The 72,089-nt window shown below is 36.0% G+C and overlaps 2 protein-coding genes across 10 annotated transcripts in view; both read left to right on the top strand.

Annotated features, from left to right (window-relative positions):
- dab1a (DAB adaptor protein 1a) overlaps positions 1–22,997 on the top strand; it is a 309,435-nt gene extending 286,438 nt beyond the window's left edge. For 6 of the 9 annotated variants that reach the window (XM_056480769.1, XM_056480776.1, XM_056480771.1 and 3 more), the window contains 2 exons: positions 8,676–8,753; positions 19,394–22,997. In XM_056480769.1, coding sequence (XP_056336744.1) covers positions 8,676–8,753; positions 19,394–19,438 — 123 coding nt within the window. In that variant the 3' untranslated portion in view covers positions 19,439–22,997. Of the gene's footprint in view, positions 1–8,675; positions 8,782–19,393 lie in introns of all 9 variants that reach the window. The other 3 variants (XM_056480774.1, XM_056480770.1, XM_056480773.1) reach the window with 2 other exon arrangements.
- An 8,016-nt stretch (positions 22,998–31,013) lies between these two features.
- On the top strand, positions 31,014–59,707 carry LOC130247716 (mucin-2). Its single transcript, XM_056481145.1, has 19 exons — positions 31,014–31,208; positions 32,029–34,147; positions 35,695–35,856; positions 36,169–36,478; positions 37,357–37,451; positions 38,095–38,120; positions 39,889–39,923; positions 40,018–40,165; positions 41,637–41,796; positions 45,527–45,659; positions 45,780–45,823; positions 49,595–49,670; positions 49,788–49,822; positions 51,834–51,876; positions 52,005–52,082; positions 56,262–56,290; positions 56,370–56,394; positions 56,596–56,703; positions 59,191–59,707. Exons 1-19 carry the CDS (start codon positions 31,197–31,199, stop codon positions 59,213–59,215), a joined length of 3,663 nt encoding a protein of 1,220 aa, XP_056337120.1. The 5' UTR covers positions 31,014–31,196; the 3' UTR covers positions 59,216–59,707.
- Positions 59,708–72,089: the final 12,382 nt, after the last annotated feature.

The raw sequence follows: 72,089 nt of genomic DNA, 5'->3' as shown, positions 1-72,089 counted from the left end.
ATACATATGAAGAAAACTGTAAAGTTTGGTTTATGTAAGTGTTGAAGTGGAGATTCACAGCTCAGTGGAAAAAAGAGTAGAAAGAGTAGAAAAAAAACTCATTTTGAGATAGCCTTTAAAGGGCACCTATGGTAAAAAATCTACTTTTCAAGCTGTTTGGACAGACATATGTGCATGTATGGTGTACAGACCGTCATATTGGGGTGATATAAGCACACCCAGTGCTTTTTTTTTTCAATTTAACAACATAAAAAACGGTGGACCAATTGGAGCGGTTTTCAAACCGACCGCTACCTGACGTAGGAGTGCGGTCCCCCCGCCCACCAATATTGATTGACAGGCGCGTCATCATATCCTCAGTTTGTTGATTCACGTCCGCCATTTTCAGCGTGAGTCGAAGCGATATCACTAAAGGAACACTCTAGCTCTATTTTTAGATGCAAGGCTCATTGGGCTCAACACAAGATCAATATTCTCCACATCATCGCTCTAATCGGAATTATTGGTTGTATCTTTAGGTGGGTTTGCAAACATGTGTACTTCTCATTGAGTCTACCTTATACTTCAGCCGTTTGCATTTCTCGCGGTCCCAGAAGCTCCCTGTGTTCTTAACTAGGTGCTGCTACACCTGACGCTGTGCCATGCGTTTTAGAATTCTAAACATAGGTTTCTATCAGGGTACACACAACGGCGCGACGATTCGGGACACTTCATGTTTCTGCCGCGCCACAGAGAGTGTCTGGTGTGCCGTGTCGCGGCTTCGAGCTACGCATCCCATGCCTCAGTCAAAGTTAATTCAGTGTGCGTGGTTTTTAGTCTCGGTGTACAAGCTCGGTACTTGAAACTAGCACACAGTTGGCTGTAAAAATATACAAAGACACAAATGATTTTGTACTCTCTGCTTGGTCTGTGTCTGAGTCGTATATGTACGACTGATTGCTGATCCTCTCACTCCTGCTCCTTCTCTCAGTCTGCCCAAACACAGAGCGGGTGAGCTCATGGCCCCGCCCCTTGTTACGTTGGACGGGAAGCCGAAACTAATTTACATGTGAAGCAACACACCCCTAAATCAGCGAACTGTGGACACGCCCCCAACATGACACTTTTTAACACATTATAATAAAAAATCTGAATTGTGTTTTAATCTGAACCTAAACTGACACACTCAGAAGAACCATAATATTAATATTAAATCATAAAAAAGAGGTAAACTATGTGCCCTTTAAAATGTGTGTGTTGTTGTGTGTGCGTGCGTGCGTGTGTGTTTCTTTTGCATGCAGTGTCTCCCTTTAAATGAACATCAAAATGTATGTATTTATTTGCATCTATATGGCAGAATGTATGTTTTTGATCACTACTTTTAGTTATACTGAGAACATCCACATTCCAATTCACAAACATGCTCAAATTTGATCCCAAAAATACATTTTATTGCATAAAATATGTTAAAAGTTCACGTTTAGGTTTTTTTATTAGCACTGAAGATACAGCAGAACACAATCAGTCATGAATGTCTTCTGCTTTATTAAAATACAGTATGTTGAAGTATCACCAGATGAGCCAATTTCTCATGGATTATCATATTTTTTTTGCATGTGTGTGTGTGTGTGTGTGTGTGTGTGTGTGTGTGTGTGTGTGTGTGTCTTCTACATTTTGGGGGCCATTTGTGGAATAATTGAACTTAGAGAACTATCAAGATCATCCTTATGACCTTATTAATTGCACAGATATATTTCACTTTAGATCACACACATTGCAGACTTGCATGATTGATATTGTTAAAATATAAATGCATATTACATAACTTGATGAAAAGTATTAAAGTAAGTCTAAGTCTACTTTTAATATTAAGATTTGTAATGTAATATTTATCAAGTGCATTATGAGCTCATAAAGAATGTAGCACCTCGAAAAAAAGATTAGTCCGAAAGGCTGGACTAGTTTACTTATTTAATTTTTTGCTACAAAGACTGTACATTTCGTGGGTAAAAACATCCTAAACACAAATTAATCATTAATCCTCAGCTTGTTCTCTGTGAATATGGTTTATGATCACGGTTTACGTTCTTTTGAGCTTTGTCAGTGAATCATTTAGGGCAGTTTAAATGATTCATTCACAGTTTGGATCAATTCGGTTCTTAAGTTCATGACATTATGAATAACATCAAATTTCAATGTTGTCATTATTTTACATGCCGCCAGTTTGGTCCAAAAGTAAAAAGCTTAATGTCATAGAACAAAAAAAAGACGTTTTGAATAATGTTGGTTACTGAACAGCTTCTGTTTGTATGGACTCGTATAGATATATTGTATATACAACAATACACAATATAGTGGCTAATTCGTATGAATTCGTACAATCTAATTCGTACAATTTAGTACGATTTGCTCATCCCCCAATGACGGTTGGTTTAATTAATCATTTTGGTGCCTAAAGCAGGTCGCACACCAGAAGCGCCGCTCGGTGGCATGCCACCTATCGCCATACATTTCAAAATTCTAAACATAGGTTTCTATCAGGGTACACACACCGGCGCCGTAAGTCGGCGGCTGTCCGCGGTGCCCAGCCACGACTCAGGACACTGTTAATTTCTCTGCCATCCCACAGAGCGCCATCTGATTAGTTTCATGTTAAATATCACGCGAATGTCTGCGTGTCTGGTGTGTGATACTTTTAACTGTCATACACAATATAGTGGCTAATTCGAATGAATTCGTACAATCTAATTCGTACAATTTAGTACGATTTGCTCATCCCCCAATGACGGTTGGTTTAGGGGTGGGGTTAGGTGCCACGCCTCCTTTTTAAAATCGTACAATTTCGTACGACTGAACTTGTACGAATTTGTACGAATTAGCCACTAAACTGACAAAACGTAAAATACTTATGTTTTCTCATGAGATCAGGCTGGTATATACACTAACCGCCCACTTTATTAGGTACACTGACCATGTGTCCAAGTGCTTGTTTAGGCATGTAGACATGGTCAAGACGATCATCACAATGGGGAAGAAAGGTGATATAAGTGACTCTGAATGTGGCATGGTTCTTGATGCCAGACGGGCTGCTCTGAGTATTTCAGAAACTGCTGATCTTTGGGATTTTCTCGCACAACCATCTCTAGGGTTTACAGGGAATGGTGCGAAAAAGAGAAAATGTTACCAGTGATAAAAAAATGGGCAACAGTAACTCAAATAACCACTCATTACAACCGAGGTCTGCAGAAGAACATCTCTAAATGCACAACATGTCCAACCTTGAAGCAGATGGGCTACAGCAGCAGAAGACCACACCGGGTGCCACTCCTGTCAGCTAAGAACAGGAAACTGAGGCTACAATTCACACAGGCTCACCAAAATTAGACAGAAGATTGGAGAAACATTGCCTGGTCTGATGAGTCTCCATTTCTGCTGTGACATTCGGATGGTCGGGTCAGAATTTGGCATCAACAACATGAAAGCATGGATCCATGCTGCCTTGTATCAACGGTTCAGGCTCCTGGTGGTGGTGTAATGATCTGGGGGATATTTTCTTGGCACACTTTGGGCTCGTTAGTACCAATTGAGCATCTTGTCAACACCACAGCCTACCTGAGGATTGTTACGAACCATGTCCATCCCTTTATGACCACAGTGTACTCATCTTCTGATGGCTACTTCCAGCAGGATAACGCACCATGTCATAAAGCATGAATCATCTCAGACTGCTTTCTTGAACATGACAATGAATTCAATGTACTCAAATGGCCTCCACAGTCCCCAGAACTCAATCCAATAGAGCAGCTTTGGAATGTGAACGGGAGATTCACATCATGGATTTGCAGCCGACAAACCTGCAGCAACTGCGTGATGCGATCATGTCAATATGGAGCAAAATCTCTGAGGAATATTTCCAGCACCTTGTTGAATCTCTGCCCAGAAGGATTAAGGCAGATCTGTACCTAATAAAGTGGCCAGTGAGTGTAGATCCAAATGTGTTCATTTTTAAGTAATTCTGTTACACTAAATATGGTGCAGAAAACATCAATGTAGAAATTTTACTAGCATTTCATTTGTACAGAGACTAATATGGGATAACCCATGAGCAAAATTAAATAAGAAGTCAATAGGAATGAAAACTGTTTAACTATCAACATTCCTCAAAATATATATTCATACATAAATGGTGAGAAGTATGTCATTTTAAATGAACTATAATTTCAAAGGCTGCTTGAGTGATGACGTCCACTGTATTTTACACACACACACACACACACACACACACACACACACACACACACACTCCTGATCTCCATCAAATATGACTCATCAGTAAATGCCATGGAAACCCGACTAGTGCTTTTTCTCCTTTCTTTTATATTGCAGCCGAACAAAAAGTTTAATTAGAGAGTGTGTGTGTGTGTGTGTGTGTGTGTGTGTGTGTGTGTGTGTGTGTGTGCGCGTGTGTGTGTGTGTGCGTGTGTGCGTGTGTGCGTGTGTGCGTGCTTATGCTTGTGCGCATCTGCATGTGTGTCCACTCTAGCTGCAATGGCATTGGGCTCCACAATCACTCACTCACACCCACACACACACTGCGATGAGGTGTTTGGAGTGCAGCCCCAGAGGGAATATTCATAAAAATCCAAAATGCTTTCGTCCAAAGCCTTTCATGCAGGAGCACAATACAGGAGCCTTTCTAACACAGTGGTTTTCACAGCTTCAGTAATGGGCACAAGCGTGCGGTAACTTATGAATACATCAGTGTGTGGGTGGATTAATAAATGCGTGAATGAATAGATGGATGGATGGTTTGATACGTTTTCTCATTTTGCACATTTAAAGCACTGCCTATGCTTCTGTGGCCTTAGATGCACATCCACATTTACTGGCAAAACTTTACACGAAGGTTTCAGTTGTTAGCACTTGGTAATTGTTTAACATTATATTAGTTACATGACATTAAATGTTATTAACATGGCTTTAGAAAATTAAATTAAACTATTGGCTCTTGAAAACTTGACTTGATTGGCTGAAATTAATTATATTCACATAAAATCTTAGCTAAAGTAGTCACAGGCATGTTTTAATCCCTTTATAGTCCCAAAAGGTGGTGTACTATTACACCCCACCCAAATTTTAAATGAAAGTAGGCAAAGAAATGACGAAAGACAATGTTTCTTTGTTTCAGTAGAACATTGTCTTTCGTCATTTCTTCACTTCATATATATATATATATATATATATATATATATATATATATATATATATATATATATATATATATATATATATATATATATATATATATATATATATATAAGATAGCCTTGGCAATTGGTTGTATGTATACAGTATGTAGCTTATATAATCATTTTAAAACTGAAAAAAAAGAGTCAATCAAGATAGTTACAACAATTTAGTTCACTTTTATTTAAGTGAACTCAATAGGGCCTGTGCATACATGGAAAGACAGCTTTTTTACTTACTTTCGTTACTGGCTTATTACTTTACATTTAATAGGTTCCTTTAAACATCAATCAGCCATTATTTTTGATTGTCACATTCGTGCATGCTCTGTTGTCGCTATTATATACTATTATATACTATTATATACCCTTTTAAATGAGTAGTTTCGCCTCATCATTTTTAGTGTTACATATAGTGTTGTTCCCTGTAGCGGTAGGCATGATTAAGACAAATGTGAAATACTGTTGTACGAGGGCGATTTTAGGATTTTCATTTTAGGGCGGATCAGGTACAGATCCTTTTGGGGTAAACAAAGAAAAATGCATGGATACACACATTTCCATTTTTAAGGAAGAATTAAAAATAATACACTAAAATCAGGGAAGTTTAATCAGAAAAATAAGTGAGTATACTGAGGGTATATGCAATTATTGATCCTCAGAAGTGGTAATACCCAAACAGCTCATGGAAAAAAGTAACCATACTGAGTATACGTGCGTATAGTAAGCACTACACCACTGCTGTATATACACTATACGCTATATATATATATATATATATATATATATATATATATATATATATATATATATATATATATATATATATATATATATATATATATATATATATATACAGTTGAAGTCGTAATTATTCGCCCACTTTGAATTTATTTTTACTTTTTAAATATTTCCCAAATTATGTTTCATAGAGCAGGAAATTTTTCACAGTATGTCTGATAATATTTTTTCTTCTGGAGAAAGTCTTATTTGTTTTATTTCAGATAGAATAAAAGCAGTTTTTAATTTTTTTAAAAAACATTTTAAGGTCAAAATTATTAGCCCCTTTAAGCTATACTTCTTTTCTGATAGTCTACAGAACAAACCATCGTTATACAATAACTTGCCTAATTACCCTAACCTGCCTAGTTGACATAGGCAGAGGGTGAACAAACTCCAGAGTAAGGCTAATATATGCGCTGCCCTTTAATGCATTTAAAAAGATTTGCGACCGACCAAGAAGAGGTTTTAACAAAAGCACCGCCTATGAACAAACGTCTATTATATTCAACACGCACATTAAATTATTTTAATAAACTAACCCACTGATCTACACTACCGGTCAAAAGTTTGGGGTCTGTTTATTTATTTTTTATTATTATTACTTTTAAAAATCGAATTAAAATTCTGTTCATCAAGACGGCATTTATTAAATATTAAAAAATTGTTAAATACTTATTTATTAAATATTTATTTATTACTTACTGTATGCAGTTTCAAATGAAATTATTATGCCTTGTTGCTTTTATTACTATTAATAATAATAATGATAATAATAATAATAATAATAATAATAATAATAATAATAATAAATATTAGAGAGGACGCAGCCCTCACTATTCTACCGCCCTAGGTCACCTCTGGATGTGCCGGCCCTTAGAATATGAAATCATTCTCTTTTTCACGAGGCCAATTGAAAACCAAACTTGTAATTTCGCAATAAATATTTGTTCTTTAAAATGTAAAACTCCAAACGATTGCCTAAACAAGATTACTACACTATAAGCTAGACTATGTTAATGAAACTTCCAATTTCATTTAATGCTGAAAACAAGTTAAACCAGTGTAATATATTATTATAATTTATTATTATTATTATTATTATAATACTCGTTTGACATTTTATTACTTATGTCCTTGACCAGCAAATCAGAATAGTCTGCTGGCCAGCACTTTTGGTTTGGCTTTCAGAGCTGCTGCGAACTCCAGTTATAAACAGCGCTGATCAGTGCAACGTGCGGGATTGGACAGTTCCATTTTTGTGCGGAGGGGGACTTGATATTTCATTGACAAACTTACAATAGCTAACTTGTTGTGTTAATCATCAGCATTAAATTACATTCATATTACGCCTTTCACCCGTTACATGTTTTCAATGCTTTTTTTTTTTTTTTTTGCTGCTATCTCCGTGGTCTCTGGCCTAATTAACCTAGTTAAGCCTTTAAATGTCACTTTAAGCTGTATAGAAGTGTCTTGAAAAATATCTAGTCAAATATTATTTACTGTCATCATGGCAAAGATAAAAATAAATCAGTTATTAGAGATGAGTTATTAAAACTATTATGTTTAGAAACGTGTTGAAAAATCTTCTCTCTTTAAACAGAAATTGAGTAAAAACATAAACATGAGGGTTAATAATTCTGACCTCAACTGTATATATCTTTAACTACTGCAATAACTGCATTAATATACTACAATTGACACCATTGCTAACACTAAAATGAGCACTAAATACTAGCTCTCAACCTACACGTAGGAAAAGATTAATGACAAAAAATGACAAATGTGCTGAAGCAAACATCTGATCAATGCCAGTGTCAAAATGTCAATTTTTAATCTCATAGTTTTGACATAATTCCAATGCATCTCATAATCTGCCCTTTTGAAGTCATCATTTAAATTTAATGTCATGATTTTGACATCTTTGCGACTTTGTATGTCATAATAAGTGTTTATCTCGTGATTATGATTTTTTTTTGTAATTTTAATGTCATAATCTTGACTATTTATATTGTAACAAGCTTTTTTTATGTCATAATTTTACCTTGGTATGTCTATCACACCCCAAGTCTAGTGGGAAACAACATGGGCATAATAAACAAAAGAGAAGAGAACCCTGAGCTCTGAGATAATTGAGCCCAGGGCTCCCGCCTGGTCAGGTGTGTACGAGATCAGTTTGTTCTCGAGAGCTCACCCTGGTAAAGGAGAAAAGGGGGAGATGGGGTGGATGGGGGACCAGCTGCGATCAATCATATCACGTGCTCCTCTTGTAATTAGTTTGTGAAACTTCACCTAATTTTCACAAATGGAACCTATTAGCTAAATGTACTTTGTACCAATGAAACTAACCAATTTACCAATTTACATTTGAATTACCTTGGGAATTAAACTTGTCTGGAACACAATTTAATCTTGTGGAGTCGACTAATCTCAATCTCTTCACTTGGACAACCCATTGACTTCCATAGTATTTTTATATCAGTTTACAACAGTAAAGGTTGAGTAAATGATGACATAATTTTCATTCTCACTTTAATTAATGAGGCCTTATTGTAAAGTGTTACCAGTTTACTCTGCATTTAACTTTCCTGCAGCTTCACAAATGCTTATTTCCTGTCTCCTAAGTCTTTTTCTTCTTTCTCTCCCACTGTTTCCTCTGTGTTCCTCCAGGCTGGAGACTGTCAGCAGTCTCCGGGTGCGAGTGAGCCTCAAGCAGAGCCTGAGAGCTCAGAGACGGACAGTCCTCAGGTCGGTAGCTAGATAGCGGCAGGTCGGGGTAGGTATCTGTCCTCTTTTTTTCCCTCTCTTCTGCGTGTCGGCCTGCTCCAACCATGACGTCACGTCCTCACCACCATTACATAGACCCACACATTGTGGCCGTGTGTCGTGGTGCTCTTTCTCTCTCTCTTTCTGTCTCTCTTTGGCTGCGTTCACACAGTCAGTGCATGAATAGGTGTGACTCCGGTTTGTGCAGTTACAAATCTAAATGCAGTTCTCTTAATGTTGGATGTTAATCACATGATAAGCATTTGTACAGTAATATTTGACTAGTGTTTTGTAGGCTGTAATTTTTTTTTGTAATGTTAATTTAAATTTTAAACTGAAGGATATCAACTGTTCAACAGGATATCAACAATTGAGGGATATTTTATTATATTGTAAAAGCATATGAATATTTTACGGTAAATATTTCTATATATTTTATCATTTGATTCTACAAATTTAGATCAAATTATTCAACTATTACAAAACTATTATCAATTTCAATATTATAGTTAGCACATTAAATAAAATGAATAATTTTATATAATTAAATATAATATTTTTATGAAATATTAAATGAAATAAAAACTATACAAGGCGACGTGGTGGCGCAGTAGGTAGTGCTGTCACAGCAAGAAGGTCGCTGGTTTGAACCTCGACTGGGTCAGTTGGCGTTTCTGTGTGGAGTTTGCATGTTCTCCCTGTGTTCGCGTGGGTTTCCTCCGGGTGCTCCGGTTTCCCCCACAGTCCAAAGACATGCGGTACAGGTGAATTGGGTAGGCTAAATTGTCCGTAGTGTATCTGTGTGAATGAGAATGTATGGGTGTTTCCCAGCAATGGGTTGCGGCTGGAAGGGTATCTGCTGCGTAAAACATATGCTGGATAAGTTGGCAGTTCATTCCACTGTGGTGACCCCAGCTTAATAAAGGGACTAAGCTGAAAAGAAAATGAATGAATAAATAAAAACTGTACAATTATGTTAAATGTAAATTAGATTGTATTATGCATATTTCCAAATATGTAATAATTTTCTTCTTTAAATTTAGATCAAATGATCAAAACATTATGAATATAATATTATGCTGTAATATTAATGTTAAATCATTTAAAGTTGAATGAAGGAATGAATTAATAGCAAAAATAAAAGAATAAATCGTTTAATAAATATGCAATTATATTAAATCTAATGTATTTATTATTTATTTATTTATTTATTTATTTATTTATTTATTTATTTATTTGTTTATGAAAACTATACAATTATGTTAAATGTAATTTAAATTGTATTATACATATTTCCAAATATGTAATAATTTTCTTCTTTACATTTAGATCAAATGATTAAAACTTTATGATATAATATTAATGTAAATTATTTAAAATTGAATGAAGGAATGAAATAATAACAAAAATAAAAGAATAAATCATTTAATAAATATGCAATTATACTAAATCAACTGTATTTTTTTACCATTATTTATTTTTTATTCATTTGTTTGTTTGTTTGTTTATGTATTATTTTTTATTCATTTAATGGTTTGTTTATTTATTTAAATAATGTTAACAAGTATAATAACAATATAATAAGAATAACAACGACATTAGAATAAGAAGCATGTGTAAGTATAAATAAATAAAGTGGGTAGCACAATCGCCTCACAGCAAGAAGGTCGCTGGTTTGAGCCTCGGCTGGGTCAGTTGGAATTTCTGTGTGGAGGTTGCATGTTCTCCCCGTGTTCGCGTGGGTTTCCTCCAGGTGCTCCGGTTTCCCCCACAAGTCCAAAGACATGCGGTACAGGTTAATTGGATACCCTAAATTGTCCGTAAAAAATCTGTAGTGTATGTGCAAGAGTGTGTGGGTGTTTCTCAGTGTTGGGTTGCGGCTGGAAGGGCATCTGCTGCGTAAAACATATGCTGGATAAGTTGGTGGTTCATTCCACTGTGGCGACCCCTGATTAATAAAGGGACTACGCCGAAAAGAAAATGAATGAATGAATGAAAGCATTTAAATACTTTAATCTGGCAATAAATAAATAGTTAAATAATCAGAACTAAATTGAATTAAAAACATCTAAACATCTAATATCCAAATAATTTAAATACAATTTAAGGTAAATAATATGTAGCATTATTAATATTGTCCTGTAATTGTCATAAAATAAATGCAACTAATGGGCATAAAAGCGAGGTAAATTGTTTAGTTCTTGATCAAAAACAATCAAAAACTTACAATGGGAGCGTATATTAATTCATAAAGTGATATACAAGATACTATATAAATGTATATATATAAATGTAAGATTATAAGTCCAATAAAATAAATACCAGCATAAATGTAGTCCGTTTGAAATCAAAATGTACAATGTTTATTGTAAAGTTTATTGTTACCATGCCCCGCCCCCTACTCAATATTCCATTCCAGCTGCAAGTACATCAACATACTAAAATAAAAGTCTCCTCAACTTCCGGTTCAAGTTGGCTTTAAGTAGAATAAAATAACTGCATTTAATCTTCGAAATTCTGACTTTAAAAAGCAGAACGAATGTCGAAATGTGTCAAATACTGTGTGAGCGTGGCTTTCTTCTTTCTGTGGGTTTCTCATCTCGCGCTCCTGCCTGCTGCTGCTGCGATCACTCTTACACTGGTATGCATCTCATGGGGATTATGCTTTACATGCCTTCATGGGGTAATTTTCTGTTGTTTATGAAAGAGTATGAGTGCGCGTGTCCCTTTAATCCAACAAAGCCTCCTGAAGTGTGTGAGTATGAATGCTTTTGAACATGTTTTAAACAGCCGTGCTGCATGGCAAACCCATGAACTTCATGAACGCTCCACATCTGAGCATCTGTGTTGTGCACAAAATGAAGTCATGAATGTTTTTTTAACATGCTCAACTCAACTACAAGGTCTGACACACAACTGCTATGTGTTGATATTTTGGTTTTGATCGTCGGTGTGTGTCGTTGTGACTAAAGGATAAAATAGAGCTTGTGTTTTAAAGATAGAAGTGGAACTGGGATAAACAACCTCGGCTGTTTGATTTAGAGATGTTTTAAATGAGCAGACTGGGAACTCAACAGTTATAAAATGACATTGCCATGTTGCTTTGTTCAAGGCAACAGGTTTTACAGACAGAAATGGCAGGTAAATAGATGATTTAATTGGAAATGTTTTGCTGTTTGGTTAAATCGGATTTTAAGGACTGTATCACCCTTAATGATATAAAGAAGGAAAAACACAGTACTAACATTAAAATCTAATTGTCTACTGAAAAACATGTTTTATTTTATCACAAATTATTTTTATATACTGTTATGCTGATAATATTGGTAATAAATCAAACTAAACAAAGAAAATAATTATATTAAATCAAGTTAAATTTATTTTAATTTGATAAGGATTAAAGTTAATGTACTATTTATACTAATAATATGACAATTATTAAAATTATATAATAATTATTCCAGTCTTCATAGAACATTGTAATAAAATTAAATAAAATTAAATTTAAGTAAATTAAATTATTATTAAAAAATATTAAAATAATAATAATAATAATAATAATAATAATAATCATAATAATATGACAATTATTAAAATAATATGATTATTCAAATTTTCACACAACATTGCAATTAAATTAAATTAAATAATTAATAAAATAACATAATAATAATTATTATTATTATATAATAGTTATTATAATGATATGATAATTATTAAAATAATATAATCATTATTCCAGTCTTCACAGAATATTGTAATTAAATTAAATTAAATTAAATTAAATTAAATTAAATTAAATTAAATTAAATTAAATTAAATTAAATTGTGTTAAGAGTGTTACAGTTAAAGTGTTTATTAGTATTACACATCGAAGTGTAAAAGTCAATCCTTAATATTTAATCATGTCATGAAACCGTAATACATTTCGTAACACCGTTCTTTGATGAATTAAATCTCAAAGGACAACACATTTAAAATTGAATTCTGTAAACATATACATACCTGTATCTTTAACGTCACCATTAATCTACTGCAAGAATCATTGCTATACTGTATAAGAGTAGGGTTGGGTACCTATGTAACCAGTATGCACCGAACCGAAACAGCATATGAATTTCGGTGCCTAGTTTTGGTGCCACTGATGCAGCGACAAGGACATAAGAAGCATCAAGGGGTACATCAAAGGCACACATACAGTTGAAGTCAGAATTAATAGCCCCCCTTTTATTTATTTTTTTTACTGTTTTAAATATTTCCCAAATGGTGTTTAACAGAGCAAGTAAATGTTCACAGTATGTCTGATAATATTTTTTCTTCTGGAGAAAGTCTTATTTGTTTTATTTCGGCTAGAATAAAAGCAGTTTTTAGTTTTTTAAAAACCATTTTAAGGTCAAAATTATTAGACTCTTTAAGCTATATTTTTTTTCGATAGTCTACAGAACAAACCATCGTTATACAATAACTTGCCTAATTACCCTAACCTGCCTAGTTAACCTAATTAACCTAGTTAAGCCTGTAAATGTCACTTTAAGCTGTATAGAAGTGTCTTGAAAAACATCCAGTCAAATATTATTTACTGTCATCATGGCAAAGATAAAATAATTCAGTTATTAGAGATGAGTTATTAAACTATTATGTTTAGAAATGTGTTGAAAAAATCTTTTCTCCATTAAACAGAAATTTGGAAAAACATAAACAGGGGGGCTAATAATTCTGACTTCAACTGTAGGTATGCAATGTGTCACACCATCTCTAAACATTTAATTCTAAACAACTTTAAGGGATTCGGACACCGTCTGCATTTGTTCTTGTTGCTTAAGGAACGCACACACATTGGCAACACACGCAGTACAGCGCACCAAGTGAGCGACTGCCTTTAGATTCATCAACACAAATGATCGTGTTTATCAAATTTGCTTAATCTAAGCATTTTAAAGTATGGCTTTATTTTACAAGCAAGAATTCTGACAAAGCAACGTTAAGCAGATGCTTTACAAGAGTTGTGTGTAAGGCGAGAAACACGTCAAACCTAATGAATCATTTGATGGCACATGTAATCAACTCTCTGACAGCTTGTGACATTCTCTGGTGAGTATGTTTACATGTACACAGATACTCTGATTTTAGTAAAATTAAGACAATACTCTGATTAAGAGTCTACCGTGTAAACAGAAGACAATACTCTGATTAAGAGTCTACCATGTAAACAGAAGACAATACTCTGATTAAGAGCCTACCATGTAAACAGAAGACAATACTCTGATTAAGAGTCCACCATGTAAACAGAAGACAATACTCTGATTAAGAGTCTACCATGGAAACAGAAGACAATACTCTGATTAAGAGTCCACCATGTAAACAGAAGACAATACTCTGATTAAGAGTCTACCATGTAAACAGAAGACAATACTCTGATTAAGAGTCCACCACGTAAACAGAAGACAATACTCTGATTAAGAGTCTACCGTGTAAACAGAAGACAATACTCTGATTAAGAGTCTACCATGTAAACAGAAGACAATACTCTGATTAAGAGTCTACCATGTAAACAGAAGACAATACTCTGATTAAGAGCCTACCATGTAAACAGAAGACAATACTCTGATTAAGAGTCTACCATGTAAACAGAAGACAATACTCTGATTAAGAGTCTACCGTGTAAACAGAAGACAATACTCTGATTAAGAGTCCACCACGTAAACAGAAGACAATACTCTGATTAAGAGTCTACCATGTAAACAGAAGACAATACTCTGATTAAGAGTCTACCGTGTAAACAGAAGACAATACTCTGATTAAGAGTCTACCATGTAAACAGAAGACAATACTCTGATTAAGAGTCTACCGTGTAAACAGAAGACAATACTCTGATTAAGAGTCTACCATGTAAACAGAAGACAATACTCTGATTAAGAGTCTACCATGTCAACAGTGATGTTTGATTACCTTAAAGGACCACAGACACCCGCATCCCGAAATGTAGAAGTTTTTTTTTCTCTCCATTTGGCTTGCAGGTATCAAATTTCATTAAAATAACACTCTTCCAGCAGTCCTCACTTCATATTCTCATTCAGTACCTCAGTTTGTCACAGGGGCATGAACAATATTTTGCTGAATGAAGGTGAAACTGCCAAGCTGCAGTCGAAAAACCGAAAATGAAGCACCTGAAATGACATGAAACTCTGGAGAAAATGTGAATAGCGTGGTGATATTATTCGATCTGTGCTATAACATGTAATAAAAGGATCACTCAAAAAGCAACTCATATAAACACCTTAATCATATTATTGTCTTATTCAAATTAAGGCAAATAATTAGATTACTGGTGTTCATGTAAATCACAAGCCCCAACCCTAGAAAAAAGGTGTTCACAGAATTTGATGACAGCCTTTCCACAGGTTATTAGTAAGCTAATGTAATGTTAATTGCGTAATGCAAATGTTTAATACATGCTAACAATCAAACAATCATATATAAATATAGAAAATATGAATTGATGCATACTTTAAACTTTATATTGTTCAATTAAAATGATTAAAATATATATTTTTTGTCAAATAAAAGATTTTTCTAGAGTCATCCACCATAATTTTGTGGCTCAAAAGTATCGGTTCAGGCACTGTTTTGACACCGGTACCATTTTAAAAGTATTGATTTAGCGATATCGAAATAACCCCAAACAATACCCAACTCTTTATAAGAGTTATATCAGTATTCCATAGTCTTGAAATTTGTTGCATATCCGCGGTTCTTTGCCTCCACGTCGTGGATTTAAAATCCTTACATCCTTATACTGATCACGAAACTTTTGAACAATAATACATTCATTCGCCACAGCGGAATGAACCGCCAACTTATCCAGCACGTTTTATGCAGCGGATGCCCTTCCACCCGCAACCCATCTCTGGGAAACTTGAACAATAATCTATATACATATTTCCAAGTGTCGTCTCAGTTTTAAAAATGCCCCTAGCCTGAAAGAAAGCAGCGTGTTATTGCAGTATTTTGGACTCTGCCTGTGTGCTGTGCAGGAGGAGAGATGGCTGTATGGAGGAGACATCAGCTCATCAGCATCAATCTTTAATGAAGGGCTCGGGGAAGCAGAGGCTGTTTCTCTCACTGCTTCATCTGTACCTGCACAATGATGAATGAAGCTCTGATGCCCACTGAAATACTCACACTCCTGCAAAAACACACACACACACACACACACACACACACACACACAGAGAGAGACATGTTATACGCTGAAAGAAAAGAGATTTTCTGGTTGAAATCTTACCAGCATTTCAGTTTGGAGGCCAGTTTAAACTCATAGTCTTAAGGATGCATTTATAGAATAACAACAATGGTTTTGTACTCTGATGTCAAGAATAATGCGCAAGAATATTGTCATGCAAAGCTGGTCTCAAAATGGAAGTTCTGATAGTCTTTAATTGCTTATTGTGATGTATATTTGAGTAAAATGGTTTCCTGAATGAGCTAACGTGTAGGGCGGGACTTGATTCTGTATTTTGGAATTAATTGGAGGATTGGGTGGTTATAGTTGGCAGATTCCAGGCTCTCACAGCCATCAGGTCCAGTATGTTATTCGCACTGCCTGCTGGTAATTTGCCTCTATTAAACCCTTTGCATTGACTTTATTATGCAAATAAACTCATGCTAACACTAAAATGAGAGAAAATGCTATGTTTGGTTGGAACTCTACACTCTAAGAAATAAAGGTACGCCAACTGTCCGTGGGGTGGTACCTTTTTAAAAGGTACACATTTGTACTTAAAGGGTCAATATTGGTACCTCATTAGTAGCTAAATATTTGTGATGTGGCTACCCCTGATAAATAAGGGACTAACCCGAAGGAAAATGAATGATTGAATGTTTGTGTTATGTTGTGAATGGCTGCATAGTGTGTTTGTTAATAAAGCATGTCATGTCAGTTATTTTGACAACATTGTATGTATTATTAATGTATCATTGTCGTGTGAACGTATCCTGACCCAGTTGACTATATGTGCGTTTGTCAGGCCGCTACTCTGAAAACCCTAATAAGTTGACTCAACTAAATTAATTGAGTAAACTAGCTACCTCAATTTAATTGAGTAATGGAGTCTCCCAAAACTTGTACATTTAAGTTTATTTAACTTGCTGGTTTTGTAGACTATACTTAAATTGTTCCGTTCACAAAACTTAAGTCTAAGTACTAAGTATAATTAAGTACAAAAAAACAACTGATCACTGATTCGGAGTAAAAAAACATTGAGTGTGTTGAAATATGTTCATCTACTTTTGCATTGACTAAACAAGGAATGAAACTTCATAATGATGGTATCCAAAACGTCAAATCTTATTCAGACAGCATACCAGTACATTTTCCAAACATTCCTTTATCTGAACAATGAGGAAGTCTGAGCTTAAAACGCAAGGTTTCCCAGCTAGGACTTCACAATACAAACAGTTTGAAGTAGCTCCAAGGAACCATGCGTTCCCTCTACCATGACTGAATCTCTTCTTCATTCACCCACTTACCTATTATACATTTCAGTTGTCTGACCAGCGCCCTCTAGTGCCCTGTAGTTCCATTACAACAGCATTTTATTTCCATTATTCCATGGATAACAAAAAAACAAGTGACAGACATTTCATTCTGTTACTATATATATATATATATATATATATATATATATATATATATATATATATATATATATATATATATATATATATATATATATATATATATATAGTATATGGGAAATATTTAAAAAAGAAAAAAATTCAAAGGGGGGCTAATAATTCTGACTTCAATTGTACATTTATTATTACTATTTGTTGGGTCTCCCCATATAGTCTGATATTGCGCTTGGATCCGGAAGCCACTTTTCGGGACGTCACACTTAACAAGCGGATTAACCGGATCACCTGACGTCGCGACCTAAATCTAACCTAATATTAACGTCTTATGACGTTATGTGCTTGCTGGGTAAATAGAGAATACATTTTCATTCCTAAGTGAACTATCTCTTTAACAGTGAAAAAAGTAATAATATTATAAAAAATGTTATTCATACCATGAAAAAATCGTTCTTTTTTTGCTAAAAGGTTTTTGGAAAACCATATAATCATTTATTCTACTTCTTTCTGTATTTTTTACAAGTCAAATACACATGAATACTCATACTGGACTTACCATACATGGTCTTTCATGAAAAGCGAGTCTCCATTCTCTTCATTTTCTCCAGCACTTTCACTCAGCAGGGTTGACTAATGTATTTCCCGTTCTCCGTCTTCACCTGCTTAGTCATCCATTTCCCTCCCTCTCTCTGTCTTTATGTTCCTCCTCCCACACTGCCTTTCACTGGCCTCCATTCATTTCATCCTCTGCCTGTTTCTCTGCCTCTCTGAAACCCTTCATGCTGTCGTGTGTCCAGCGGTGGGTGGAAATGTAAGGTCCGTGAGCGACTGCTAATTGCTCTGTGATTCTGGTTTCAGACTGGGTTTCTTAAGTCCGGACTCACTGACTGGAAGCTCTATTGTACACCACCAGAGCTTTCCTTTTGCTTTTTGCTGCTTAGGGTTTTAGACATTTTACAATGAGAGTTTCAGGGTTTTAGGCTCATGAAGTGGGTAGTTAGTCTGTCATGACTGAATATTTTGATTAATAATAACGTGTTCTTGTACACTGGAGGTCGAAGTGAATTTTGGTCATATGTGGTCGGTTTGATGGCCTTTTTTCATAATTGATGTACTGAGCTGCTTTGGAGGGATGTTGTGATGTTATGGAGTGAGTTTGCCAGTGTGGTGTTTCTCTGAAAGACCTCTGTTGCCTCCTGGTGTTGATTAGCGGAACTACAGGTTTTGATGAATCAGTTTTGTGGTTCAATTTAATCAGATGTTTCTCCTTCGAATGCGAAAATGATTGACTTTTTAAGTGACAAAAAATGTGTTGATTATTTTATTATTGTTTATTTTTTTGTAATAGAAATGAATAAAAAACGCAGAGGTGTGGCAGAGCAGGCACCCAGGGCTCAAAAACGTTAGTTAGGGTTGTTAATTTTGTTCATTTTCTTAAATCCCAACTGAAACTTGTTAACCAATAATTAATTATTAATCAAAAAAGTTCAGTGTCAATAAAAAGTATTGAATAATGACACAAAATTAACAGAGTAGTCTTTTTTTTTAAATCCTTAATATAATGGATATTATATATATATATATATATATATATATATATATATATATATATATATATATATATATATATATACTTTCTAAAAAATAAATAAAGGTTTTTATTAGAATATTGCATGGCTATCAGCCAATCAGATTCGAGAACCAGACAGAACTGTTAAATTAAACTTAAAATTATAAATATACTTTAAGTAAAGGCCTATTAAGCCACACATGGGCAGGTGTGTCAGACCTTATTAATTGTTGAATATGTAAACAATTATGTTGATAAATGTATTAAAGAATATATTTTCAGGTAAACACAGGTAAACCCTGTCTGAATGTCTGTCAGGGAACTTATTGTTAACTTCACATCTTCTACCAGCAGGCGCAAAGAGGCCAAAGAGCTTTAGTGATGTACTTTGAAATAACTCTGCTGTGTTTGTGTTCAGGGGAAGGACCCTCTTTATGCCCGGATCAACAAGGGGAAGAAGTGAAGCATCATGGGAACTCTGCACAGACGTGATCAGCGCTGGGGGGAGCAGGAGACCAAAAACACTGGAGATCTGTATGTGTGTGTGTGTGTGCGTGTGGGTGTGTGCGTGTGTGTCACTCCAGCCTCAACGGTCCACTTCTCTAGAGTCGCCCGTCCCCCATCACCACGTCCTCCGCCACTCTCTCCACGACACTTTCTTTCGCACTGTGTTCAATGCACATGACAGCGGGGCATTGTGGGGGATTTCGACCCTTCAGCACCCCTCATAGCCTTATGAGCCCAGCTCTGCCGCTTCATCCATTCTCACCGTTTCCTACTTCCAGTTTCGGACTCTGTATAGAGGAAACTCTGCCCTGCCGGATCCATCTGTGACTTCTTCATCCATTTTTTTGGGTTGGTTTGGTTTTTCCTCTCCTGCGTATTTGAGATTCTGCTGCTTGAAAGCTATGCGGAGCTAAAAAAAAAAAAACGAAAACAATATTTTGACGAGGAGGAGCGACTTTTGCCAAAATCTCAAGATTTCGGAGCAGCTGAATCTGACTGGGGGTCTCGAGGGTACGGACGTTTGCAAAAACGTGTGATCAAACTGTTCCTTCTCTATAGCTTTTGTACAATACTAATGAGAAAAAAAAAAAAAAACACAAAAAAACATGATGTTGAAATGGAATTTTTATTTTATAAGTCAAGTGGAGCCCTTGAAGTCAACTTTAGATGTGTTTTAGGGGTAAACATGGCTTTAAAAATCTGACCGTTGGTTTGCCAAACTCATTTTGTAAATATTAATAATAATTATTATCATTGATAATAATAATAATGACGATGATGACGACAAATAATAACGATGATGATGATGATGATGATGATGATTATAACAGTGTTCATTCCATCCCGTGGACTTCCGTGCCATAAAATAGGCTGGCCTTAGTGATGCAAACTCCTCATGAAAACCCAAGCAATATGATCATGTGACGCAAAATCCCAAGCGGTTGCTTTTTTCGTTTTTATTTAAGCAGGATGTCGAGACTAGCCTGAAAACAACCTGAGAGACTGTTATAATGATTTTATTTTCAGTGGCTTCAGTGATAAGTAGATGGTGTTATGTTTGTGTGATCTCTTTCGTTGTGAAGATGAAGCTGGTTACTGTGATGAAAGATGAACGGAGCTTCTTTGAATGTGTATGTTTAATGCAGCGATCACACATCCGCATGTGCACCAACGCACATGCATACACATGCTTATAAAGACCTTAAAGTCAACATGATGTCAAAATGCACCCTTTTTCATTTTATAATACCATTCTGCACATTTTTTCAGTGCTTGTTACTCCAAAGAGAAAAACTTCTTATGGTTTCATCCAACTTCCTTTTTGACTGACAGTACCAAAACTCAAACAAAAGTCTTTTTAAAGGGGTTATGAGTTGAGAAATCTGCATATAAGGGGTCATTGTGCTAGACATTCTGTAAGCAGGGTTGCCAGGTCCAAGAATATTTCTCAGCCCAATGACAATTCAAAACCCGCCCAAAAAGAACAAAAAGGTATCCAATTTTCCCTCCTGCCCAATCAGAGTGCGAGTCATTCAGGGGGGCTAATAATTCTGACTTCAGCTGTATGTCTTTGGGTGTGGTAACCATAGTATAAGCAGAATAATTTACTCCAGTTTGTTGAATTATTGCAAAAAAAATGCCTACCTGAGGTGTAAGGTGCATCACCACCTTGAGTGTGAGTTTATTCCTTACATGCAAAAAAGATCAAATCACAAGCAGATGAGGGAGATATTCCCATTTACTGTTCGTGTTTTAATCCGCCTCTTTGTTAAATCACTTTCCTGATTTAAATGAAGGTAGCGTCTTTGGTCAAGTGCATGCATGGCCTTTGTCTGATATTTTGTTGTAAAATAAGCACATACACTACCTGACAAAAGTCTTGTCGTCAATCCTAGTTGTAAAAGCATCAAATAATTTGACTTCTAGTTGATCATTGCTGCCCATGACATTACAAACTACAGGAGAGGGCAAATTGTTCAGCAGGATAGCGCTCCTTCTCATACTTCAGCCTCGGCATCAAAGTTCCTGAAAGCAAAGAAGGTAAAGGTACTCCAGGATTGGCCTGCCCAGTCACCAGACATGAACATTATTGAGCATGTCTGGGGTAAGATGGAGGAGGCATTAAAGATGAATCCAAAGAGTCTTGATGAACTCTGGGAGTCCTGCAAGATCGCTTTTTTTGGCATTCCAGATGACTTCATTAATAAGTGATTTGAGTCATTGCAGAGATGTATGGATGCAGTCCTCCAAGCTCATGATGGAGTCAGACACTATATTCATAATTTTTCCACTGCACCATGACTTTATATTTTATACTGTACATTATTTCTGTTAAGTGACAAGACTTTTGTCTTAGCAAAGTCAGGCTTTACTGTCCTAATTAAATAATTCAAAATCAAGACATGATCATATTTAATATTTTAAAATAAGTGTAATCTAGAGGGCTTTGTCTTTCAAATAAGCCACTTCTGATGCCAAATGATCAACTAGAAGTCTGGTTATTATTTGTCGCTCCTAAAACTTGGATCGGTGACAAGACTTTTGTCATGTAGTGTACAATTTGAATATGAAAATGAAAGGAGACGGAGAAAATGTATGGACAGTAGGAGCTATAAAAACTACACTGGGTTGTGTTCAAATGTTAGGTGGTTGAAGACATATGACCACATGAGTGTCTACACTATGAAGGAAATGAGGGTTTAACTACCTTTGTAAGTGGTCAAAGCTGGCAAACTCAAAATGTTTCCGATCCCATTTATACCAGTATTCAGCATCATCTACTTGACAAAATTGCATCTTAATACATGTTATCAGGACCAAAGAGAGGTTCAAATATAGGATGGAAATATGGCCTATTCCTTCTAAATTACAGTGTTTCTGAAGTAGGCCTCAGAGAATATCATAAACGTCGCAGTTCATGACTCCTTTAAAATCCTGACAATAATTGAATGCTAAAACCTACTGGCTCAGATTTCAAATGTAATACCCACGTTTCACAATTTAGCCAAATCCCAAAGCAAAAGCATATTTTTGCTCATAAATACAATGTATTATAAATAAATTGAGTTCATTTCATGTTGACTTTAGGGCCATCTGATCACATTAAAACATCCAATCATAGAAAACCTCCATAAAGGACGTCTGTCTTCACGAAGCTCAGAGCTTTCCATTACTGTGACGATGAATCCCTCCTATTTTATGGCCAGAGTCCCGATTTAATTTCTAATAAAAGCGGTTTTGGACCTGCGAGATCTAAATTTCGAGGATTAAAAGGACGAGGGTGAAAATCAAGGTGAATGGGAGTCCTTGAGATTTCAGTGCGTTTCTATTTTGCCTTTACCTCAGCTAATGGTTTGGTAATGTGAAAGGACACGTTATTTTTTATCTTGATGATAATGACATTCTACAGTGAATTTTTAGAGCTTTTTTTTTTGGTTTGTTTGTTTGTTTGTTTTCTCTTGATTTATGTAACCCACCATGTAATACTGTTACCAATAAACACATCCCAAAATGTTGTTCTGCCTCTCTGCCAGCAAAATCTCTGTTTATATGCAGCTATATTTTATAGTGTGTTCACTTACAACTAGATTTTTTAAGTACTTGTATCATTGTGCAGTCATTATGGATACTCAGATGTCAAGAACAGTATGGATTGAACTGTAATGCGTACTTATGCTGTCTAAACCACAGAATGAGTAATATCAATCATATTTAAGCTGGTAAAAGTGTAACACTTTGACAACGTATATTGATATTGAAAGGCCTACTTAAGGAACTTAATAAAAACCTAGCATTTAAAACAATACCCTACTGAAAAAAACAGCTTAAACCAGCCTAGGCTGGTTGGCTGGTTTTAGCTGGTCGACCAGGCTGGTTTTAGAGGGGTTTTGGCCACATCCAGGCTGGTTTCCAGCCATTTCCAGCCTGGTCTTAGCTGGTCAGGCTGGGAGACGACCAGCTAAAACCAGCTTGACCAGCCTAGTCAGGCTGGGAGACCAGCCTAAACCAGCTATGTCCAGCTTAAACCAGGCTGGTCAGGCTGGTTTTAGCTGGATTTAGCTGGTCATTTTCCAGCCTGACCAGCTAAGACCAGGCTGGAAATAGCTGGAAACCAGCCTGGAAATGGCCAAAACCCCTCTAAAACCAGGCTGGTCAACCAGCTAAAACCAGCCAACCAGCCTAGGCTGGTTTAAGCTGGATTTTTCAGCAGGGAAGCACTTAAAGCACAACAATAAGCCAGTATTATTACATTATATTGATTAAATGTGAACGGTTTGCCATAGAATATTGGATTAAGAGGGAAATAATCCGAAAACTGGACTGAGGGGAAAAATCTTTGCCGCCTAATATCAGTGGTGTTGCGCAATGCTGCATCCACGCCACTAGATGTCAGTATGAAGTTCAGTATTTGCCAGTAAAACTAGTTAACAGAGGGTGCCTTTGAAGACGGTAGGTGACACATTTTACCCTGATTTTACCACACATTTCACCTTATACCAATACAGTTATACACAAACAACCAAATCGTCTCTTATTTCTTCCACTTACAACCAAACTAGGCTGGGGAAAAGTGCATTTCTTCTACTTGAACTGCTGTTTCAGAGATTGAATTATTTAAACACAATCTAAATTAGGTTCAGTGTGTGAATTGACTCACTGAACTGAAACGTTGCCAGATAAATAAGTGCATTTGGGCATTTCGTTGAGCACAACACGTTTAAATGCACTCTCATTTGCTTATGGAGACAAATACTAGCCTGCTTAGTTTGCTATTCTTACAAGAATGTGTTACTAAAAGCAGTATCAACTAGCCATAGGCCGGTTTAAGATTCTGACGGTATGATAACCTTGGATAAAGATATCACGGTTTCACAGTATTGTATTTACTGCTTTAAAATATATTCTTTTTTAAATGTCTGGGTAAAAAACAAAAACTTTTTTCCTCTTTGAAAACAGTATATTTTATTTTTTGAAAGATTTCTAATATTTTGGAACAGTACACATGTCAGGCTAAATAAAGAAAATAAATCATTGACTTCTGCTGTGTTCATTAATTTCAAAAATACTGATTTCTTTACAATTTAAAACGACATATTTGGATATTTTAAGATCAAGGACGCAAAAAGGGGGTATGCAGTATATGCGGTGCATATGGGGGGCGCCATTGTGCCAAAACGATTTTTTAAATTATCCTTATTAAAAGTTTCTGATAATAAAAATAAATAAATAAATAAATATGTTTTGTTAAAAATGTTTGTTTTTGCATTTTATGCGATTTATAATATTGTATTTTATAAAAAAAATGATACCATGAGTTGCATACGTTGGCACACGTTTTAATTCAAAACCATTTAACACAATAACATGCAGTCACACAGCCAAGTGTAAAGTGTTCATGTAGATGTAACTTTACATTTTTTTTACAGTTTGATCTAAATAAACTGTCAAATCATACATTAAGTTGAGGTCAAAATTTATAAGATTAATCTGAATTTATTTCTTTATTCATTATTAATTAATTAATTATTTTGCCCAAATAAGAGGGATCACACAAAATGTATGTTTATGTAAGTACAGACCTGAATATATTTCAGATAAAATAGAAAATAATATTTGGATTAAAAATTCTCCTATATGAATTTTATTTACTTGATAATGATGATTCATAATAAGTCATAATGAGTCATAATATTCACTTTTTTGGAATTGAAATGTTTATTAATCTTTATATCAAGATCTATTTTTATACTATATACATATTTTTATACATTTATTATGTATCATATTGATACATAAGGCCTTTTGGTAACTTTTTTCGCAAAACTTGAACCCGCACACCCCTCAGTAAATGTGTAGTGTGTACTGTTTAAGATACTGTTGTCCTAAAAAAAATAAAACTTTTAGATAAAAAATCGTACACATAACGGTATTACAGACAATTTTGGCTGTTTTAAAACCTTGACTTTTACAAACCGCGGTATACCTTGAAAACGGTTATCGTCCCATGCTTAGTATCAACAAGTATCCAAATTATTTTATTTCAGCTTGATGAAAACTAGCACCTCTCAAACTCTTCAACTGTAAAATACAGTAACATATAATTTGTATGTCAGAGGTCAAATGACTTTAAGCATGTTTTCATTCTGGGGTAGATTCCTTCTTTCTGAAGGTATGGAGATTGATTTACAAGCCTAAGAACTGGTTTCCTTTGACTTTGAGTAAATCTCTGAGCTGAATGTTTTGATTAGCTGCAAAACAGAAGACTAGGGGAAGTTTATATCCAGGGCCTAAAATTTACAGCCAGCCTTCAGATATGAGCAGGCCCACACGGAGTCTGCTGGCACATTTATTTTTATTTTTTATTTGATTTTTAGCCCATCATTGAGTCGATTTATTTACTTGTGTAAATGTGTGTAAATTTATATTTATTAGGTTTTTGAATTAATTTCAGTAATATTATTGACTAATATGAAAGTGTTTATTTGATTTATTTACGATACAGTTTGTAAAGTAATATTTTCTGTCTTTTAGTAGAGATATTATATGAGAGACTTGCTTTGTTAATCAGTTGTTAATGTTTAGATTTGCATTGTAAACATTAAATAAAAGTTAAAAAGCTATTATTTTTTATTTCATACAGTATATTACGTTTTTAGTTACGGTACTCCCAAAATAAATGTAAATCAAATTTAATCATTTTACAAAATTCTCTGCTGAAATAGCTGAACAAATTTCCACAGATTCTGTCTGGCCCTAGATATGAGTTATGAACTGTTTATGGTCGGTATCCTCTATTATTTTTAACAATGCCAAAGAGTGTAGCATAGTTATCAAATTGCAACACCAGGCTGTGCTGCATTTATTAAAATTTGAAATTCAATATTCATTTCTCAAACAGTGCTTTCAGTCTTAGAGCAGCTTTGTTCAAGCTTGTTCATACTCTATACTAGGCATGGGACGATAACCATTTTCAAGGTATACTGTGATTTGGAAAAGTCATGGTTTAAAACCGCCAAAATTTTCTGTAATACCGTTCCTAAGATATGTATGGAAGCCCGTTCCCACCACTGAATAAAAAAAAAAATAATAATTAATTGGAAAAAAAAATTTAATTATTAAAAACAAATTAATTAAGTCAGAATTCAGAGTTATAAATTTGCAATTCTGAGTTATGAAGTCGCAATTCTGAGTTATTAAGTCGCAATTTGGAGTTATAAAGCCAGAATTCTAATTTATTAAGTCAGAATTGCGAGTTATAAAGTCAGAATTCTGAGTTATTAGGTCACAATTCTGAGTTATTAAGTTGCAATTCTGAGTTATAAAGTCAGAATTCTGAGTTATTAGGTAACAATTCTGAGTTATTAAGTTGCAATTCTGAGTTATAAAGTCAGAATTCTGAGTTATTAAGTTGCAATTCTGAGTTATAAAGTCAGAATTCTGAGTTATTAAGTCGCAATTCTGAGTTATTAAGTCGCAATTTGTAGTTATAAAGTCAGAATTCATAGTTATTAAGTCGCAATTCTGAGTTATAAAGTCAGAATTTTGAGTTATTAAGTCGCAATTCTGAGTTATAAAGTCAGAATTCTGAGTTATAAAGTCAAAATTCTGAGTTATTAAGTTGCAATTCTGAGTTATAAAGTCAGAATTCTGAGTTATTAAGTCGCAATTCTGAGTTATAAAGTCAGAATTCTGAGTTATTAAGTCACAATTCTGAGTTATTAAGTCGCAATTTGGAGTTATAAAGTCAGAATTCTGAGTTATTAAGTCGCAATTCTGAGTTATTAAGTTGCAATTTGGAGTTATAAAGTCAGAATTCTGAGTTATTAAGTCGCAATTCTGAGTTATTAAGTTGCAATTTGGAGTTATAAAGTCAGAATTCTGAGTTATTAAGTCGCAATTTGGAGTTATAAAGTCAGAATTCTGAGTTATTAAGTCGCAATTCTGAGTTATTAAGTTGCAATTTGGAGTTATAAAGTCAGAATTCTGAGTTATTAAGTCGCAATTCTGAGTTATTAAGTTGCAATTTGGAGTTATAAAGTCAGAATTCTGAGTTATTAAGTCGCAATTCTGAGTTATTAAGTTGCAATTTGGAGTTAGAAAGTCAGAATTCTGAGTTACAAAGTCGCAATTCTGAGTTACAAATGAGTTTCCTGTTATACTGACTGGCCATAAAGTTTTAAAGACGCATGCACATTAGCTCATAATCATAACATAAAGCCTATATCAGACTTTTTATTGTTAATCACGCTTTCAAAAAGGAAATATATAGTTGAACTAGGCTGTCTATTTCTTCATATGGATTTGTTCTTTTTTTAATATATTATTTATTTATTATACTGTATGTGTAACAATTATATGATTTTGTCGCAGCTGTTATTTGTTTCATGTTGCAAGAGTGCCCTCGTATGGTGTACTTGGGAGCTGCAGACATATCGTACATAGACATTATAAAGGGCTAAAACTAAAAGGGTTGTATTAGTTTATATTTCAATTCAGTAAAAGTGTCAACCAAATACTGTGTATTCCTGGCCTTTATTGGTAAACTGGGCTGCGAATCCATACCACATCACAAGCAGAGAACCTAAAGAAAGAGTCTTTAACACTTCATTTATGGCCAATCGCCATAACAGGAAACTCCTTTAAAACTCACAATTCTGACTTTATAACTCAGAATTCTGACTTTATAACTCAGAATTCTGACTTTATAACTCAGAATTCTGACTTTATAACTCGGAATTCTGACTTTATAACTCAAAATTCTGACTTTATAACTCGGAATTCTGACTTTATAACTCGGAATTCAGACTTTATAACTCGGAATTCTGACTTTATAACTCGGAATTCAGACTTTATAACTCGGAATTCTGACTTTATAACTCGGAATTCAGACTTTATAACTCAGAATTCTGACTTTATTACTCGGAATTCTGACTTTATAACTCGGAATTCTGACTTTATAACTCAGAATTCTGACTTTATAACTCGGAATTCTGACTTTATAACTCGGAATTCAGACTTTATAACTCAGAATTCTGACTTTATAACTCGGAATTCAGACTTTATAACTCGGAATTCTGACTTTATAACTCGGAATTCAGACTTTATAACTCGGAATTCTGACTTTATAACTCGGAATTCAGACTTTATAACTCAGAATTCTGACTTTATAACTCGGAATTCAGACTTTATAACTCGCAATTCTGACTTTATAACTCGGAATTCAGACTTTATAACTCAGAATTCTGACTTTATAACTCGGAATTCAGACTTTATAACTCAGAATTCTGACTTTATTACTCGGAATTCTGACTTTATAACTCAGAATTCTGACTTTATTACTCGGAATTCTGACTTTATGACTCGGAATTCTGACTTTGTTACTCGGAATTCTGACTTGATGACTCAGAATTCTGACTTTATAACTCGGAATTCTGACTTTATAACTCGGAATTCTGACTTTATAACTTAGAATTCTGACTTTATAACTCAGAATTCTGATTGAATAACTTAGAATTCTGACTTAATTTTTTTGTTTTTTTAATTGTTATATATATTTTTTCCAATAATTTTTTATTCATTGGCGGGAACAGGCTTCCATAGATATGTGTAAGATTTTTTTGTAATTTTTTTTTTTTTTTTTAGGACAACAGAATCTCCAGCAGAAATGATATCCAAAAATGCCGTTTTAAATTGTAAAGAAATCAGTGTTTTTGAAAAATAATGAAGACAGCAGTGATTTATTTTCATTATTTAGCCTGACGTGTTTACTGCTCCAAAATAATTAAAATCTTTAAAAACAAACAAACAAATAAATATTGTTTTAAGGGGAAAATAATTTGTAGTTTTAACCCTGACATTTAAAAAGAATATATTTCAGAGCAATAATCACAATACCGTGAAATTGCAATATCTTTATCCAAGGTTATCATACCATCAGAATCTTATACCAGCCCATGCCCACTCCATACATCAATCATTTTACTAAATCTTAAATGAGAATGGTTTAAAAATGAGCAATTTCAGCATTATGGGTGTGACTTTTAAAGAAAATCCGTAAACATCAATTCACAGAGAACGTATATATATATATATTAACAATATTTTAATCATCTGTTTATAGTTTTCAAATCTGTATAACATTTGTTTACACTGTGTAACATTCTTCTTTATTATTATTTAGCATTTATGAGGAAAAAATGCATCTTCCTTGTGACTGTGACAGATGTGAAATTTGCACTTGTGTGACTATGGTAAATCAAAGCAAATTGTTTTAAAAAGTTGACAGAGATATTTTTCAGTATTTTACAGTGCTGTAAAATGCAAGCCTACACAAACAACTTAGAAAGGGTTTCGCTATTTTGGTGACAACTTTATTTTTGTCATGTATGGCAAGGTTTTTCATTACATTTGCATAGAATTTCTTTAAAATACTACTAATAATAGAGAAAAAAATAGCATAAGAAATGTTTATCAGCAAATAAAAGCTATGGATTAAAGTTTGAAAGTATCAATTAAGTCATTTTGCAGTTCCACAATATTGTAGTTATTTGTTTTGTTACTCCTTTTTCTTCTGATTTTACTTTATTTACTAAAACTTAGATTTAATTATTCAGTTCAAACAATAATCTCTCACTGAAAACTAATTCTGCTACGCGGTGGCGCAGTGGGTAGCGCCTTCGCCTTACAGTTGGCATTTCTGTGTGGAGTTCTCTGGTTTCCCCCACAAGTCCAAAGACATGCGGTACAGGTGAATTGGGTATGCTAAAATTGACCGTAGTGTATGAGTGAGTGTGTGAATGAGTGTGTATGGATGTTTCCCAGTTATGGGTTGCGGCTGGAAGGGCATCCGCTGCGTACAAACATATGCTGGATAAGTTGGCTGTTCATTCCGCTGTGGCGACCCCAGATTAATAAGGGGACTAAGCCGAAAATAAAATGAATGGATGAATGAAAACTAATTCATTATATTAATGTGTGAAAATGCCCCAATATTAAAAAATATATATAAAGATGTACTTAATATCTTAAATTAATATTTGCTTAAGTAAAAAGTGTGAAAATTAGCCTCTACTATTTACAATTTTTAACAAATTCTTTTAAATAATACTGAAAGGTATAGTTCACCCAAAACTGAAAATCCTGCCACCATTAACCCATACTTCATACGTGATACTCATACTAGTTTTTTCTTTCTTTCTCACAAAAGAAGATATTTTGAAACATGTTGGTATCTGCCACCCACTGACTTCCAAGCGAATTTTTTAAAAATAGGTGTGAACAACACTGACCAATCATTTTTATGACTTCTATTTTACGTGATCTGAAGACGTAATGAGAGTTTGATTTGCTTGTTTAATAGTAGAAGCTGTGCCTTCGTGGATTTCTGTGCTTCTTGCCCGACTGCATTCTTTCTGAATGAAAACAGTCCTTAGCTGGCGTTCGGTGAAGTTACTTGTTTGACGAGACATTCCTTTATCTCGTCATTAGCACATGAACGCGCTCATCCAACCTCATTCCAGTTTGAGGGCCAATGGGCGAGTTCTCACTCTGCGTGCTATTTATCCTGAAACAGCTGCGACACAACACCATTTCAGTTGTACGTGCTGAATCTTTTCGAATCGTAAAGGAATAACTCAATGGATTATTAGTTTATGAGGCATTGAGAAGAGTGAAATATGTCCTTTTAACAAACTGCTGGAAGATTTTGTCTCACAATGATGGAACAGGTAAGAAACAGCTGTGACATTATTATTATGTTTTATTATTATTCTATTATTAACGTTTTAGTATGATTTAAGATTGAATGTGTCTACATATGCTTCTCAAACACTTCTTTGAATCAAATATTGAGGTAGAACCATTGGGAATTTGAACATGTGCCAGGCTAGTGCCACACTATCTGTTCTGTGAGAGTTTCCTATATCACAAATCAGTTTATTGGTTATCAACATTTGCTTACACTTCATTTTATGGTACAATAGGTGCTATTAGCGAACCATTAACTATGTCTTTTGCCTCAATATACTCAAAATTTGCTGCATATTGATAGTTAATACGGTTGTAGATGGGTTTGGTATTGGATAGGATTAGGCATATAGGTCTTTTAATTTATAAATAGTAATAAACAGCCAGTATCTTAATAATAGGCAGGTAATAAGCCACTGGTTAATAGTGAGAACTGGTCCTATAGTGTTACTCAACAATTTATTGCAATTCAATGTCATACTGTTGCTTGAAAGTATGTTTTAATGTTGCTAGTGGTTATGTACACAACAGATTACTACTTTAGTTTGAGAGTTCTTGTACTTGTATTTTTGTATGCATTGTTTAAATACATTAGTGTGGTTTTGGCTATTAAAATGTGTGGGATTTGATTAGTCAATAACAGCATGCCATCAAATGGCCTTCTGATTCCTGAAACATAAAGTTGATTGTGTTCCATTGTGATATTAAGCAGTTTATGCTTTTTTGCTGGAAATACATATGCATTTCATAGTGCAATTTATGTTTACTTTGAAATAACTTTTACTACATTTTATATATCAGGATGAATCTGCAAGGTTTGAGGGAGAAAATGGTCTGAAGATCCATCCTAAACCTGTCATCCCAGAAAAACCTAAAGGCATCCCACCTCCATTAAAAGTCAGCAATCCTTTTGTCTCCTCCCTCAATGCTGCTGTGAGAAAAGGGGAGATTCTCGCACCACGTGTAGTCTTTAAAGATGACAAAAATCTCAGTCGCCAGCTTTCTCCACCTTGGGGATCAAAACCCAGTGACAACCAGTTTGTCAATAACACTGAACTGCTGGATAACCAAAAGAAGGAGGTGAATGCTGTTAAACAGAATCTCAAAGACAAGAATCTCCCACTGGTTTCACCAATGTCTCCAAAAATAGATGAAACCTCAGAGCCTGAATCTAGTCCACGCACACCTGTGTCTGCTATACCAGCCAAATGGTCAACACCTAAAAAGTTTGTATTTAACCCTCCAAAAGCTACCAAAGTTGAAAACAACCAAACAGAACATAATAAGGGGGTTGAAGTTACCAAGAAGTCTATGAAAGACAGAAATTTTCCATTGGTTCTGCCAGTGGTTCCGAAAAAAGTTGAAACTTCAGAACCTGAACCCAGCCTATTTACACATGTGTCTGTTCCACCATCCACACCCAAGAGCTCTGTTATTACGCCTCAAACAGCCAGTAAAGTTGTGAATGAGAATGCAGATGTCACAAAAGAGGTCAATGTTGCAAAAAAGTCTATAAAGGAAAGGAATCTTCCACTTGTTTTGCCAACAAAAGCTGATACCCCAGAGGTTGGAAGCAACCCCAATACACCAATGTCCATTTCACCAATCAAAGTATCTACACCCAAGAGTTTTGTATTTACCACTTCAAAAACTAGCAATGAGAAGCCAGGAACAGTAGAAAGTTCAATTAAAAGGGAAAGTCCAATTCCAGCAAGTCGTACCCCTGCTCCACACCCCCCAACTCTTGCTGCCTCATCGGTTGCAGCAATTCCCTCAACTGAAAGTGTTCCTGTTGTCCCTAAGGCTGTTGTTCCTTCTCAGACTTCAGTTGTACCACCTTCTGTCCCCAACACTCCTGCCTCAAGTATTCCACCCCCAAGCATCCCAACCTCTGTTAACCTTGAGCCAAAGATTCTTAAGCCAAAAATTCTTGAACCAAAGGTTCTTGAACCAAAGATTCCTGAGTCAAAGATTCTTGAACCAAAGATTCCTGAGTCAAAGATTCTTCAGTCAAAGATTCCTGAGCCAGTCATTCCAACACCAGTCATTCCTGTTCAAACTATCCCTAAGATTCCTAAACCAGATCCTTCTTTTACAACTCTTGCTGACACCGAACCTCTGAAGCCAAATATAAATATGCTCAATTTGTCAGAAGTATTTCCTCCCCCTGAAGGAAGCCCTCCTGCAGAATTCACTGATATTCCTCCCCCTCTTCTTGAAGATTATCCCGATGGAGACTTATTTGAGCAAATCAAACCTATTCCAGCAATACGTACATCTATCCCCCCAATTTCCAGGAGTCCAGATATCTCCAGGTTAGCCTCTACCCCTGCACTGTCTACCTATCCAGTAGTATCTTCAGAGCCTTTGGTGAACCCCTTAGATGTTCATACTGTAGTTAAACCTGTAGACGTGGTTCTGGAGAATACGAAAGTTCTCACTGACAGTCCTGACAGTCCTGACATGATTAAAGAGGAACATCCCTCAACCAAGCCACTTTCACCCCTCTCAGCCTTGGCGAGAGCAGAAGAAATGGCCTCAGTAAAACGCACACCACCTGATAGCCGTATTTTTAACCTTCTGGAACGGGCTAAGAGAAAGTCAACAGCGATTCAATTGGCTACCACACCTGAGCATACAACCCCAATAGAGACAGTTACACCTGAGAAACCGCTGCCTGAAACTCCCACAACTCTGCCTGAGACTTTCACAACTGAGGTGACACAACCTAAGGTGACTCCACCTGAAAAGGCATTACCACAGCTTGCCACAACTGTAAAAGCACTGCATGAGGAAACTCCACCTGTAGCAGAAGTGCCTGTTATCCCTGACCTCCCTCCAGTTGACTATGTAGATCGTGCACGGTTTCCACCTAAAGTCAAAATACCTGAACTGCCCAAGGTTAATGGCCTTGATAATAGTAAGTATCAGTTTTAAATCATGTTTACACTGTTTTATCTTTCCCACCAAAAATAAATTGTGTCCATAACAGAAGGATTATGTTGTTGTTAGGTAGTCTTGTATCAATGAGTGTGACATTTTTCAGGATTTTGTAAAGTGTGATGTGCCTACGAATACCATTTTAATTTTACATTTAATTTTCAAAGTGTGAATACCTTTAAGCTTTGGAAAACAGGGTTTAAATACCTTTTTGACTGTCAGGTGGATTCCATTCTTCAGGGAGGGTTGGTATGCAGGATATGTAAGTCTATTGTGGCTTGTGTTTGGCAACATATCTTTCATAATCAGAATGACAAAGATTATTTTGTCTCAAGGATATATCTGAAAGAGTAGGGCATTTTGATTTTGACTTAAACTAAACACTAATTAGACTTGCATATATCCCCTTAAGTAGTTGTTGCAATTAGATTATATTACTCAAAGTTTAGAAGCATCAGAGAAAATGTTTTAATTACTGTGAATCACTACATCTACATCTAAAATTGTAAAAATAGAAATATTTAACATCGCATTGAGTCTCATGTATTAGATGAGTTATTGCACAATTATTACACAAGTTAAAAACATGAACATCATAGTTCCTGTGTTTACATTCCATAGTCCTGTTTTACCTGCTGCATTTTCTCAACCTCACCATTTTCTTTGGCTTTGCGGAGATATCTTTCTCTGTTCCTGACCTAGTTCTTGTGCTTATTTTTAGTATTAGTGGTGTATTAATAAATGGTTGGGATGGGGTTAGGTTAGTTGCATCAGTTGACATACCAGCAAAGTTGCTAACCCTATATTCAGGAGAATGTTGGTTGTCAGTTGGCATCAGAAAACTTGTTATACATTTACTTGTAGACAACAGAATGGGGACCATTGTTACCTTGCTTGTAAGCATGCAAGCTATTGCTCAATTCTGAGCATAAACGTTTAATAATTATGAAAGAACAAAATAAGGCATATTTTGCTTTTTGATCTTAAAGGGATTCAATTTGAGCAGGTGATTTTACCATCATGGTCATCGTCAGAGCTCATATTCTCAGTCTGTTCAGCATCTGGCTCATAATTGCATCTCAAACATGCATCTCAATCATGTTCTCAAACATGTTATTTCCTGTATCTTGATAATCAATATTTTGATCGTTGTGTTGGGTGACCATGACAGTGTACAGTATTTACCGTTCCTGTGGTAAATTTGAGTTCCTAGACATATCACCCTAGAAAATTGCAAATTTTAATTTTCTGCCAGCCTTAGTACATGATGTATCTACTGAAGAGTTAAGAATCAAATACGAAAGTTATAGAAACATTTTTGAGTGAGATGCCAATGGTATAATCTGATTCAAAACCAGAAATTGTTTTACAATTTTGTACAATGGTTGATAAAAAGTTATGATTTGGCTATGATTAATTTGTAAGCAACATGTAGTCCCGACAGGTTTCTTGTCCATGACATTGTTTATCCAGTGGTTCAGTGGTTGTCCATTCTAATTTACATATCTGATCTCAATGTTTCTTCAGGGGTGTTGACAGTGGTCAAACCAGTACATCCTCCTCCACCACCACCTAGGAAGGCTCTACCAGCCACACCCATGGTGGACCCTCTATTAGAAAAACCAACTCCGTCTCCTGCTCCTCACCTCCAGATACCCAAAACACCATCTGAACACCTAGAAACACATGGTAACCAATTTACACCATTTGGACTTGGTATTAAGATTGATCAAGTATTGAATGGGGTTGTCCACTTTTAAAAAATGCAAATGCAATTAAAATCCTTGAATTGTTTAAATAATACTACCAAATACCACCCAATTTTTGGCTACTGACCAGATTAAACACACAAATTATAATCATAATTGTAGTTTCCATCCACATCCTTTTAATTTTCATGCTTTTCGGTTTTATTTCAAAAGCTACATAACCCATGTTTATACCATGTTGAAACAAGATCTTAAAAGTATGCACAAATATACATTTGGTTTTCTTCATCAGAAGGATCACTACATGACAGCTCATTTGGAGAGATATTTTATGATGCTGAAGAACCTGCGACCCCTGCAGTTTCCACATTCAGGCCTCCGTCAGTACCATCATCATCCTCCACTCCCAAAAGACCACTCTCAGGTCACGAGGAAGCCATTCTGAAACAGCGCAACCCAAAACCTCAGGTTAAAGATGTTGTTCCTCTGAACATGGAGGATATGGATTATGGGTCTATGAACTCTGGTTCTCCGAGTACAGAAATTCAAGCTGCTGTGCTTAAGGACTCGATGCAAATCTCACCTGCCTTGTCTCCATCAGGGTAAGTCATTAAGGCTGTCTACAATAATTTGGATCTTGGCTGCCCACACTAATCGTTATCCAAAAGTTGCTCATTCATACGGAAACATCTGAAAAGCTCATAGCGTGCGAATAAAGCTGTTCTTACATTCTGTTAGTGATGGCTGCTTTTGTAACACTGCTTCATGAAGCTTTGACATGTTTATGAATCTTTTGTTTTAAATAAGTGTTTTGGAGTGCTTATCAAATTGGCAGGGTCACGTGATTTCAGTTAACGTTTTTTGAAAATTCCGTCGTCCTCCACTGGGGGGCGATCTCTGTTACCACTTAACGCTTGTTAAGTCGTGACATATGGAATACTGTTTCCGCGTCCAAGCCACTACTCATTTAAATTGAGAAAATATTTATTTATGACCCCTTTTTAGTCATATCACACACATTAAAGTGAATTTTAAATAAAATCATGGTGTACACATAACAATACCTGCACTTGCTGGATCACAAACATCAATATTTTAATAATTAAATTATTTTTTATCACTTTCTGGCCATCGGATATTAGGCATAGTTATATATATATTGCGATTTAGGCATAGTTATATATATATTGTGATTTTCAAAAGTATTACATCGCTTTGTAAACGTTTATAGTTTTATAGTTTGATAGAGTGCTTAGTTTAGTCAACTTGTTAGGGTTTTCAGTGTACCTCGGTTTTTGGGGTCACAGTTCGATAAGAGTTTGTTACCTCAGGATTAATAACAAATCCCCAGTACTTGCTTCTGACGTCACACTTAACAAGCGAGTAGCACGAGGACGTACTGGATCGGGTCCAATACATGGTGGATGTGCAGTTGTTGCTTATGTGTCGTGACATCATTGTTATTCTGACTTTTCTTTAGGACCCTTGAAAGAGCTGACAATGTCTTTGAAGATTACACAGAAAATAAAAAAGGCAAAACAATAAAGAATAAAAAGCAGAAAGGACCTCCAAAGAGTAAGTGGAAGAAACCTTTTTACAAACTACCGTAAATGTCTTGTACCTATTCAGGAGGAATATCATTCATATTTACAGACATCTGGAATATAATAGGACTTATTTTAGCAGATTTATTCTCTGAAAGCATGTAAATTTAGCTCAAAAAGTAAATATTGGCGGCACGGTGGCTCAGTGTTTAGCACTGTCACCTCACAGCAAGAAGGTCACTGGTTCGAGTTCCATCTGGGTCAGATGGCATTTCTGTGTGGAGTTTGCTTGTTCTCCCCTTGTTCATGTGGGTTTCCTCCGGGTGCTCCAGTTTGCCCCACAGTCCAAAGACGTGCTATAGGTGAATTGGATGAACTAAATGGGCTGTAGTGTGTGAATGTGAGAGTGTATGGTGGATCATTTCACTGTGGCGACCTCTGAAATCAAGACTAAGTCAAGGGAAAATGAATGAATGAAAGTAAATGTATCTTGTTTTTGGAATGTTATGATTTTCTTAAATACAACTACTGATCTCAGTAATCTGTTCTCTAATGACCTTCTAACCTTTTAAGATGATAAACAGCAGATTGTAATGTGTGCAGTTTATTTTAGGTTATCTTTTATCTTTAAAATGCTGTTTACTGACTTGCGTTTCATATTGTTTGCAACTTAGATCCATATGCTGATACAGCGGCTCAGGTGAGATTTTATTTATATGTTTTTAATTCTTTTTACACACACACACACACATATACCTGTATATATATGCACAGTTGAAGTCAGAATTATTAGCCCCCCTGTTTATTTTTTCCCCAATTTCTGTTTAATAACACATTTTTTATAACACATTTCTAATCTTAACAGTTTTAATAACTCGTTTCTAATAACTGATGTATTTTATCTTTGCCATGATGACAGTAAATAATATTTGACTAGATATTTTTCAAGACACTTCTATACAGCTTAAAGTGACAATTAAAGACTTAATTAGGTTAACTAGGCAGGTTAGGGTAATTAGGCAAGTTATTGTATAACGATGGTTTGTTCTGTGACTATCGGACAAAAATAGCTTAAAGGGGATAATAATCTTGACCTTAAAATGGTCTTTAAAGAATTAAAAACTGCTTTTATTCTAGCCGAAATAAAACAAATTAGACCTTCTCTGGAAGGAAAAGTATTTTCAGACATACTGTGAAAATTTCCTTGCTCTGTTAAACATCATTTGGGAAATATTTAAAAAAGAAAGAAAAATTGAAAGGGGGGCTAATAATTCTGACTTCTACTATATCTATATATATATATATATATATATATATATATATATATATATATATATATATATATATATATATATATATATATATATATATATATATATATATCAGGGTTCATACAGTTCTGGAAAGCCTGGTTAAGTCATGAAATTTCGAAAAGGCATTTTCCAGGGCTGGAAAGGTTTTGGAAAAAAAAAAATAAACCCAAAATGTTTTGTAAAATGTTTAACAATTATCTGAGTACTTGAATATATTTGAGATGATAAAATTGGAAACATTTTAAATAAATTGAAATTGAGCTGTCTGTCTCTTCACGTGAGGTTCTCTGTGTGGAGTAAACTTTGCAAACTTCAGTTGCAAAAGCAGAAACTTCAAAAATCATAAGCAGTTTCAGCTTCGCCTCTCTTTCACTCGCTTTCACAGTAGTTCAAGATGCATTTTGAGTGTCGTGTCCAGAAACAATCTCTAACTGCAGAGGTAAGATACTGTGGGTGCTAAAGGCTAATTTGTACTAATCTTATAAGTCTTGTGAAAACACAAGCCAACATTTCTACATTTTTTACACAGACAGCAGGATACTTCCTAAAAACTATTTTACAGATATAAAAATAAATATAATCTACATGATTGTCATTTATTTTTTGATATACTGTAATGAATTTGAATGTGCAGTTTGTTCTTATTTGCCACATGTATGTAGACATTTCATGAAACACGAAACAAGATCATGAATATTTACCTGAAAGTTTTGGAAAGGTCTTTGAAAAGTCATGGAATTTTAGTAGTAAAAATGTGTATGAACCCTGATATACACACACACACACACACACACACACATAATATATATATATATATATATATATATATATATATATATATATATATATATATATATATATATATATACACATATATATATACACATATATATACACATATATATATATATATAAATATATATATATATATATATATATATATATATATATATATATATATATATATATATACACATATTTAATAGTTTTGTAATGACTTCATAAAGTCTTGTTAATTTCACAAATGTTTGTATGTGATACTAGTAATCCTGTTTTTTTTTTCTCAGAGCATTATTTTAATGCTTGTTCTGTTGTAATGATTTGTTGAAACATGTTGTTGTCTTTTGTTTTGGTCTATTAATCACAACCTTGCAGGTTCAGGAGGCTCCCAAGAAAAGCTTGTTCACCAGGTTCGTACCTGCATTTTCTTTCTTTTTTTTTTTAAGTTGATAAAATACATTAACATTCCCAAAACATGTGATAAAAAACACCTTCAATTCACAGGAAGAACTCTGCAAAAGCAGTAGATGAAAAGGAACAAAAGAAAAAAGACAAACAGCGAGAAAAGGAAAAAGAGAAGGAGAAGGAAAGAGAAAAGAAGGAGCAGAAAGAAAAAGAGAAGAAAGAAAGCGAAATAAGGAAAAGATTTAAGGTAACAAAACATTTCTTGGTTGGATGTTTACAGAATGTAACTTTTTGTACACAGATTCAAGCAGTAGACTAGACTCTCCTCATAGACCAATGTGGGTTGTTGGTGTAGCAGGAAAGTGACATTGTTCTTCAAACACACACACACAAAACAAGAAAATATAGATTTTTTTATGTATTCTATGGCATTAAGTAAGGAATAATGCAGACAGTTGTTCTCACAGAACAAACCATAGCAGTGATCTTGATCACTCTGAAGAGTTTTATCTTGACTATAAACCTGCTTTTCAAATGGTTACTAACATAACTAATAATTCGGCCTTGGAAAATAAAGATTTTGTGTCAAACTACTTTGTAGGGTACGTTTACACAGCTCTGTTTGATGTGTTTTGGCTGAAAATAGAAGGTTTTGAAAATGTTTCGAAGAGCACGTGTTCAACGTGATTTTGTCAGAGCAAACCGACCGATTAGAAGTAGTAAGTATTTCTGAGAGCTGTTATAATGATCAATATCAAAAGCAATAATCACAATAATGTTTTTGTTTTGGCGATACGGTGGCTCAGTGGTTAGTACTGTCATCTCACAGCAAGAAGGTCACTGGTTCGAGTCCCGGCTGGGCCAGTTGGCATTTCTGAGTGGAGTTTACAAGTTCTCCCCCGTGTTCGCGTGGGTTTCCCCCGGTTTCCCCCACAGTCCAACGACATGTGGTGTAGGGGAATTGAATCAACTAAATTGGCTGTAATGTATGTGTGTTTATGGGTGTTTCCCAGTACTAGGTTGGAGCTGGAAGGGCATCTGCTGTGTAAAACATGCTGGATAAGTTGGCGATTCATTCTGCTGTGGCGACCCCTGATTAATAAAGGAACTAAGCCGAAAAAAAAATGAATGAATGTTTTTATCATAGCTCTACCCTGTAAGAATATTTATAGAGTTTTAAAATAATAATAATTAAATAGTTATATTTAATATGTATATATTGTTTAAATATTTGCTATATTATCAATTGTAATCAATGTATTATCATTGATGACAGATTATAGGATTCTGATTAATTCTACTGGTTTAATTAAGTACCTTATTTAATAATGAATTTCAATTAATAAGGTAATTATTTTAAAAAATACTCTTACAAAGGTTAAATTAATTAATGAACAATAAAACGAATTAATGAATGAATTAATGACTGAACGAACGAACGAACGAATGAACAAACCAGTTTCTCACTCTGGTTTGCACCAATAACTGTTTCCTATAAAACTCTCACAATCTATTAACTGTTACAATCCACATTCCACTCCTCAAGCAATTATAAAGATGCACTAACCATCATTTAAAAAGATACAATCTAAAGTGAAAAGAGCCATGTGATTCAGTTTCTCACTAACTGCAGGACTCCTGTTTTTTTAAAGCACTTGATAAGGTCTGTTAAGTGATTCGCATATCCATATTGATGTAACTCATGGTGTTTAATGCAGATCACAGGCCAAGAAGAGCCCATATACCATGTTAAAGTGATCGAGGACTGTAAAGGCCGTAAAAACGACTTGCCGGTGAAGGTTGGAGACACCGTGAACATCATTCGAACCGAAAACTGTCCGAAAGGGAAATGGCTGGCTAAGGACAACAACAATACATGTGAGTTGAACACCACAAATCTACAATCTTCAACACCAATTCTGAAAAATGTGGAACGTTTTATAAAATGCGATGAAATTAATCTGATTTGTTAAACATTTATTTAATTGGCAAAAGTTTATAGAACATGTTCCAGTGTTTGCGCTGGCAAACTTAAAGGGTTTGTTCAACAAAAATAAAACAATCTGTTATTACTTATTCACCCTTGTGTCATTCCAATACCCTGATACCTTCCGTCATCTTCAGGACAAAATTTAAGATATTTTAGATGAAATCCAAGAGCTCTCTTGTCCTCCATATACAGCAATAGCCAGAGATGCTCAATGTCCAGAAAAGGAGCCAAAAATCTTGTCAAAACATTCCATGTGACTTCAATAGCCGCGTTTCCACTATCGCGCCTAAAGCGAGCGAGCCAGGGCGAGCCAAGGCCAGTCGCGTTTCCACTATCACTTCCGGGGCGTAATCGGGCCAAAGCGGGGCTTCCTTGGGGCCAGCGTCCGGCCTTTTTCGGCCCGCCGAATACCTTGGGCCAAGAAGGGCCAACTGGGGCTTCGGGGCGGGGTTACGTACAAAGGCGGAGTTTTCCTGTCAGGTAAAGAGGAGACAAGATGCTTTCTTCCCTTACATTTGTTTTGCTATCGCGCTTGATCAACTCACTCGCCTTGCAGCCAAAATCTGTGTTCGAAGTAAATGCCGCCGAACTCGAATGTCCTTATCCAGGGATCGCTGTCTGGCCTTACACCAACAGACCACAAACAGTAAAAAAGCAATCGCTTCGGTGTTCTCCATCCTCCAGCTCTCGTAGTGATGCCAGGTTGTGTTTGTGGTTATAATTTGAGTTTTTTGTTCCCGCTGAAGTGGGCGGGTTGTGTGACGGGTTGTGACGTTTGATTCGAGGGACGTTCTGGGGGCGGTGTTTGCGTGACGCGCTGCGAGCAACTAGCCCGACAGTGGAAACGCGACATGATTTCGGCCTCATTTCTCAACCTACCGGGCTATGGCCCGGCCTGGCCCGATTAAAGCCCTGGCTAGCACTGGCCCGATAGTGGAAATGCAGCTAATGGTTCAACTGTAATCATGCGAAGCTCCAAGAACACTTTTGTGCACCAAAAAAACCTGTATAAACTTTGTTCACCTATATATTTTATACCTATATCAGATTATGGTGCACATTTACTATGAACATTAGACATGAGCAATGTTTCTATCCAAATATCAAATTAGATTTATGTGCTAAACTTTAACATGGCAAAAAACATTTGCAAATAAAGTACTTCTTCTATTTAGTGCACAGGTGTCAAACTCTGTTCCTGGAGGGCCGCAGCTCTGCACGGTGTAGTTCCAACCCTAATTAAACACACCTGATTAAACTAATTGAGTGCTTTAGGCTTGTTTGATGCCTACAGATAGGTGTGTTGAAGCAGGGCTAGAACTAAACTCTCCTGACTGCGGCCCTTAAGGAATTGAGTTCGACACCCCTGATCTAGTGAGTCAAAGAGAACAAAATTGTCACTTCCTGATAAACTGCTGCCAAATATCAATAAGAAAAATAGAATTTGCTAGAAAATTCTAATGATTTTTTGATGCGTATGCTAGAATTTACTTAAATGATGAACATTTTTATTTAAATTCAAACATTTTTTCACTGTAGTTTATGCTCGTTTATTCTTATCAGATTACAAGTTTATCCTACTAGGTTGTGGGCATACTTTTTTTTGCATACTTTAAAAATGTATACATGTCATGTTATTTCCATTAAGCATTGTTTTATGCAATATTCCATAGTTATTGGCAGCTAGCGGCTAGCTCTCTGCATCTCTCACATGGTCGCCTACTGAAGCTAAGCAGGGCTGCGCCCGGACAATACCTGGATATTACATGGAAAAGCTAGGTTGCTGCCGGAGATGGTGTTAGTAAGACCAGCAATGGGTGCTCATATACTGGGGTCCTAATGCCCCAGTATATTGATGGAGACACTTTACTGCTCAGTGAGCACCGTCTTTCGGATGAGACGTTAAACCGAGGTCCTGACTCTCTGTGGTCGTTAAAAAACCCAGGATGTCCTTTGATTTGCCCACTGGCCTTTGTATATCATGGCCTCCTAACCATCACCATATCATAACTGGCTTCATCACTCTGTCTCCTCTCCACCAATCAGCTCGTGAGCGGTCTGGTGCAATAATGGCTGCCGTCGCATCATCCAGGTGCATGAGGAGATTCCCCCCATTGTGTAAAGCACTTTGAATGTCTAAAAAATCACTATATAAATGTAAGGAATTAATATTATTAATAGAGAATTTAAAAAATTCAGTGAAACAACGCAACCAAGGCTTTAGGTCAACTTTGTGCCTAGATTTCTGGCCTTGATTAAAACTCACCTGCATGAGTCTTTATAGTAACATTAAGAGTTTTATAAGCTTGTCAAAGGGGTTTGCAACTCTCTGGTACTGACCTTACTTTCAGGTCAAAGTACCCCCTAAGATCCCATAAAAACCCTAAGCCTAACCATAAGATCCAGACATTAATCAAGACTAGCATTCCTAATACCCAGCCCCCAGTAACTTCCAGGTAAAAACTCCTAACAACCTTTCTCCTCTCCACCAATCAGCTGGTGTGTGGTGTGCGGTCTGGCGCAAGATGGCTGCCGTCACGTCATCCAGGTGGATGCTGCACACAGGTGGTGAATGAGGAGATTCCCTCTAAAAATGTGTGTAAAGTGCTTCAAGTGTCCGTAAAAGCGCTATGTAAATGTAAGGAATTATTATTATTATTAATTATTATTGGCTAAGAAAGTTCAAAAGTGTTCTTGGAGCTTCTCATGGCTACAGGTGAATCAGCCAAGTCACATGGAATTGTTTAACGTTTTTTTCTGTCTATATGGGGTCAGATAACTTAATCAAATTCAATCTCCAATTTAATCTAAAATGTCTGAATTTGTATTCTGAAAACAAACAAAAGTCTCCAGGATCAGATAGGCATGATAAGTATCTACATTATTGATGCTGCAAAAGGAACCTTATGAAATTGAAAACAGTCACATCAATCTTTCGCCTGAAGATTTCAGTGGCTGAACAACACTTCTGTGCATGTAACCCATTTGTAAAACAACACAATCGACAAAAGTCTCCGGGATCAGATCGATATGAGGGTGAGTAATTAATAACAGAATGGAAATTTTTGTAACCAAATTTCAACTTTGATGGCCTCAACATACTTCAATAAAAGTTAGGAAAGAGATTAGTTTCACGGTTTCACATCAACTTTTAAATCACAATGATTGTTTGCGAACTTATATACTGATTGTTAAAGTTTTATGAGCTAATTTCTGACATAATATAATGATTTTAGCTGCTCACCAGTCTGTGGTGGTCATTGTCACATATTTTCTTGATTTTTTTGCACTTTACAAAGCCTCTCAACGTTTTTTCCGAATTGGGGCTGTAGATGTTCACAACAAATTCATTTAACTCATTTATCTCGGCTCTTGCGAGTCACAAATAATTAGCATCACCCTAAGTGAGTATTGCAGATAAATGGGGTGCAGAAAATAAGCATTGTTATGAGTTTACCTTGATAAGGGCGAAATGTCTGAACAGATCTGGCACCGCGCAAAGGACCCGAGCGAGTCCTTGAGCTCCGGCTTATCTGTTAGACTGTGTATGTAAGAGCTTATCTCAGTTTTCAGATGTTTCTGCTGGAATGCAGATTGTGACTGTTGTTATTTTTTCAGACGGTTATATCCCGGTGGAGTGTGTGGACTTGAACATCAATGGCATTATGGAGTTGGGGAAGAAGACAACAGTGTCTAACAGATCCAATGGCAATGGACACAAAGACACTGAAGCCAACAGTACAAACAGCAGGTACATTATATACAGACGACTATATAGTACTTTTACATGCTGTGGTGACATTGGATAATAATAACATTGATGTACATTTTGTAATTGGACAATTGGTTTATTTTTGTTCATGTGTTTCAGGAGCTCAGAGCATTACAACTTGAACCATGAGAGCCATGAGAGCTGTAAGCATGATCTTCAATTATATTTCCGTGTGTTTGACACTATTCTAATGAGACTCAACCATAAGCAGCAATGCTGATATTTTTTGCTGCGGTAGCCCCGCCCACTTTGAATTTCATTTAGCCAAAATCCCATCTCTGCTATATTTATCAAACACTCTGCTTCACATGATTGTATTTTAGTTTTATAGATAATTATAAATTCAATTTTAAAATTTCAGACTTTGTCAAAGATGCAGTAGGTCAGTGGTTCCCAACCTTTTTTTGCCTGAGACCCCCTTTTTTCCCAGAAAATATTGCAAGGCCCCCGTCCACATTTAATGATATAATCACTCATATACGTTTGCAGTAATGATGAAAAAAAAATGTTGTTTGCAAACAAACAGTGTGTTTATTACTATATCTAGATATGCTTATACACAAACAATAGCCTAATGTTTCCCAGAGATGGGTTGCAGCTGGAAGGGCATTCGCTGCATAAAACATATGCTGGATAAGTTGACGGTTCATTCCGCTGTGGCGACCCCGGATTAATTAAGGGACTAAGCCAAAAAGAAAATGAATGAATGAGTGAATAATAGCCTAATGTAAAATATAAAAGCAAAACACCAGTAGGCCAATTGTAACTGAAAAACGTAAGCCTTTGGCCTTTAAATTGGCCCTATTTGAAATTCAATAACAAAAATATCAGGATTCACACTGACTTATAAGGCAAAAAATAATAAAGGCTATTACAATTTACTTCTTGCATGTTATTTGTTATGCTCTATCAATAGTGTGAGGATTGCTGTGAGGTGAATCACTGTCTTTTTTGAGGAGAACAGATTACAAATGTGTCTATTTTAGTCAGCTAGGGCAGTTTTCCTCAACCTTTTAATCACCACGGACTGGTCAATGCTTGACAAATGCTTGACAATTGCTTGACGTTTTCTCAGAGGATGACAAACTGACAAAACATTGCTGTCACTCTCTGATACAAGTTTTATTTATGGAGAAAAGTACAAAGCACTGCAGTGTTTGGGTGTTCTGTGTTTGTCTGAGAAAATTAGTCTTACCGAAATGTGAATATTCTATTCAAGCTGAAGCTGATCTGTCAATTCTTGTCACGTGACTCGCGGTGTGCTTGCGTTGCGGCCCTGGGTTCATTGGTGGGAGCGTGTCATGCCGCTTGTGCAAGGCGCACCTGTATTGGAAACAACAAACTTGTGCAAACTCTAGAAATACGCGATATGCTGCCGTTATTTGCAATCTTAAAACTTATGCGCACCTTAAAGCTGACAGTGGACAACCCACTAGATCATGTCATTCACCAGTTAGAAAACTTTGTAGTACTTTATTATGCTGCAGTTTAGAATGAAAAACTGTATTATATCTAGCACGTTTTTTAGTTGTGTAGTAAGCAAAACTTGTCATAATGTGCAATATTTCATACATGCCAGGATCGCTGGACTCTCTCATGCACTTTGTCCAAAAGCGACTAATGTATGCTAAGTGCTTGGCCGGCTGGGTGTAGGAATTACACTTATTACTAAGCCATACTTGCATGCTATTTCAGACTGAATATTCAGTGTAGAATGGCGAACAATATAGGTAGCGCATCACAGGTTGTCATCGTTCAAAAATGAACCAATGTGAATATAAAAGCAACTTCATCGCAGTAAAGCAGGCTAGGCGGAATAGCGCTATTTACTGATGTTTTGTTGTTAAACTAAATAAGTATCTACATTATTGATGCTGCAAAAAGAACCTTATGAAATTGAAAATAGTCACATCAATCTTTCGCCTGAAGATTTCAGTGGCTGAACAACACTTCAGGGCATATAACCCATTCATAAAACAATGCAATCTACATTTGCGTGACTCAAATGGTTTTAAAACAGAACATTAGTTGTCTGCCTGACAAATTTTAATTGGATGATCATTTTTTAGTCTTATGCCTTACCCAGAATATATAAATACATTTAGATCATTTACTTTATTCAGTACTATTGGAATGTGAAGAGATTTTCAACCAGCACACCAATAAATGTTTCTGAAGACAATCACCTACTGCACCTTTAATAATTACAACAATGGTATATCATTCACTAGGCTATAATCCCATCTCTGCTGTACTTATCAAACACTCTGATTCACATGATTGTATTGTAGTTTTATTAATAACTAAAAAGAAATCTGTATTAGTTAATATAACAATGGTATAATTCACTTGGCTATTAGGGGTGTGAACCTACACTGGTCTCACGGTTCGGTTCGGTTACGATTATCATGCCATCGATTCGGTTTAATTCGATATCCCAGTGCATCACAGTGGATTAACGATGCTTTCCATACACAATTAGACTTTTTCTTCACAACACAAGATTTAAAAAAAAAATTTAATCTATAAACATATTAATATTTATAAATTATTTGTAATACAATATTGTCCTTTAAAGGGCACATAGTTTACTAATAACCACGCACACTGAATTAACTTTGACTGAGGCACCGGATGCGCCGCTCGAAGCCGCAACACGGCACACCAGACACTCTCTGTGGCGTGGCAGAAACATGAAGTGTCCCGAATCATCGTGCCACGCATTTTTGAATTCTAAACATAGGTTTCTGCAGCGGTCCGCGGCGCCCAGCCGTCGACTTGAGTGTACCCTGATAGAAACCGATGTTTAGAATTCTAAAACGCATGCTAGTTAAGATCACAGGGAGCTTCTGGGATCGCGAGAAATGCAAACGGCTGAAGTATAAGGTAGACTCAATGAGAAGTACACATGTTTGCAAACCTACCTAAAGAAACAACCAATAATTCCGATTAGAGCGATAATGTGGAGAATATTGATCTTGTGTTGAGCCAAATGAGCCTTGCATCTTAAAATAGAGCTAGCGTGTTCCTTTAGTGATATCGCTTCGACTCACGCTGAAAATGGCGGACGTGAATCAACAAACTGAGGATATGATGACGCGCCTGTCAACCAATATTGGTGGGCAGGGGACCGCACTCCTACGTAAAGTTGCCACTCCAATTGGTCCACCATTTTTTATGTTGTTAAATTTAAAAAAAAGCACTGGGTGTGTTTATATCACCCCAATATGATCGTCTATACACCATACATGCTCATATGTCTGTCCAAACAGCTTGAAAAGTAAATTTTTTACCATAGCTGCCCTTTAATACAAGCAGTAAGATATATGAACTGTACCTTTAACTTGACCTGCTCAAAGAAAACACTCTTTTTGAATGTATCAAACAAAAGTCCAATACATGCACAGAAGACAACATGAGCATTTATAGGAAATAAACTAATGTAAATATTAGCCCTCTTCCTTGTCTTACACCCCTATGATTATTCATTATTTTCACCCGCTCAACAGAAAGGGCTGCACTTGGCTTTAGAAATGAAAGCGTTGTTCACCGATGAAGAACAAGCACGGTTAGAGTCTATATGCGCATAATACTCGTGTCTGGATCCACAAGTATTGCTTTTACAGCCAAGAGGAGAGGAAAAGTTACCTCACAAACAGATATAATCATCCAGCCCTACTGTATGAGCTAAAACAAAACATACTTATGTCTCAAACGTCATAACTGTAAGATTAATTATGGCAAAAGTAGATTAATAAATATATCTGTAATTGCGTTCATAACAATATATTTTTTTAAATAATTTGGAATTTGTGTCATCATTATATAAATATATTTAAAAAGCAGGTTTGCTGCTCTATATATTTATAACTTGTACATATTTAATAATAAGTATTATTACTACATTTTTTCAGTCTCAGAAGACAGCGAGGAATGGACATGTGAAGATGATGACCCAGCGTTTGGCACTCCTGATGAAACGGCACACGTGTAAGCATTAAACTCGTGTGTATGTTATGAGTGTGTGTACTGTATGTGCTGAGTAACAAAGCTTGATTGTTCAGTTATTGTATTGTTTACAAGGGGTGTATGTTGAATTTTTTTCAGAGAGCCGCATCAGTCACAGGCCACACCAGCTCAAGGTGAGTCACAGATGAGACATGAGCCAAAAATGTGCAGAGCAGAGAAAAGTCAACACCAAGAAACTCTTTATTAATTATAATAGCAATAGGATGTCATTCACTTGGTTATATTCATATTTATAGAAGCCCATTTCTACCACATTAAACGTTAATATGGTATAGTATTATATTGTAATTATGGCATTAAAAAGTTTGAATTAAGACAAAGTTATAAACAAAAGTGATATAAAACGTAAAAATTGACAGTCAAGGCATGTATAAATCATAAAAAATTATGGAATAGATAGTTGTAATTATATAAAAAGTACAAATTTGTACATTAACGCATAAGCATCATATTTATGACACAGGTCAAAATGAAGACAACACTTCAAATGATCAGTTAGACAATCTTTATGTCCAAAAAATTTGAATTATATAATAAGAAGTAATAATAATAGTAATAATAATAAATAATAATAATAATATTTAAGGCAGTGTTTTTTAATAAACTAAAATTAATGTTTTTGTCGCATCTCATAATTTTAATTATTTAATTTGTGTCAAAATACAGCTTTTCATCTCATTTTGACATATGATCTCATGATTTTTTTATCTCATAATTCTGGTTTATTATCTATATATTTTGATTGCCTATTCTTATGTTTACTGGCTATTTAATTGTAACTTCTCATCTCATTATGACATCATAAATGTCACTTTTATATTGTAATTAGGATTTTTCTTTTTTAGTATGACTTTCCTTTTTTATTTATGACATATTTTCACTGTCCTTGTTAAAATTATGATATTGTATCTCAGAATTTTTTTCATACGCCCGAAATTTATTTTAAAAATCGTATAATCTGTCCATATCATCATTCAGTTTTGTTTATGTTTCACGTCATAACTATGACTTATCTCATAATTATTTTTTCTTATAATTAATGTGACTTTATCTCATAATTATTTATGTCTCATAGTTATGACTTTTTATCTCATATTTATGACTAAGACATTGATTATCTCATTATTGTGCTACTTCGTATTTTGGAATTTTACTACATGTCAGATATTATCATTTTTATCTCATAATTGTTATTAAAATTTAATAATAATATCTAGTCATTTCGATGGTCTGTCTCATAATTATGGTTTAGTATCTAATGTTTTTTTCTCTCCTAATTAGTTTATTTTATCTCATTATTATAACTGTCTCGTAGTTACAACTTTTTATCTCATATTTATGACCACAAACTGGATTATCTCATAATCAGTACATGGTATTTCATAATTTGACTACATTTGAGATATAATTTTTTGTCAAAAACTTGTAAGTAATAATTAATAATAATATGTAGTCATTTTGATTTTCTAGCTCATAATTATGATCGTTATCTCATATTTATGACTAAGACTTTGATTATCTCATAATCATGGTATTTGGTATTTTGTCATTTGACTACAAGTCAGATATTATAATTTTTACCTCATAATTGTAACTAATAAATAATAATAATATCCAGTCATTTTGATTCTCAGTATCCAATCCAATGTTTTTCTCTCCTAAATAATTTCTTTTTATCTCATTTTTATAACTGTTTCACAAATATGACATTTTATCTCATATTTTATCACTAAGACTTTGATTATCCATCTCATATATATATATATATATATATATATATATATATATATATATATATATATATATATATATATATATATTTTTTTTTTTTTTTTTTTTTTTTTTTTTTTACTTGCCATTTTTTAATTTGGCATACCAGTTATTTGACTTTATCTCATAATTGTATCTAATAATTAAAAGTATTTAACCATTTTGATTGTCTCTCTCAAAAACAGCAACCTAGTATCTAATCATGTCTACTGTCTCATGTCTACTTCTCATAATTTTGGGATTCTATAACCGTCTCATAATTCTGGCTCAGTATCTCATAATGTGAATCCATTACATTTTTTTGTCACTCTACATTGTTTCCCCGTCCATTGATTAATCTACTCCTTTTTTTAGATGTTGTCGATAAACCCCAAATTTATTCAACTTACAACGTACAGTAAGTTCAATCTTCTTCTTTTCATTTAAATCAAGTGCAGTTACTCTCTTTGAAATGACAGTATACAATATATAATCTGTTTTAAATCAAGAACACAAGAATAAATATTGGTTTACCATGTGTCACAGAGCGAAACAGGAAGCCCTTCACAAACTCTCCTCATTCTTCATGCAACCCAAAACACCTTCTCAACTCCCACAGCAAAGGTAGGACATCACTTCACTCATAAACTGTTTATACATAAATGTTTGCGTCCGCCTATTCTCATGCACATTTTGGAATATAATATAAAAAATGCTTCATAGAAATGCCAAGATAGAAAATGGGCATTAAAAAACATGAATATCTGAATATGAAACACATTTTATCAAATAAGAAAACAATGTCAATAAACTACAATGGACCTCATGTACAGAAAAAAATTGTAGCAAAAAAATAATGTGATTTTGTTTAAACAGATCAGCTATTTCCATTTTTCTTTTTAATTTCGGTGCCAATTTATCAGAAAGTGCCGATTTTGTTCTCTTTCACTCATTAGATGGAAACGGTGCTTTATTCAATAATCTTTTATACCATATTCTAGTTTTGCGCATAAATCTAATTTACATCTTTGGGTGGAAACATATGTTGTGTCCCAATTCACATACTTAGGGTGCTTTCACACTTGGTCCAAATGCCTGGTCCGAACCTAAGTTCGATAGTCTCCCCTCGGCTGGTTTGTGTTCACATTGTCTTTTTTCTTTCCAAACCGCTGTATGCTTGCATCATCAAGCTGCTGTTTTATGTACAGCTGTTGCTAGGTGATGGCCACGAAAGCAAACCACCAAAATGGAGACTTACGCATATCACGGTTGTTCGGCTTTTACTGAATCTTTTGATTTTGTTATCAAAACCAAAATACAGATAGCCACTTGCATCTATCTGCCACAAAAAAAATGTTAGAAACGTTCAGAACATCACGCGATGTCGCCAAGGTAGGTGATAAACAGACTAACAATTGAACGTTATGAAAACTAAAGTTTATTGTACAGTTTTCAGTTCACTTCTGTTATTTGGTACGATTACATTCATATCAGAAGTGAACCGTACCAGAGTTTGCATGAACCGAACTCCAGACCACCTCTTTCAGGCAGACTAGGGTACAGTTTACGGGTGCACACCAGCGTTCAGAAGACATGTTCACACTAGCAAAATGTACCCTAATACTAGGCCCAGGGCTTAATTTGTGCCGGAACAAGCCGGATCCGGATCTGGCACTTCTGAAATCTGATCCGGCACCTTATTTTACCGATCCCCCTCCTCACACGCACCCCCACCCCGCTCTTGACTTTCTTCTGCGACTCCCCAACCCTCTTCACGTTCGTCCGCGATACTCCTCACCCCACTGCCCTCTTCACTTTCTTCTGCAACTGTTCATTTTTATCCTCGACAATCCCCATTCCCCTACTCCCTCCTGCTCTTCACTTTCTTTCGCGACTCCCCAACCCTCTTCACGTTCGTCCGCGATACTCCTCACCCCACTCCCCTCTTCACTTTCTTCTGCAACTCTTCATTTTTATCCTCGACAATCCCCATTCCCCTACTCCCTCCTGCTCTTCATATTCTTTCGCGTATCCCCAACCCTCTTCACGTTCGTCTGCGATACTCCCCGCCCCACCTTGCTCTTCACTTTCTTCCGCGACTCCTTAACTCTCTTCATTTTCACCCTCGACAATACCCATTCCCCTCCTCCCCCCGCTCTTCACTTTCTTCTGCTAATTCCCAATCCTCTTCATTTTCATCCTCAACAATCCCCATTCCCCTCCTCCCCCCGCTCTTCAATTTGTTCCGCGTCTTCTCCACCCTCTTAATTTTCATCCTCGACAATACTCCATTTTCTCCCATATCTTCAATAGATCACTGGAACAGCGCAAAGTTCCATCCTGCTTTAAGCGCTCCACCATCATCCCAATCCCAAAGAAGCCAAAGATCACAGGACTCAATGACTACAGACCTGTGGCCTTAACATCTGTGGCCATGAAGTCATTCGAAAGACTGGTGCTAGCATATCTGAAGGACATCACTGGACCCCTGCTGGACCCCCTGCAGTTCGCCTATAGAGCAAACCGGTCTGTGGATGATGCAGTCAACATGGGACTGCATTATACCCTACAACATCTGGACAAACCAGGGAACTACGCAAGGATTCTGTTTGTGGACTTCAGTTCTGCCTTTAACACCATCGTCCCATCACTGCTTGAGTACAAACTGGCCCAGCTCTCTGTTCCTAGCTCTGTCTGTCAATGGATCACCAGCTTTCTGACAGATAGACAACAGCTAGTCAGAATGGGCAAAATCACATCCGACAGCCGCACCATCAGCACTGGTGCCCCCCAGGGATGTGTTCTTTCTCCACTGCTCTTCTCCTTGTACACCAACGACTGCACTGCAAAAGACCCCTCCATCAAACTCATTAAGTTTGCAGACGACACTACTGTTATCGGCCTCATCCAGAACGGTGACGAGTCTGCATACAGACAGGAGGTGGAGCGGCTGGCGTTATGGTGCAGATACAACAACCTGGAGCTGAACACGCTCAAAACAGTGGAGATGATAGTGGACTTCAGGAGAAACCCCCCTGCACTCCCCCCACTCACCATCATGAACAGCACTGTGGCTGCAGTAGAGTCATTCAGGTTCCTGGGCACCACCATCTCTCAGGATCTGAAGTGGGACACTCATATAGACTCTATTGTGAAGAAAGCCCAGCAGAGACTGTACTTCCTTCGTCAGCTGAGGAAGTTCAACCTGCCACAGGAGCTGCTCGTACAGTTCTACTCAGCTGTCATCCAATCCATCCTCTGCACTTCAATCACCGTCTGGTTCGGCTCAGCTGCCAAAACTGACCTCCGTAGACTACAGCGAATAGTCCGGACTGCTGAACGAATCACTGGCACTACCCTTCCTACACTTCAAGAACTGTACTCTTCCAGAGTGAGTAAAAGGGCTCGCAAAATCACTCTGGACGCCTCACACCCAGCACACTACCTGTTCGAACTGTTACCGTCTGGTCGGCGCTTCAGAGCACCGAGCACAAAAACAGCCAGACACAGGAAAAGTTTCTTTCCTCAGGCTGTCTACCTTATGAACAGTTAAATATTCCCCTACTGTGCAATAAATATGTGCAATACTTTCTCATACGCACTTGTACACAGCACCTTATATCAATATACAATGCAATACTTTCTACATTCGCACTTGTACACAGCACCTTATAACCTGTATATTTATAACAATCTGTACATACAACTCAACATCCAGGTTTCTTCACTAACCGCATCTGTTTAATGTTCATCATTTTTTATTATTATTATTTTATTTTTTCAGATTATTTTGTGTTGTCACTTGTCACTTTATGTACACTGGAAGCTTCTGTAGCCAAAACAAATTCCTTGTGTGTGTGAAGCACACTTGGCAATAAAACCGATTCTGATTCTGATTCTGATTCTGATACCTGTTCCCCTCCTCCCCCCCACTCTTCAATTTCTTCCGTGACTCCCCAACCCTCTTCATTTTCGTCCTCGACAATCCCTGTTCCCCTCCTCCTTCCCGCTCATCACTTCTTCCGCGACTCCCCAACCCTCTTCATTTTCATCCTCGACAATCTCCTCATTCCCCTCCCCCAACACCCCCACCCCTCACTTTTGTCCGTGACACCTCTCCCTCCTCTAGTACCGTGCCAGATGCTTTACCCCGATCTGTTCCAGGAACTCGCAACTTACGAATTCAGCACTTACCACGCCCTAAAAGTATGTACTTTTTTTGTGAAGGACAAGTATATACTTTTGAGTGTATAACAGAAGAGTATTCACGCTTATTACTACTTCCTCGTTAACAGATCGTTACGTTGCTTAGTTACGTCCCCTGACAATTATTTCGACACAGCAGCAGGATAATCTGCCATTCACAAGACTTTCATGCAGAGAAATCTCCCCAGTCTTTGGATACTTTACCAAAGCCTCTCTACTTGAAGGTTGGTCTCGCGTATCCCGCATGTTTGTAGTTTATTTACGATTTTTACATGAGTTTGTAGTTCTAATCAAATTCACATCCAACGCGGAGCGTATTGGGGTAATATCAGCTGTTAGAGTATGGACGCTTCTACACTTTACATTTTTGCCAGAAAAGTAAACCATTCGGGAGCCTTTGGCATACTCTTTTCAACATACTATGGTTTGGGACGTATTCTATTTTCAAATACTATTTATGACTGATAGTATACGAATTGGGACGCAGCAACTGCTAATGTCTGTTTCCTCTCAATTCACTGATGATCATTTACAGCAAACGAATAGATACTCATCATGTTTTTTTTGTTCCTTCCTGTTTCCCTATATGGTACTTAGTTCTTCAAGAATGCCAGAGCCCAAACCAGGTATGTTTTGACTCTCTAAAGCTTAATTACAAAACCTAAACACTCACATCTCCCTCATTTTCTTTTTTTCTTTTTCAAGCGCATGAAGGGGATTCTGGCAGCTTGTAAGTATTCACAAAAACACAGACAGTCATTTATGAGATGCTTTCCTGCGCTTGGAGAATGCGCTCAGACTGGTTTCTCGCGAATGTCTGAGATGTTTTTTTCTGAACGCATGTCTCATTCCATTAGCCGTTATGCTAGCACTGCTGATGGCCTGGTGGTAATACTACGTGCTAACTGTTGTCATTGTATATTTCCATCAGAGTTAATGAAGAGGAAGGAGGATTAGATACGTCGGATCTCCAGATTCTGCCTCCCCCTGATCTGTATGCTGATTTAATTGCTGGAGACTCAGGGCCCGTTTACACTAAGTATGTACTTTGGACACTTGTTGACTTTTAATGATGTGAAAGAAGTCACTATGCATCTAGTGATTAAGCATTATTGAGGATTTTTTTTTCTGTGAAAATTAAATTGAACTGTTAATTAGACTGCAAATATCTGAATGATTAAATTCTTTATAAATGTTATAAATTTGTTGAATTTTTAGGATTATTAATTAATTAATTAATTTATTTATATATATATTTCAAGGGATAGTTCACCTCAAAAAATGACAATTTACTCACTATTTACTCGCCCTCAAGTGGTTTCAAACCTTCATAAGCTTTTTTCTCCTGTTGAGAATAGAATATATTATAAGAATATATTTTAAAGGAAATTAGAAACCTGTAACCATTAACTTCGATAGTAGGAAAAAACAAATACTGTGGAAGTCAATGGTTACAGGTTTTCACCATTTTTCACAATATCTTCTTTTGTGTACAGAAGAAAAGTGTACACAAAAGAAACTCTTCTTAACAGAAGAAACTCATAAAGGTTTGTATATATATATATATATATATATATATATATATATATATATATATATATATATATATATATATATATATATATATATATATATATATATATATATGTGTATGTGTGTGTGTGTGTGTGTGTGTGTGTGTGTGTGTGTGTGTGTGTGCGTGTGTGTGTGTGCGTGTGTGTGTGTGCGTGCGTGCGTGCGTGTGTGTGTGTATATATATATATATTATACAGTTGAAGTCAGAATTATTACCCCTCCTATTTATTTTTTCCCCAATTTTTGTTGAACTGAGAGATTTTTTCAACACATTTCTAAACATAATAGTTTTAATAACTCATCTCTAATAACTGATTCATTTTATCTTTTCCATGATGACAGTATATGACTTCAACAGTGTATATTTATTTTGTTTCTCTAGATTTTCTCTAGGGGTTTACTCATGTGCTGGGCATTGTGTATGTGTATATATATATATATATATATATATATATATATATATATATATATATATATATATATATATATATATATAGTTATATATATATACTCACCGGTCACTTTATTAGGTACACTTATCCAACTGCTCGTTAACACAAATTTTCAATCACACAAAAAAAAGCCAATCACATGACAGCAACTCAATGCATTTAGGAATGTAGACATGGTCAAGACGATCTGCTGCAGTTCAAAGAGCATCAGAATGGGGAAGAAAGGGGATTTAAGTGACTTTGAATGTGACATGGTTGTTGTTGCCAGACTGTTGTTGTTGTTGCCAGCTGGTCTGAGTATTTCAAAAACTGCTGATCTACTGAGATTTTCACGCACAACCATCTCTAGGGTTTACAGAGAATAGTCTGAAAAAGAGTAAATATCCAGTCAGCGGCAGTTCTGTGGGCGAAAATGCCTTGTTGATGCTAGAGGTCAGAGGAGAATGGCCAGACTGGTTCGAGTTGATAGAAAGGCAACAGTAACTCAAATAACCACTTGTTACAACCGAGGTCTGCAAAAGAGCATCTCTGAACACACAACACGTCCAACCTTGAGGCAGATGGGCTACAGCAGCAGAAGACCACACCGGGTGCCACTCCTGTCAGCTAAGAACAGGAAACTGAGGCTACAATTCACACAGGCTCACCAAAATTAGACTATAGAAGATTGTAAAAACGTTGCCTGGTCTGATGAGTCTCCATTTCTGCTTCAACATTCAGATGGTAGGGTCAGAGTTTGGCGTCAACAACATGAAGGCATGGATCCATCCTGCCTTGTATCAACAGTTCAGGCTGGTGGTGTAATGATGTGGGGGATATTTTCTTGGCACACTTTGGGCTCATTAGTATCAACTGAACATCCATGGATAACACACCATGTCATAAAGCACGAATCATCTCAGACTGGTTTCTTGACCATGACAATGAGTTCACTGTACTCAAATGGCCTCCACAGTCCCCAGTTCTCAATCCAATAGAGCACCTTTGGGATGTGGTGGAACGGGAGATTCACATCATGGATGTGCAGCCAACAAATCTGCAGTAACTGCGTGATGCGATCATGTCAATATGGAGCAAAATCTCTTAGGAATAGTTCCAGTACCTTGTTGAATCTATGCCACGAAGGATTAAGGCAGTTCTGAAGGCAAAAGGGGGTCCAACCTGGTGCTAGTAAGGTGTACCTAATAAAGTGGCCGGTGAGTTTATGTGTATATATATATATATATATATATATATATATATATATATATATATATATATATACTTATACAGTGCTCAGCATATGAGTACATATAATTATTTAAAAGATTCTAAGCATGCCTAAAAATAAAATGTGCGTATAAATCAATATGAATTATTTAGCTACTGCTTAAATAACATTCCTGGCTTTAACAATCTTTACACTGGTCAATCTCGACCTCTGGCCTTTTTTATTTATATATTATTTTTGCCACAATGATGTTTACTGACATTTCAGAGTGTATGGTTGTCTATTCCAGGCCAATCAAACTCGTGCAGAAATAGCTGAGTGGCTGCTGAAGGGAGAGCCGTACTGCTGGATCTCGGAGTTCATAACCCTCCTGTGGGCTGAGTTTCAGTGAGAGCCACAGTAAATGTCAGCAGGAGACGAGTCTGTCAGCCGACAACAGTTGTGTTTGGGATTGTGCATCTGCCTGGAAGAAGCTGCAGGCGGCGACTCCTATATCTGCGTTACCTTCAGTTCGTGTCAAGACCGCCCTCATGTGGAGATTATAAGTTTTACATCGAAGCGTTGGTTCAGTTTCTATTGATAAATAATCAGGCCAGATACTGCAGGTTAGTTGGGTAAAACGATTATCAGCGTTATCACCATCCTTCATTTAATGCTTTAAGAATTGCAAATAGTTTTTGTATTACACATTTTGTATAATGATATGTTTGAATATGCAAATGAGCTATTGTTTCATTAAACATGCTAATTTGCATATAAATCTAGCACAAAAATCTGAATATTGGATGAAGTCAGACGCATTATTATTATTATTATTATTTGTTATATTATATTTTTTGACATTAGCATTTTGGGTATCTATATATACAGTTGAAGTCTGAATTATTAGCCCCCCTGTTTATTTTTTTCCCCCAATTTCTGTTTAACAGAGAGATTTTTTCAACACATTTCTGAACATAATAGTTTTAATAACTCATCTCTAATAACTGATTTATTTTATCTTTGCCATGATGACAGTAAATAATATTTGATTAGATATTTTTCAAGACACTTCTATACATCTTAAAGTGACATTTAAAGGCTTAACTAGGTTAATTAGGTTAACTAGGCAGGTTTGGGTAATTAGGCAAGTTATTGTATAACGATGGGTTGTTCTGTAGACTATCAAAAAATATATATAGCTTAAAGGGGCTAATAATTTTGACCTTAAAATGGATTGGGAAAATATTCAAAACTGCTTTTATTCTAGCCGAAATAAAATAAATCAGACTTTCTCCAGAAGAAAAAATATTATCAGACATACTGTGAAAATGTTCTTGCTCGGTTAAACATAATTTGGGAAATATTAAAAAAAGAAAACAAAAATCAAAGGGGGGCTAATAATTCTGACTTCAACTGTATATGCAGCATAATGTCAGATTTGCCATTTACAAACGCATTATTACAATCCAAACTGTGCTTTAACCTCAGTTCATGCACTGCACTGCAAGTTTCATTCAATAACGTTTAAAAACAGATGATTAAATACTGTAATAAATGTAATTTTCATTGTTTGATCATGTCAGTAAATACAGTACTTGATAAATACATAACCTACTATAACATTTGGTGTATTGAAGTGCTGCTGAAGTGAAGATTTATGGTCAAGTAAAGGTGGAAAATAGAGAAAACAGCCTTTAAAAACATGAAATCTGCAGAAATAAATTGCCAACTGAGAGTGTGACAGTAGAAACGCTTAAAGGTAAACATCGGATGTTTTTTATGTCATGTAAAAATGCAATCCAAGTCAGGTGTATGAAGACATTAGGATTGCTACTTAAAATATAACCGTACTCTGTATCTGTATTAGTTTTATATTATTGGTTTTTATATTTTACTAGCAGTACTTTGTGTTCCCAGTCTTCCGGGTTGCTCTACATTAGCGAAAACATGCTCATAATGCATGTTTGACTTTATTTTATAATTCTACTGCATGTACTCAGTTTTCTGGTGCAGACAATAAATGACAGTCATGTATATTTTTAGGCTTTTTTTTAAAATTGCTGTTTTTGTTGACTGTTTTCCAGCTTACATTTTCAAGATACTGGTTACTGACAATATGTTAGGTCGTTTTTTGCCTAAAATAAGTGTTGATCAGACCAACATTTGCATTTATTTGTTGGAATTTAAAACACTCACATGGATAATGACAGAAGCTTAATGTCTTGCATTGAACACTTCTGGGTAAAACAACTGTTTTACTTGAATATCGAAGCCTGATTTGTTCCTGTCTGTCTAGCTCAGGGATGGGCAAACTCGATCCTGGAGGGCCGGTGTCCCTGCATAGTTTTGCACCAACCCTAATCAAACACACCTGCTTGTAGCTTTCTAGTGATCTTGAAGACACTAATTAGGGTGTTCAGGTGTGTTTGATTAGTGTTGGAGCAAAACTCTGCAGGGACACCAGCCCTCGAGGTTCGAGTTTGCCCATGCCTGGTCTAGCTCCACAAACCTTGTAGCTTGGTTATTACACAGAGAGAATGAGAGTATAGTTTCTTGACAAATCAGCTTAGGAAATACAACCCCAAATCAGAAAAGGTTGGGTTAGTATGGAAAACAGATAAAACGTGATTTCTAAATTTACTTTGACTTGTATTTCATTGCAGACAATGCAACAAACACTTAAAGACACCAAGTGATGAAGGGTTTTAGGTGTAATTTACTCCCATTTTTCCTGCAAACAAGTCTTAAGGTGGGCAACAGTACGGGGTCTTTGCTGTCGCATTTTGTGCTCCAAAATGTGCCACACATTCTCAATTGGAGACAGGTCGGGACTGCAGACAGGCCAGTCAGGTACCTGTATCCTCTTCCTCTGCAGCCAGGACTTTGTAATGTGTGTAGAATGTGGTTTTGCGTTGTCTTGTTGAAATATTCATAGGCATGGAAAGGAAGGCAGCATGTTGTGCTTCAAAATCTCTGTACTTTTCAGCATTAATGATGCCATCAAAGAAGAGCAAGTTATTTTTGCCAAGGGCACTTGATCTTAGCTTTTGGACGATCCTTTTTTCCTCTTTGGTTCAAAGCACACGGTGTCCATTTCTCCCCAAAAATACTGAAATACTAATTCATCTGACCACAGAACATGTTTCCACTGTTTGATGATTCATCCCAGATTCCTCTGAGCCCAGAAAGTTCGACAGTGCTTCTGGACACTGTTAACATAGGGCTTCCTTTTAACACAGTACATTTTTACCTGGCATTTGTGGATGCAGCTACACATAGTGGTACGAGGTTTGCTAAAGTAGTCCTGAGCCCATGTGGTGATGTCACTTATAGATGAATGGCGATTCTTGATGCAGTGCCGCCAGGTGGATCGGAGATCACGGTACTTCAGCCTAGGCTTGCGTCCTTGTCCTTTACACACTCAAATTTCTCCAGATTCTTTGAATCTTTTAATGATGTTCTGCACTGTTGAAGGTAAAATATCCAAATATCTTCCTATCTTTCTTCGAGGAACCTTGTTTTTAAACATTTCAATCATTTTCTCAGGTATTTACTGGCGATCCTCAGCCTACTTTTGCTCCTAAAGGAATAGACCTTTCTTTGGATGCTGCTTTTGTACCAAATCATAATTACAATCACCTGTTGACATCACCTGTTTCACATCACATCATTAGTTAACCCATTTACTACCTCAAAACTGATCCTGTCCCAACTGTTTTTGGAATGTGTTGCAGGTCTGAAAGACAGGTAAGGATGTATATTTACAAATGAAATTAAGTTGACCAGACAAAACATGAAATATTTTGTGCTTATATTGTCGGCAAGTCAAAGTCAATTAGTAAATCACTACTTTCTTTTTTATTTGTGTCCTCCATACTGTCCTGACCTTTTCTGATTTGGGGCTGTAGCAGCTTTTCATTTTATCAGTCTTTTTTCTCAGTCTTAGTATACAATGTAACTACAGAAAAAATGGCAGTCAAGCTTTAAATAGAAAATTATCAAAACTAATTATTTTTAAACAAGATGCTAATGGTCTAATCAGATTTAACTATCTATGCTAAGCTAAGCTAAAAACTAAATGCATGATGAAAAGACCAAACAAGCAGATTTACAAAAAAATTAGTGGAACATTCCTTTAAAAGTGGTGTTTAGAACAACAATGAGCAATGGTTAAGCGCAGTATGAGAAGCCCATCTGCTCGGTTACTTTATATGCCAAAAGTTTGGGGCATCTGTGTTTACATGTACATGAAATTGAATGACATCTCTATCATAATCTGTAGGGTTTATTATAGATTTGCCCACCATCTGCTGCTATAACAGCTTACATTTTTCAAGGAAGGCTTTCTAGAAGGTTTCGGAGAGTGATTGTCTCAGTTTTTGATTATTTTTCTAGAAGCTCATACACTGCATCTGGAAAGTATTCACAGCACTTCACTTTTTCCACATGTTTTTATGTTACAGCCTTATTCCAAAATGAATTAAATTAATTTATTTCCTTAAAATGAAAAAAAAAGAGTTTTGAAATTGTTGCAAAAATTTATTAAATATAAAACCTGAAAAATCACATGTACATCAGTATTCACAGCCTTTGTCGTGCAATTCTGTTTCCACTGATCATTCTTGAGGTGTTTCAGCAGCTTAATTAGAGTTCACCTGTGGTAAATTCAGTTGATTGGACATGATTTGAAAAGGCATACACCTGTCTATATAAGGTCCCAGGGTTAACAGTGCATGTCAAAGCACAAACCAAGCATGAAGACAAGGGAATTGTCTGTAGCCCTTCGAGACAGGATTGTCTAGAGGCACAAGGCTGGGGAAGGTTACAGAAAAAGTTTTGCTGCTCTGGAAGTTCCAATGAGCACAGTGGCCTCCATCATCCATAAGTGGAAGATGTTTGGAACCACCGGGACTCTTCCTAGAGCTGGCCGGCCATCTAAGCTGAGAGATCGGGGGAGAAGGGCATTAGTCAGGGAGGTGATCAATAACCTGATGGTCACGCTGTCTGAGCTCCGGCGTTCTTCTGTGGAGAGAGCAGAACCTTACAGAATCACAACCATCTGTAAAGCAATGCACCAATCAGCCCTGTATGGTAGAGTGGCCAGACGGAAGTCACACCCCGCCTGGAATTCGCCAAAAGGCATCTGAAGCACTCTCAGACCATAAGAAACTAAATTCTCTGGTCTAATAAGACTAAAATTGACCTCTGTAGTGAATGCCAGGCATTATGTTTGGAGAAAACCAGGCACCGTGCATCACCAGGCTAATACCATCCCTACAGTGAAGCATGGTGGTGGCAGCATCATGCTGTGGGGATGTTTTTCAGCAACAAGAACTGGAAGACCAGTCAGGATAGAGGGAAAGATGAATGCAGCAATGTACAGAGACATCCTGAATGAAAACCTGCTTCAGAGTGCTCTTGACTTCAGACTAGGGCGACGGTTCATCTTCCAGCAGGACAATGACCCAAAGCACACCGCCAAAATATCAATGGATTGCCTTCACAACAACTCTGTGAATGTCCTCGAGTGGCCCAGCCAGAGCCCAGACCTAAATCCTATTGAACAACTCTGGAGAGATCTGAAAATGGCTGTACACCGTCGCTTCCCATCCAACCTGATAGAGCTTGAGAGGTACTGCAAAGAGGAATGGGCAAAAATTCCCAAAGACAGGTGTGCTAAGCATGTGGCATCATATTCAAAAAGACTTGAGGCTGTAATCGCTGCCAAAAGTACAAAGTATTGAGCAAAGGCTGTAAATACTGATGTACATGTGATTTTACAGGGGGGGGGGGGGGTTTGTAATAAATTTGCAACAATTTCAGAAACTCTTTTTTCACATTGTCATTATGGGGTATTGCGTGTAGAATGTTGAGGAAATAAATGAATTTAATTCGTTTTGGAATAAGGCTGTAACATCAAAAAATGTTGAAAATGTGAAGCGCTGTGAATACTTTCCAGATGCAGTGTATTTAACAATGTTACTTCAAAAAAATCCTTATAATAAAAAAATACAAAACTCCTAACTGCATATACCACTTTATTATCCCTTTGCTTTTTTCTTTTCATTTCAACAATAAAAATTAAAGTGCAAATCAGAACAAGAACACCATGCAGTGCATAACTTTTCAAATACAAACCACACGCACAAACAGGAAGTGACACGCGCACATGTAGAGTACAGTACAGACACATAGACACCGACAGGCAGAGGTCATGTCCCAGCGGGGCTCGGAAACAGACATAATAACCTCATGTTTCACAACAGGGAGGCTGTTATCACACACACAACACTTCATTGGAGAGACAGAGAGGTATATCCAGACGAACACCTCAGCACAGAAGCATAAAGTTCTGGAAATCACTCTAAACAGGCCACCAGTTTCCATTAACGACAGTTGTAAAGCTGATAAATCTGAAAGGGAACTTACTATACAAAAATCACTTTATAATTAATTTGTGTGGCAACAGTCTTCGAATATAACCAGCTTCTAATGGTAAATGTTAACTAATTTAATTTATTTTGTAATCAAACTTCATAAAAACAGCCTGCAGAAACACTGATTGACCATCTCTCCCTCGTTAGCATAGGACATTAGTCTAGTTTTTGAATCTGCCACTATGCTGACACACAGGCATTCGTAGCTTCGATCTCATTCGAATTTAAAGCAACAGTCAACAAAATGACACAATCTGGATCGAAGACTAAAAGGGGCAGCTTCAGTAAGCTACAAAACATTATCCGTGGGGTATTTCGAGCTGAAACTTCACAAACACACTCTAGGGACATCAGAGACTTATTTTACATCTTGTAAATAGGTCCCCTTTAAAACTGTGGTAAGCGACTCTGCATTTATATATGACAAACACTAACACAAGGGTGCCAAGAATGCACACATTCCTACAATTCCCAGCCTCCCATAGACAATGTCATGACAAAATCCAGCAGCAGGGGGCGATAAGCTCCCTAAACTTTTTTTTCTCTCTCTCTCTCTCTCTCACTCTCTCTCTCTCTCTCTCTCTCTCTCTCTCTGTCTCTCGATATAGACTCTTGGTGCGAGGGGTGAACATGGGATTTGTGTGGAAAATGTTAAGAATGCGTAAAGGCTTTAAGTTCTGGAAGGAATTTCAGACTGTGTAATGTCTTTCAATGAAATCACCACCATAATCCAGTCTAATCTTCTCCGGAAATGAGAGAAAACTTAATAAATACTTGGACTGAACTGTTTCGAGGCGTATTTTATCTATAGCATTTCCTATAAATGATATGATCAAGTGATTTGTGCGAGAACTGTCCATCTTTCTGCGTTTACATTCAGTTAAGGCAAGACGCTGCAGGTGAATACGGTAAAAATATAATTAATAATCAACATACTTCCTCTGTTTTTTTTAAATATGCAGATAGGGTGTTGTTTAACAAATCTGCCTCAAAAAATAAAACTGGCCACTGACAGGTTTTAAATTATTGTGTGTATGTTTTTATATATACAGTTGAAGTCTGAATTATTAGCCCCCCTGTTTATTTTTTCCCCCAATTTCTGTTTAACGGAGAGAAGATTTTTTTCAACACATTTCTAAACATAATAGTTTTAATAACTCATTTCTAATAACTGATTTATTTTATCTTTGCCATGATGACAGTAAATAATATTTGACTAGATATTTTAAGACACTTCTATACAGCTTAAAGTGACATTTAAAGGCTTAACTAGGTTAATTAGGTTAACTAGGCAGGTTAGGGAAATTATCAGGGCCAGACGGAATCTGCGGATGTTTTTTGCTATTTCTGCAGAGAATTTTGGTAAAAATTTCTGCGTAATTATTTTGGGAGTATCATAACTAAAACCTTAATATATGAAATAAAAATAATATCTTTTAAACTTTTATTTCATGTTTAAAATGCAAATAAAATTATATCTACTTTATTTGGTAAACAAAGCAAGTCTCTCACATCAACAAGGATACTCATCAGAGTCGAAAAGCATTACTTTGCTACAGCAATTGACATGTAAAATGCTGTTTAGATGTTTTTACACGTTTTTTAAAAGCAAAATTTAAATAAAATACAGCCAGACTGACTATACTTCTTTGGAATTGTATGTCTACATTACAAATATGTCAAAAGTATGAAAAAAAAACCATGATTCATATTCTTTAAAACAGAGGCGCCCTTGTTTAGCCATCAATATCATCTGGTGCTGATGTTTAGTACTGTGCCCAAACAAAATCTTCCTGAAAGATCTTTTTTTTTTTGAGATATCAATTTCAAATTTGTTAAATAATTTGGTCAGATATTTAGCTTTGATTTTCTGTCAATTTTAGGCAAAAACATGTTTTATAAACTACATATTTTATGTATTATAATGACATAAACATAAAGGCACATACCTTCTGTTTGCTTTTTATAGTTTTTGAACTTTGGTCAATACGCCTACAATCTGACATCTGCTTTTCTTCAAATGAGCTTAAATCTGTGCACCAAAGCATTGAAGATTGACAATCATTTAACCTCCTAGGGCTTGAGGGTCCACATCAGCACATTTTAGCTCTTAAGTGGCTATTTAAAATACTTTAAATGTTTTATATTTTGCTACAGACATACAGTGACATTCTGCAACTGTTTTGCAGCATATGAAATGACCCAAACACTATTTTTAACTGTCTAAAATGGGGGGGGGGGTGATTTTACTTTCTGATAGTCAATGCAAGCTCCAAAAAAAATTCTATGTTAAACATGCATTAAAAAAAATCAGGAAAATTGTTTTATGTAAATTCGGACCACGAGTCCACATATATGGACATCATTGATACATAGGTTTTTATTCTACTTAGGTTCCAATAAGCCCAAATAGCGAAGAGAAATAAAAAATACATGTAAAAAACACCTTGGGCCTTAAGAGGTTAAGTTGAATATCTCATTTTCATGTCTGTTTTCAAAAAGTGGTGGCGACAGTCGGGTTAAAAAAGTTGCATAAATAATTAAGGACTTCTCTGGGCAACCTAAAGCGACTGAACAGCCTTTCGTCACTCTCAGCAAACATATCCGCTCTCTCTCTCTTCTTAGAGCACGCGCCACAATGCCTTCAAGCAGTGTCATGCCAGCCTGATCTCATAAAAAAACGTAAGTATTTTACGTTGTGTCAGTTTAGTGGCTAATTCGTACGAATTCGTATGAGTTCAGTCGTACGAAATTGTACGATTTTAAAAAGGAGGCGTGGCACCTAACCCCACCCCTAAACCCAACCGTCATTGGCGGATGAGCAAATCGTACTAAATCGTACGAATTAGATCATACGAATTCATACGAATTAGCCACTAAATCAAAACATTACGAATTGCCGTGAGATTGTGTTGGTCATGCCATTACTTTTCATCCACCCTGTAAATAACATCTAATTATACGTAGGGTTTTTTATGCTTATAAGGCTTACATTATAATTGTGTACATGCGGAATAAGTTGTTTTTGAATTTCTTTGTACTATTATAATCATGCCATATTTGCCAAAAACATCCGCACTTTTTACGTGAAAATGTTCAACGAATGAGACCCAAATGCTTTTTCCAGCAGTGTCTTGCCTTATTTTGAGCTGTGTCTCATAAAAATCCAGCATAGTTGTACAAAACACACAAACTGCTCTGCTTCATGCACACAACACCAGACATTCGTACAGTAGGAGACAGAGGGAACATTCAGGAAGACCAGCACATCTATTGGAAATCTAATTTAGTTTATAAATATGAAAACGACTAAGAGCTCTTGCTTTACTTTTAGTTCAAAACCAACAAAAATGGACGATTCAATGATACAGATTTGTTAATTGAACAGAATTATCTTCTCTTTTTTTGGCTGCCTTGATTGATTGACTGATATAATTCATTTTCACAAATCGTTATTGTTTGTTGTACAGTATTTGTCTATTCAGACGCGTGTTGGCACAAATACAACGACAACCATCCTGAATCCCAGCCTGATCTCACGAGAAAACTTAAGTATTTTACGTTTTGTCAGTTTAGTGGCTAATTTGTACGAATTCGTACGAGTTCAGTCATACGAAATTGTACGATTTAAAAAAAGGGGCGTGGCACCTAACCCCACCCCTAAACCCAACCGTCACTGGGGGATGAGCAAATCGTACTAAATTATACGAATTAGATCGTACGAATTCATACGAATTAGCCACTAAATGAATAAGTTACGAATTGCCGTGAGATTGTGTTGTGAATCCCCACTGAAATCTGCCATCTTCTGTCATTTGTTCACAAGTAACACTTCAGAGGTGAGCTTAAATACAGAATAAATATGTGTAACTAATAAATACAGCGGATCTACTTCATACAAACAATCGCACACATAAACAAATATATTAAAGCATATTCGGTTTAGAAGCAATAAAGTTCGTCTATTTGAGGCAGGGGTGTCCAAACTCGGTCCTGGAGGGCCGGTGTCCTCCAGATTTTTGCCTCAACACACCTGCAGGGATGTTTCTAGAAAGCTTAGTAAAGCTGTGGTCACACTGGACTTTTCTTCTAATAGACTTCCATTCATACGCACGCGAATGCGTCAGACCGGAAATGCAAGTATGTGCGTCAAGTTTCGCAGTTCGCTGCGTTGCAAAGTTCAAGCTTGGTGAACTGTGACCTGCGAAAATCGCATCACTTGACCGTGTGAGACCAATCGAGGATCAAAATATGACCTCTCTGGACAGAAATGTTAAATCTGGACCAATTGCTTGCTTTTTTACATGTGTAATCATTTTGTTTAATCCCGCCCCTTTTTACAGCACCTTATAACAGAATCACGCAAGCTCAAACTCTAGTGTGAATGCAGCGTAAGAGTTTGATTAGCTAGCCCAGGTGTGTCTGATTAGGGTTGACACTAAACTTTGCAGGACACCGGGCCTCTAGAAATGAGTTTGGACTCCCCTGTTTTAAGGCAATTGAGGAGAGAAGGGTCACATGATTAAACGCTCTCGGTTTGGGTTCTCTTCAGATACACACCATCCATATCATGTTTAAAAATGAAGTACATGTTCCATAAATCATCGGTTAAATTTAAAACTCTTTACTCAATACGTAAATGCACACGTGTAAGTTTAATGCAACCATTTCATGTATTTGAATCCTTTTGATAGATGCTTTTAATTCAACATAGGCTCATTCTGAAAACGTAACCCTGTATACATTTCTGGAGATCGCGAATTATGTAGCCAGAGGTACATATAGCTGCATTTCGTCTTTAAAACGAATGCTACGGGGTGGTATGAGGCTGTTCCTTTTCACGCTTACCAGCTAACCGCTTACTTCCCTATGGACAGCATTATGTCGGTGGACTTGAGACGCAGAGAGGAGCTGACCACGACGACGGGGTTCGAGTCCAGTGAAGAACGGTTCCAGAAAGCAGGTAAGACAAAAGCAGAAGCCAAAAAATTTAATAAATTTTAAAAAATGTAAAAAATTAAGTAAATAACAGGGTGAGAATGTGGTAAAATCTGAAAACATGGTAAAAATCAGGCTGCCATGAGGGCTTTCCTTTTTCTGGATTGTTTTAAAAACACTATTGGTTGGGTTTAGGGAAGGAGGAGGGTGGTTCTGGCAATCGGTCAGTCAGTCAGTCAGTCAACAGCGGCCTCTGGTGGATTTATGGGAGAACAGCAGGTGCAAATGGCACTCGTGAGAGAAGTTTGAGATCTCAAAAAGTGTACACAGCGGCCTCTGGTGGACTTGTGAAAACAAAACTGCAAAAAACGTACCTCCTAGGACGTATTTGGCGCTCTCCAGAAATGTATATAGCGATACGTTTTCAGAATGAGCCTGGGTTGTTTCCATTTGAACACATATTTATGTATTCAGTTCAATTGTATATGAGTATATTTTTAATACATACATTTAATACATTTTAACAGCTGGTATATATCTGAACGCACAATGTAATGTGTAATATTATGTATTCAGATATTGCATATGGAAAATGTATGTGATGTAGTAAACTGCTTATCTATAGATTTTTAATACATGCATTTAATACGTTTAAAGTTTGAAAGCTGATAAATATTTGAATTTTGAATATTTATGTATATAAATATTTCATGTTAAAATGCATTCAGTTGATTAAGATCCATATAATTTGGGTGTTCAAATAATAATCAAAATGTATCAAATGCATGTATTACATGAAATGTATTTTTAAAACATAAATCAAATACAACTGCATAATCAATTTTTTCTGAAGATAATAATTTTACTGTTAATATATATATATATATATGAAGACTAAATACATTTTTATTTAATATATATTTTTTCAAATTTCTGTTTAACAGAGCAGGGAAATTTTTCACAGTTTTCACATTTATATTCTTTTCTAGAGAAAGTCTTAATTTATATATATATATATATATATGTTTATACAACAGTTTTGTCTGTATATCCATGAGATATTAAAGTAATATCAGCACTCATACAGCCTCTTCACCCTTGTGTATTACTCCCCCCACACGAGTGGCAAGCAGAGGAGTAATAAACTCACTACAGTTTGACAAATACTGCAGCTGTTGGACAACATAATGTACTTTTGAGGCTTTTTTAGGCAACATCCTTAGACTAAGATTATAGTTGTTTAGATTACAACTATGCAGTTTATTTATTAAGATTTATAAAGCCTATTTTAAAGATTCATAATTTCAGATTCAGTACGTTGGCGGCCATTAGCCTGTCATACTGAGCAGAGCAGACGGTTGACGTTCCACCACAAGATGGCGACAGAGACCGCATAACAAGCCCTTAGAGGAGAAAAGCAGCATTTTCCCAGTGTAAGTTTTAAACAACAGCTGAACAAATCATTACAGAACAGCTAAGTGACATTCTAAGTCGACCTCTCTCTATTTGTATTTTGTAGTGCTGTATTTATACCACAGTAATCTGGTAGTGTCTCTCCATTGGAACAGAGAAATACTAGGAAATGTCTCTGTAGACTGGTGGCATTTCATGTCGTTCAGCCTTATAATCTTAAAATGTGAGCAAAATCACCTGTTTTGTCATTACTTCAGACATTACGCTAGAGAATCATTCAAACGCTAGCTCCAAAGTGACGTATGTGAATTAGAAATGGTTTCTGCTGTTCCGACGATCAGCTGCAGATGTGAATGAATGGCGTAAGAAAGTAGTTCCTCTCACAATATCACACTGGTGGGAGGCATGCATTGTTTGC

This window comes from Danio aesculapii, chromosome 20 (genome assembly GCF_903798145.1).
Source record: "Danio aesculapii chromosome 20, fDanAes4.1, whole genome shotgun sequence".
Lineage (NCBI taxonomy): Eukaryota > Metazoa > Chordata > Actinopteri > Cypriniformes > Danionidae > Danio > Danio aesculapii.
This window is presented reverse-complemented; position numbering and strand designations above follow the sequence as displayed.

Excerpts from the sequence above, each read along its gene's own strand:
- LOC130247716 (XM_056481145.1), top strand. Across the intron at positions 37,452-38,094 it reads GCAGAAAGGACCTCCAAAGA|ATCCATATGCTGATACAGCG; the intron begins GTAAGTGGAAGA and ends TTTGCAACTTAG. Across the intron at positions 51,877-52,004 it reads TATTCAACTTACAACGTACA|AGCGAAACAGGAAGCCCTTC; the intron begins GTAAGTTCAATC and ends CATGTGTCACAG.